General features: G+C 37.4%; 4 long non-coding RNA genes across 6 annotated transcripts; 3 read left to right on the top strand and 1 right to left on the bottom strand.

Annotated features, from left to right (window-relative positions):
• The first annotated feature begins 38,717 nt into the window (after window positions 1–38,717).
• On the top strand, window positions 38,718–44,778 carry LOC126927168 (uncharacterized). Of its 3 annotated transcripts, XR_007715237.1 has the most exons (5): window positions 38,718–38,941; window positions 39,097–39,418; window positions 39,635–39,994; window positions 42,461–42,641; window positions 44,417–44,778. It is a non-coding gene; the product is annotated as an uncharacterized LOC126927168 (long non-coding RNA). The 3 variants fall into 3 exon arrangements; XR_007715236.1 differs by lacking the exon at window positions 42,461–42,641 and having other exon boundaries at window positions 38,720–38,941; window positions 44,687–44,778; XR_007715238.1 differs by lacking the exons at window positions 42,461–42,641; window positions 44,417–44,778 and adding an exon at window positions 40,049–40,063 and having other exon boundaries at window positions 38,720–38,941.
• Window positions 44,779–44,838: 60 nt separating this feature from the next.
• LOC126927173 (uncharacterized) lies at window positions 44,839–45,261 on the top strand. Its single transcript, XR_007715251.1, has 2 exons — window positions 44,839–45,037; window positions 45,154–45,261. It is a non-coding gene; the product is annotated as an uncharacterized LOC126927173 (long non-coding RNA).
• LOC126927201 (uncharacterized) lies at window positions 45,213–45,580 on the bottom strand. Its single transcript, XR_007715281.1, has 2 exons — window positions 45,483–45,580; window positions 45,213–45,372 (listed from the first exon to the last, which is right to left on the bottom strand). It is a non-coding gene; the product is annotated as an uncharacterized LOC126927201 (long non-coding RNA).
• A 10,459-nt stretch (window positions 45,581–56,039) lies between these two features.
• LOC126927197 (uncharacterized) lies at window positions 56,040–63,180 on the top strand. Its single transcript, XR_007715278.1, has 2 exons — window positions 56,040–56,541; window positions 62,554–63,180. It is a non-coding gene; the product is annotated as an uncharacterized LOC126927197 (long non-coding RNA).
• The last annotated feature ends 8,909 nt before the right edge of the window (window positions 63,181–72,089 follow it).

Here is a 72,089-nt window from a genome sequence, read left to right as displayed (position 1 = left end):
GTTGGATTTGTTTATAAATCGTAATTCCTATCCTGTGAATTTAAGACAACTAACCAAGGGTATTGTTACTAGTGCTAGGGTCAGCATTATCCTGGAAAAAGTACGTTTTCAATCGGTTACCATGTATCTTTTTTTTAATATTGTCGATAGATATAATGTAGTAAGGAGTTTTCACATCGTTGATTCTATAGGGTCCTAACCATTCAATGTCCAACTTATCTCTTTTATGGTCATTGTGAATTAAAACAAAGTCTCCTTTCCTAAACACGGTCTGAGTTTTAACAATCTTTCTTTCTTGGTCTCGCTTGTAGCGTTGCTTATTTTGAATAAGTGTTTTGTGAGCTGTATCCCAATATTTATTTAACTGTTTTTGCCAAAGTGAGTACATATCGTCATAGGTAAATGTGGGGAATTTGGATATTGCGGAAGGTAAGTTCGCTTTTTGCCCAAAAGTCAATTCGAAGGGGGAGAATCCTGTTCCTTCATGTTTTGCAGTGTTGTATCCTAAACAAATGAAATTATGTACTTCGTCCCATTCTTTGTCATTGTCGTGTAATGCAGTACGAATTAAATCTTTAACCGAGGCATGTGTTCTTTCGAGGGATCCGTTACTCTGTGGGTGAAATGAAGTTGTTTTGACGTGTTTAATTTTAAAGGCCTCTTCAAATTTCGTCATTAAATCGCTAACAAAATTTTGTCCTTGATCTGTCAGAATCGTCTTTGGTGCCGAAAATATGTAAATATAGTGCTCAATGAGCGCGTTAATTATAGATTCAGTTCGTTGCGTTTTAAGGGGAACAAGGATCAGATATTTCGTAAGTTCGTCGTGAATTGAAAGTATATATTGATTTCCGCGTTTGGTTTTCGTCATCGGTCCTATGATGTCCATAGCGATTTTGTCGTTAGGGTGAAGTGGTGTGTCTGAGATCTGTGGGGACTCTTTGGGTCTGATACGTGTTAGTTTCTCCTTTTGACATGTGTCGCATGTCTTCACGAAGTTTTCTACTCTTTCAAAAAGGCCGGGGATTTTGAACTTATCCTTAATCCGTTGATACGTTTTCTGTATCCCTAAATGTCCTACGGTGTCGTTATGGTTTTCCTTTATTGCTTATAGTATTTCGCTTTCGTCTAATTTTAAGATGGGGTTGGGCGCATAAGTAATTTCCTTGTATGTGTCGTTAAAATATATTAGCATGAGTTTAATCTGTGTTTTCTCTAATTCAGTGAAATCGTTATTTCCTATGCCGATTTTTGTTGTATTTTTAAGAATTTTGTAAAGTTTTCTGATCCAAAGTGTCTCGTCGTATTCTCCTAAATCGTTTCGAGTTAATTGGTAAAATGTTTGATCATTCGGTTTAATTTCTAAGAGTTTCGGGTTTTCGTTGTTGTTTTTCCATTCGTTGAATGAATTAGTGTGGTCAATTAATAGGTCGAGATTAACTATTTCGTTGCGAGTTACCGCGTGAACCCTAGATAAGGCGTCTGCAGCTGTATTATCTTTACCCTTTGTGTATTCGATTTCATAGTTATATTCTTCGAGTCTAAGTCTCCAACGAATCAGTCAACTAGAGGGGTCTTTGCAATTGTGTAGCCACTTAAGGGCTTGGTGGTCGGTTCGAATAATGAAGCGTCGTCCTAACAAGTATTGCCTAAGTCTTTTCACGGCCCATACGATGGCCAAGAGTTCCTTTTCTGTCGTGGTATAGTTTCGTTCGGGTGGGTTTAGTGTCCTTGAAATGTAACAGCAAGGATGACCGTCTTGTGACAGTATTGCTCCTAGTCCTTCGTTACTTGCGTCGGTGGTTAGGGTAAAGGTTTTGTTAAAGTCCGGATAAGCTAGTATTGGGGAATTACAGAGTTTGTCCTTTAAAGTATCAAAGCTAGTCTGGTGTTTGTCAGTCCAATGGAATGGTGTGTCCTTTTTTGTTAAGTCTGTAAGGCTTTTCGCGATTTTAGAAAAATTCCGAATAAATTTGCGGTAATAACCTGCTAAACCTAATCCGTGGCATTGCGGGGTAATCGAAAGTTTTTTACAGCGTCTAATTTCTTGGAGTTTGGTTTAACTCCTTCGGCTGAAACTACGTGGCCTAAGTATTCTAGTTCCGGTTTTACGAATTCGCACTTATCCGGTTGCAATTTAAGTCCTAATTCTCTGAGTCTCTGAAATACTATCGCGAGGTTTTCATTATGTTCTTGAATCGTTTTTCCGAATATCACTATGTCGTCCAAATAAACAAGGCAATATTTTCCTACAAGTCCAGTTAAGGCTCTGTCCATTAATCTTTGAAAAGTAGCGAGTGCGTTTTTAAGACCGAATGGCATTCGATTGAACTGAAAGTGGCCTTGCGGTGTCGAAAAAGCGGTATATTTTTTGGATTTCTCGTTCATTGGAATTTGATGAAATCCTGAGGATAAATCAAGCGCCGAAAAGAACTTCGCGTTTCCTAGTTGTGTCAAAATGTCGTCTATGTCAGGTAAAGGATAAGCGTCTTGTTCCGTGAGTTCATTTAGTTTCCTAAAATCAATGACTATCCTCCATTTCTGTTTTCCTGAGGCGTCTAATTTTTTCGGAACTACCCATACCGGAGAGTTATAAGGGGAATCTGATTCTTCTATAATATTTTTCTTTAACATGTCTCCTATTTGTCGCGAAATTTCGTCTCGATGACATTCCGGTGGTCTATACGATCGTGTGTTAATGATTTTATCTTTGGTTAATGAAATTGTGTGCTGGGTTAAATTAGTACAGGGCAAAAGGTCGGTTTCTAAATTAAAGATGTCAACGTAGTGGAGAATAATCTTTTCTATGGATTCGCGGATTGGCTTTTCAATGTGATCTTTTCTCACTAGGCTTTTTAGTTTTGATACGTTGGAAACATCATGGGAATTTTGAATATTATTAGAAATTTCAATGTTTTGCTCACCAGTGTTGATAAAACATACTTTAGTTGGTTTGCCTTCCAGATAGATTGTTTGAACTCTGTTTTCTCCAGGAGTTAATTGTATTGGTTTCTGAAATAAAATGGTTTTGTCATTTAGTCGGATTCTGTCATTGGATATTGAATAGTTATACTTCTCTAAACATGGTAGCCCAATGATTCCGTCTTCGATGATTGGGAAGTTGTCCGGTACTATGTGAAAGATGTGGTCTTGTCCAAAAATTCGTTTCGTTACGTATTCGTTCGTTTCGTATTTGTCTCGTCCCATAGAAAATTTTTGTCTAGGCCCTATTTGTATCGCGTTGACAGTTTTGTTACGTTTCACTAGGTTTATCCCTGCTCCTGTGTCGACCAGAAATACTCGCTCTGTGGTTCGGGTTGACAAAGGTATTGTGAGTAATCTTCCTGTGGTGATGTTGACTCGTATGTTTCGCGCGGTTCGTCTATACTCTGGTTCGATGTTACTTCTCGTGTTTCGTCCCTTTCTTGGACTGCTTGAATTCTTGCGGGTGGTCGGTCGTACTGGCTCGGTTGTAGAAAATTTTGGCATTTGTTGGCCATGTGTCCCAGCTTTCCGCATTTGAAACACTTCATTTGCGCGCGTTCAGCGGGTGGCCTATTCTCTACTCGGTCAAATGTGGTAGGTTTCTGAGCTACTAGTGCGTTAGGCGATCTAGATAGTGTGTCAGATCGTCTTACCTGCATTGATTGATTGTTGAGGCGATTACTAGCGGAAGGCAAGCGACTACTTGACTAATTGGCTTGCCGTTCTTCTCGTGAATAGCGTTCTAAGTCGGCTGCTTTCTTTTCAGCTTCTTCAAGATTCACGGGTTCAATGATTAATAATGTTCGGCCTATGTCGCGCCTGAGTCCCTTTAGGTACACACGGACAATCTTCTTTGTAGTTTCTTCGATCATTAGCTTGCGTAGAAGTGGTTGTGGGTACTCGTTGGTTACTGCGTACAGTAAACGGTTGAGTGTTCTTCTGAACCGAATATTAAAACTCTGCACTGATTCTTCTCGTCCCTGTCTCAACTCTTTTAATTGTTCCCGATATTCTTCCGAAGTCACTTGAGCTGCCACATTGTTCCTCAGTGCGTTGTACAGATCACTGTAGCACTCAATGGGGATGTTGCGGATACTTTGAGCTGCTTTTCCTACTATTTTTCTACCTTTATTGCTTTTAGCAATAAATCTTGTTCCATGCAACGGTCTTTCATACTGCTCACTTCTTTGATAAATTCTTCCACACCTACATCATCGTCTCCGTTGAGCATTGGAATACAACGTATTGCATCCTTAACTCGCAGAGTGGAAAGAGCGGGTGGAAAATAGCCTCTTTCTTCAACCTCGGGTTGTTCGGTGTCGATGTGCGCAGGTGGGATGCCTGGAATCGTTAACCCGGTCGGTTCGCGTGCCCTAACCGTACTCCCGGTGCGATTAATCGCCGTCGATTCACTTTCGTTGCCTTCAGTAATGATGGAACCAGAATCATCGGTCGCAAGGGATCCGAACCCAGTCCGTAGCTCTGCGACGGTTCTCCTAATATTTCCGATTTCTGCTACCCAGCATCTATTTGTTTCGTCACTTTGCATAGACAAACGTAATATATCCTCTTGTAAACGGGCAATACTCTCTTGCTGTTTTTGAATGCTATCCAATATTGTTCGCAACGTTGGATCCGTTGAGGTAGAAGTTTGAGATTCGTTTGTCTTAGATATCTTCCTGCTTTCGGGCGAAGATGAGTCTTGGCTACTGAAGCTAGATTTTCTTTCACGGTAACGTACGAAGGAATCCAGTTTACCTTCCTTTGTCACTTCACTCGGTTCGTGATAGTTACTTCGTTGTTGCGGATGACCGTAGTCCCAAATAATTCTATCTTCCGTAGATGATGAATGTCTTTTGGTTTCCGAAAAAACACTTTTCACTATCCTGGCAGGATCGCCAAAAATGTCACGTAAAATAAAAAAGCAGGAGGCTCGAACGAAAAGAAAAAATTAAGATAACAAAAAAACAAGAGAATTTATTTCTGAATTTACACTGACTGCGATTTTGTTCTGAGCTCCAGCCGTGACTTTCCAAGACTGAAGCTCTTACAATTTGACTTTCGGTAACATCTGTTTCTTCTTTGTTTGTCATCCCTCAATATCCCCACTACCCTGTAGGCGTACGTGACATGTCACGCTTCTAGGACATTCGGTGGAAGGACCGTTAGGATACAGATGACTCATTAGGCACTTCGGCGATATACATTGTCGCTAAGGCCGCCACATCTCTATCTCCATCATCGGTCCATCGGATTTGAAGTATGCCGGTCGTGACACTATCCATGTGCCTGATCTTGAGTTACCATGCTCGCTCGTGCCGGTTGTTGATTGACGATGGAAATTTCCACGTCCCCTGCTCGTATTTCCTTTGTTTCCTCTTCCTCTGCTGCGACCACGTGTTGACCCACGCCAAAAACTGTTACTGCTTCCCGCTTCGACGCCATTTTGACACTCTCTCGCAAAATGTCCTACTCTTCCACATCTGAAGCATCCTTCCTTTTTTGCAGAAAAGGCGTTGGTTTGCATTTCTCCTCGATTGGACTTATTTTTCTTCTCCGCTATTTCAGTTTTATTTTTTACATACGCTACCGTTTGATTTTCTGCTTTCAATACATCTACTATATCCGCTATGTAGGTGTATTCTTCGGGTAACGTATTCAGCATGTAATTTAGTTTTTCTCTCTCACTCACTTGTGCACCCGCACCTTTTAATTCGTTTATTAATTTTTCGAAATCGCTAAAAAACGATGCTGAATCAGTGTAGTTCTCAAGTCTTATCTTTTCCAATCTCCTTCTGCATACGATCTGTAGTGCCGTCGACTCTTTCGAGTACATTTCATCAAACTTTTTTACTATCTCATACGCCGTTTTTTCTTCTCTAATATATTCCAATTGTCTATTTGTGACGGTACTATAAATTATATTTATTGCCTTCAAATCCTTTTTGTCCCAGTCTTCATTGTCTGTTTCTGTCTTCAACCTAGTTGTGACAATCTCGCATTCTTTATATCTGAGAAACATCGTTATTCTTTGCTTCCACATACCGTAATCCTCACCATCGAAAATAGGTATCATGATTTCCGATCTCTCCATTTTAAATGATTCCTTATCTCTTTCTCAAGCGTTCCTACGTGCTCGAAGTGTATTTTTTCTCTTTGTAACCTTTGAACGTTTCTTTCCTTACTGAGAACTCACTCGAACTAACTCGCAATATTGAAAAACAGGCACTAAAATAACTTGCAAAATTATGAACCACGCTCTGCTACCATGAAAAGATATAGAATGGATTCGGAAATACAAATAATTCCCTTTATTTAGCACACAACTGTTATACATATGTCGGAGATGGAAAAACACCGGAACCTCTCCTTGGATTCTCGGGAAAACCGTAATGTCGTAATTTAGATTAAACAAATGTCACCCCGATTGTTCGAAATTTATGATAGTGAGCTTGGGCTCGAGGCGACAACCAGTCGCCGAACGTAGCCACGGTCAAGGGATGAACGTTTTATCTAACAAAAGCACAGAGTAATTCTATACCTCTCCTTAAAAGAAATAGTCGTAGCGACACGCGGCAGTAAATATTTCAATGGTTACTGTCCCGTGGCTCGCCACACGCCGATTCTATACTCCGGGTAAGATGATCTCCAGATGTCAACATACCTCCGCAGTATATGTTTAGCTAACGTGAGGACCCGCAATAAATCTTAAGATTTAGTCAAGCAAAGTCCTTCATATAGACAAGTAGTCTTTGTTGCAACTACGGGAAGATAGGAGAAACCTATCTTTCACGAACGATGCCCCCCGTCAACAACCTCCCCACAAGGGCGGCCAGCATCTCTTTCAAAACGCCGATATGGAGATCGACCAATTAGCAACAGCGCTAATTTCCCTCACCTTTGGAACGAAAGCTTTCTTTGACGAATCCGAGGATCTCATGTCCTTAGACCCACCCATTATAGTTTTCCTCGACGGCATCGTCGAGACGGAGAGTTACTCTCCGGTACGATCTCGATGACGATTCGAGTAACTCTCGGATACGTAGTGATTGCCCCATGCATTAACATTGAGTACAACTTAGGCGCTAAAGAAGAGTAGAGTTCGTCATCCCGTTGACCGTGGATTCGTTATTGAGCCTAGGATCATTGCCATTAGCCTCTCGAGTATCAAATTATCGCGATTACCTGTCCAATTCCATCATGGTCATGTTTGCACTGGTAAATATCTCCTCTATTGCATAATGATCACGTCTAGTGTCAATAGGGATTCGTTTCACGCCCTTAACCCTAACTCTAATCGTAACGCCAACCCGACACATATATCTTATACTCTTACGACCTCAAAATCCTACTCGCACGCACGCTTGTTGTCAACCGACTCTTCTAGATACTTCTAACGACTGGCTCTTGTCTTTTGTCTCAACCAAGACCCGGACGTCCTCTGACGCTTACACACACATTCACATGTACAGTGTAAATGTATCATATTCCCAACAATTATGTTTCTAATTTCTTGTGCTGATGTTTCAGGTATGGTGTATTCCTTGTCGGTTGTGGTAATAGTGGTTTGTGGATCCTCCTCCGTATGACTCTTGAGGTTGCTGTTGTTGATAATGTGTGGTGCGAATGTGTTGCAGAGGTGATTGGAGAATTCTGCAGCTTGTTCTTCGTTGCTTCTTACCCATGTGTTATCTGCTTTTCTGATTGCTGGGACGGGTATTATTTGCTTCCTTATTTATTTCGTGGCTTTCCATAGTGAATAGTTGGTGTTCTCGTGTGTGGAGAGTGTCCCTATGAACTTTGCGAATTCGTTATCGTTGTGCTCCTTTATTTTGTTTTTTATTTCCTTTGCAAGTTTGTTTAAGTGTTTTTTGTTTTCTCGAGTTCTGTATTTTTGCCATTTTGCTTTTGCTTTTCTTTTTTCTCTGATTTTGTCGAGTATTTCTTGCGGGATTGCTATTGTTTGTTTGCTGGTTGATTCGGGTGTAGTCGTTGTCCTTGCTGCTTCTTGAACAGTTGCTGTCAATGTTGCTACTGCCTGTTCTATGTGTTCCGGAGTTTTCAACGGGATGTTGCAGTTTATTTTGCGTTCTATTATTTCTGTGAAAGTTTGCCATTTGGTGGTTTTATTGCATAGTGTTTCTGGTTTGCTATAGTGTATTGGTTTGTTTCTGTATTCAATCATTATGGGTGTATGATCGGAGCTGAGCTCGAGGTTGGGTGTTATTTTTAGTTTATTTGTGTTTAGTCCCCTTGTAACTGCAAAGTCCAGAAGATCTGGTTTTTTGTTCAGGTCAGTCGGCCAATGTGTCGGTGTTCCTGTGGATAATATATTGAGGTTATTATTTCTAATGTATTTTTCCAGTGTTGTGCCTCGAGGTATAATGTTTCTTGACCCCCATAGCGTGTGCTTTGAGTTGTATTCTCCCGCTGCGATGTACTTGTCCCCTAGGTCCTGGAAGTATTCTTCCCACATTTGTGATGTTATTCTGTGTCGCGGAGGCACATATACTGCTGACAACTGGAAGTAGTTGTTGCTAGTTTGAACTGTAACAGTGGTTGCTTGTAAATATTCTTTGTTAACTTGGCTGTGTAGATAATGTTTGATATCGTTTCTGACTGTCACTGCTGTCCCTCCGTGAGCTTTTCCTGAGGGGTGTTTGGTATCATATATGGTGTAGTATGGTATTTTCATGTAGCTTTTTGTAGTGAATTGTGTTTCTGAGACAAGTAGTATGTCTATATTGTTACTGTATATGAATGTTTTAATTTCGAGGACCCGTTGTTGTAGGCCGTTTGAGTTCCAGGCTGCTATTTTTAGAGTGTCCGTTTCTTATTTTTTGCTTAGCACGTTTGTAATTAGTTGTAGCATGACTGTGATTTGTTGGGTTTGCTGTCTGAGTACTGCGTTTTGCTCGCTTATCTTTCTGGTTAGCATTTCGGTGTTCTTTATAGATTGTTTGAGCAGTTCTTTGATTTCTGCAGTGTCATTGTTACTATTGCTGTGGTATTGGTTGTGTGTATGTGTCGATTGGCTGGTTACTTGAGCGTAGCTTAGACCACCAATGGTGTTGGTGCTGATGGGTTTGGTGTTTGTTGCTTGCACTGTATTTGGTATTATTTCAGGATTTGTGCTGTCCTCTTGGGCTTGTGTGTTAGTGATTGTCCTGCTTCGTAGGGGCGGGAACAGTTTACGTTGTAATTGTTTTCTTACTTCACATCCTTTATAGCTGGCTGGGTGGTTTCCGTTACAGTTATAGCATTTAACTTCTTCTATTTTTCCAGAAGATGGGCAGTGTATAGTTAAGTGGTTTTTTGCGCACTTGACGCAAGCTGGGCTTCTGTTGCAATAATTTTTAGTGTGTCCGTATTGTTGACACCGCATGCATTGAGGTATATCTTTTTTGTGTCGTGGTGGTTCCACTGTTACTATTGTGTTTAGTATTTGTTTGATATCATATATTTCCTTGTTGTTGTTTCCGGGTTCCAGTTCTATTAAGAATAGTGGTAATGGTTGCTTTGTGTCGAATCTTGTTATATTGTTTATTGTTCTTGTTTGATGACCAATTTTTGCTGACTCATCGCTTAGTTTATATATGTTCGTTTTAGGATGCAATCCTCTTATGAGAATTTTATAGCTCCTTTCAGTTTTTAGCTGATACGTGTGGTAAATAGCATTTTTTTTCTTTTAATGCTTTTATAACTTTCCTAAATGTTTCTGGGGTGTTTGTTTGAATTTTTACTTGTTCCAGTTTTGTTTGCTTTATTGTGTAGTTGTTTTTCTCGTCTAGATTATTTAGTAGATCGATGTGCGGGTCTATTATTTGGGCCTCAACAAAAATTGGTGGTGGTTTTGTAATATGATTTGTTTGGATTGTGGTTTTATTTATGGGATCAGCGCCTGTTTCTTCTGTTAGTGAGCTGAAGGAGTTGCTTAATGGTAATTCTTGCAGCCATCGCTGCTTTTCTGTAGCTGGGTTTTCTATGGCACTTATGTCTGGAGTTGTTTTGCGTTTTTTGCTAGCCTTCGCTAGCTTCCAGCTTTCGCCCTGTTGAGGTTATTCGGTATATAAAGAGAGAAAAACGCATGGATAAAGTGTAAGATACAAAGTATATATTTGACTTAATGATGAAATACAGGAATACAATTTGAGCTGGTTCAGATCCGCACGCTAGCAGTGTTACTTTATGACTGAAAACCCCGAAGCCAACGTCGCCTGTCTAGAGTTTATGGTCTGCCTCCCTGCTATTCTTTTGTCTATGTGCTGTCGATAGCTTCAGCGCTTGAGAAAGTTAAAAAGACCAGATGTGGAGTTTTCCTAGAAGTGGTGACCACTTCAACACGTCCTGATAGTATCTTTCATAATCTGAATTGCTCTCTTCCTGTCCCCGCTGCTCTTTTGTTTCTTCTGTCTCCATGTTAATTTGTTTGTTTTTTATATAATATGTTTCTCCCTTTGTTGCTATGTTTATAGTTGGTATCTGCATTGCTATTTTATTTCCTCCTCACTATCTGTTACGCCACGAGGCTTACCACAGGCTGTATTTTCTAACCGTCGCTCACGGCCCTACAATGTCGCAGTCAGATCGTTTTATCTGACCGCCGGATCATATACAATGTATCGACGAGCGCATAGCTGTCGCCAAGCAGCGAGTTCTCGAAACGTCGAATTTTGTCCGTTACGTTTTCCACGCAAGAATAGACATACGTGATCATAGGCGCGAACGGTGGCGTGACCTAAGTAGACTGGGGGTCGTCTTAAAAATGAGACAAAGAAATCATCTAAAGTCAGTTAGTTCCTTGTGACACGTCGAACGTTACACATTGAATCGAATCTAACACATAACGTCTGTCTCAAGCTGCGAAGTGCGATAGGTCTCGTTATATGCAAACCGCTAAACAAACCTTGACTGTTATCGTTTTCGTTTTTTAATTGTTGATCTTTGACTGAACTTGTTGTTTCGTTATTTTTATTAAACTTTTATCAACCAACCCAGTATAGTTGTTCATATACACTCAAACCTAACCACCTCTATTCTTGAAATAGAAATAGGGGACCAATCAGTTCGTGGCGTCGATTGTTTAATTGTAACGAGAATTTACGATTCTCGTTGACGCGTTATCTAGCGATCGTCTCTTTCCGCGAACGGTTGAAACACTATTACTTTGCAGCACTATTACTTTGAAGCACTTTTTCCCTATTCACTTATACCTGGAGAGGACGACCGTCTATACACGTCCGTCCTCCTCGGCTGCCCGAGCAGGAGTGTTCCGCAGGTATGTGTGCAAAGCATTCAGTACCGAAAACTCTAAACTTTTCTACATCTGGCGATTTCCCGTACCACAGTTCATATGGTGTTTTCTTGTCTTGTCTTGTCAGCCCGGTCTTATTTATGACATGCACTGTAGTGTTCATGGCTTCGGCTCATAAAAACAGCGGTAGATTAGATTTCGAATATAACATCGACCGTCCTGCTTCTACTATTGTTCTAATTTATCTTTCTGCGACGCCATTCTGTTCAGGAGTGTATGGGACGTTAATCGTATGCTTAATTCCCTGACTTCTTAAAAATTCTTTAACCTCTTTATTTTTGAATTTTTTCCCTCCATCACTATGAATTTCTTTGATCTTATCATTGAATTGATTTTCGACTTCTATGCAAAAAGTTTTCAACTTTTCGATTACTTCTGACTTATGTCGTAAGAAGTAAATCTTTGTGAATTTGGAAAAATCATCTTTAAACGCAAGAAAATACAATTTCTTGCCTAATGACTCGACTTCCATAGGTCCACATACATCCGTATAAATAATTTCGCGAGGTTTAGTCGCACGCTTGGTTTTCTCGTGAAAACTCGATCTATTGTGTTTCCCGTACGCGCAACCTTCACAGAAAAAGTTACTATCCTCTACAACTTTTATATTTGAATTCTTTAAAAATTCCTTAACGTGTCTGATGTTTTGATGACATAGCCGTTCGTGCCATAACTGCAGTGTGTCCGCGTTTGACTCCGCTCTATTGCTAAGATTACAAACTGACGGTATGATAACTCGCATGTCGACCTTATATAAATTTCCAATAACAGAACCCCTTGCTATTATTTTCTGATTTTGTAAAAACATGCAGTTTTTTCCTTCTCTTAGAATACAGAAATCTATATCTCTTCTTGCAACGGATCTAACGGAAAATAGATTTCTTTTCATACCTGGTACATACAAGACATCGTTCATTGTACATGCTACCCATTTGCCGTCCACAAAAGTCTCTACCTTGATTTTTCCTTTGCCGTACGCATCCATGAACGTACCATCGCCGATTTCTATCTTTACCGTGTTATCGAATTTTTCGAAGACGCTGAACCATTCTTGTCGTCCTGTCATGTGATTCGCAGCTCCTGAGTCGATTATCCAAGCATCATGGTTTGCCACTTGTATCGTTGCGGTGCTTCCTAATAGACCAATTCCGCTGTGATCTCGATTTTCAATTCTGGGTTCCTGGTTGCCTCTGCTGTTGTTTCCTTTCTTATTTTTGAAGCAATTTTTGCTGGTGTGGCCTTTCCTTTTGCATGTAAAGCATCTAAAGCAATCCTTACTTGGATGACCAACTTTTCCATAGTTGAAACAGCTTGGACCTTGTTTCTCGTATTCACGTTTGCTTGACTGCTTCTGCTGTTCCCTTTTATAATTGTTATCCTTTGTTACCAGCGCCACCGATGTTTCCTGGTCGTCTTTCTTCCATCTGATTTCTTCTGTCATCAGCCTGGTACTAAGCCTGTCTAAGGTCTTCTTTTCTTCTTCCACTGAATCCCACGCACTGTGAAAATGGTCAAATTTGTTCGGTAACACCGATAAAATGCGTGTTATCAGCATTTTCTCGCCAATTTCACTCCCAAGAGTTTTCACCTTCGCCGCTATCAATTCCAACTTTGATAAGTTGTAAGATACATTTTCAGATTCTTCCCATTTAAAATTGAAGAACTGCTTCTGGACCATACTTAGATTCTCATCCGACTTCATGTCATATACTGTATTCAACTTTTTTCACATTTCATGTGCTGTTGTGCAACATAAAAGAAGATCCAACGGTTTCCTTCTTACTGAGGTCACAATTAATTTTCTCGCTAGCCGATCTGCCTTCAAAAATCTTTTACGGGCGATTTCTTTCTCCGCACTGTTACCTGGATGACACAGATTTCCTTCACACACGTTGATCAGGTCGTCATCTCCCTCCAAAAGTGTACGCATGACAAAACGCCACTGGAGCCAGTTTTCTTCGCCACGTAACATCTCGATCTTCGCACTTGCTGATTCCATTTTAGCACTATCACTTACTTTACTAAGCACAATACTTTGACAATTTATTCACTTCGCGTTGCTATCTTACACTTTACAGCCCTGGGCCCATAACCTGTTGAGGTTATTCAGTATATAAAGAGAGAAAAACGCGTGGATAAAGTGTAAGATACAAAATATATATTTGTCTTGATAGTGGAATACAGGAATACAATTTGAGCTGGTCCAGATCCGCACGCTAGCAGTGTTACTTTATAACACAGTTCCGCCTGGGCAGGCGACCTAAACGGACGTGCGAAACAGTGCTCCAGTGAAAGTGCGGCAAGAGGGAAGAGAAAGGGACAAAGTAAACGCCCATCTACAAAACGTGGAATCATGCAGATTCCACCAATAAAAATAGTTAATTCAGGTGAAACATATTTCATAAATAGAGCTACAGACTCTACATATGTAGAGAAAAAAGACGATATTATGGAAGCAACACAATCCGACGGGGAGCAAAACATACCAATACACCAGGAAGAAAGCTGGACGGTGGCAACCTCCAGCAAAAAACGGAAGGTAACCCCGCTCGCAAGCGCGAGGAAAATTGATACATTTGAAAAAAAACAATGGCTACAAGATATCAAGCTGCATAATCCATTCAGCGCACTGCCAGAAGAGGCAGCAACGGACCCAACGGAAAGTCCGACAAACCGCATTCCCAAACCACCACCGATATACATAGATGCGAAAATAATCGACCCCCTCATCGAACTCCTAAACAACACTGCAGGGAAAGACAACTATGTCATCAAACAGATAAAAATAGACCAGGTGAAAGTGCAAACCAACACCCCAGAAATATTCAGAAAAATTACAAGATCACTAAAGGGAAAAACCGCAGCATATCACACTTTCCAACTCAAAACTGACAAAAGCTACAAAGCAGTAATCAGGGGACTACACCGAAAAACAAATACCGGAAAAATAAGTGAAGAACTGGCAAAAATCGGACACCAGGTAAGGACAATTAATAACATCAACAAATACGATACCAAACAACCATTACCGCCATTCCTAGTTGAACTAGAACCTAGAAACAACAACAAAGAAGTATACGATATAGAAAAATTACTAAACACAATAGTAAAAGTGGAGCCACCTAGACATAAAAAAGAAATCCCACAATGCATAAGGTGCCAACAATACGGACACACTAAAAACTATTGCAATAGAACCCCGGCATGCGTTAAATGCGCAAAAAATCATCTTACGATACACTGCCCATCAACGGAAAAAATAGAGGAGGTTAAATGCTACAACTGCAACGGAAAACACCCAGCCAGTTATAAAGGTTGCGAAGCTAGGAAACAATTACAACGCAAACTGTTCCCGCCCCTACGAAGCAGGACAATCACCAACACACAAGCCCAACAGGACAGCACAAAACCCGAAATAATACCAAATACAGAGCAAGCAACAAACACCAAACCCATCAGCACCAACACCATTGGTGGTCTAAGCTATGCTCAAGTAACCAGCCAACCGACACATACAGACAACCAATACCACGGCAATAATAACAATGACACTGAAGAAATCAAAGAACTGCTCAAACAATCCATAAAGAACACCGAAATGCTAACCAGAATGATAAGCGAACAAAACGCAGTACTCAGACAGCAAACCCAACAAATCACAGTCATGCTACAACTAATTACATACGTGCTAAGCAAAAAATAAGAAACGGACACTCTAAAAATAGCAGCCTGGATCTCAAACGGCCTACAACAACGGGCCCTCGAAATTAAAACATTCATATACAATAACAACATAGACATACTACTTGTCTCAGAAACACACTTCACTACAAAAAGCTACTTGAAAATACCATACTACACCATATATGATACCAAACACCCCTCAGGAAAAGCTCACGGAGGGACAGCAGTGATAGTCAGAAACGATATCAAACATTATCTACACAGCCAAGTTAACAAAGGATATTTACAAGCAACCACCGTTACAGTTCAAACTAGTAGCAACTACTTCCAGTTGTCAGCAGTATATGTGCCTCCGCGACACAAAATAACATCACAAATGTGGGAAGAATACTTCCAGGACCTAGGGGACAAGTACATCGCAGCGGGAGACTACAACTCAAAGCACATGCTATGGGGATCAAGAAACCTTACACCTCGAGGCAGAACACTGGAAAAATACATTAGAAATAATAACCTCAATGTTACGCCACGAGGCTTACCACGGGCTGTATTTTCTAACCGTCGTTCGCGGCCCTACAATGTCGCAGTCGGATCGTCTTATCTGACCGCCGGATCATATACAATGTATCGACGAGCGCATAGCTATCGCCAAGCAGCGAGTTCTCGAAACGTCGAATTTGGTCCGTTACGTTTTCCACGCAAGAACAGACATACGTGATCATAGGCGCGAACGGTGGCGTGACCTAAGTATAGTGGGGGTCGTCTTAAAGATGAGACAAAGAAATCATCTAAAGTCGATCAGTTCCTTGTGACGCGTCGAACGTTACACATTGAATCGAATCTAACACATAACGTCTGTCTCAAGCTGTTGCTTGTGCGATAGGTCTCGTTATAAGCAAACCGCTAAACAAACCTTGACTGTTATCTTTTTCGTTTATAATTGTTGATCTTTGACTGAACTTGTTGTTTCGTTATTTTTATTAAACTTTTATCAACCAACCCAGTATAGTTGTTCGTATACACTCAAACCTAACCACCTCTATTCTGGTAATAGAAATAGAGGATCAATCAGTTAGTGGCGTCGATTGTTTAATAGTAACGAGAATTTACGACTCTCGTTGACGCGTTATCTAGCGATCGCGTCTCTCTGAGAACGGTTGAAACACACTATGTTTCATGAATTTATTTGCTAACGGTATTGAAACAAATAACAAGCAGAGGACGGACTATCCGTGAACTGTTTTGCCAACGAGTACGCTTCCAATATTTTCTGTTTGAGAAAACACACTTGTTGCTGTTGCAACTCCAAATATTTTTACAGCCGACGCTTTTGCCATGAATCATCGGCTAACATATAAAATAGAGAAAAGCCATAGTTGATTGTAATGGAAATTTAGAAAACCTCAAACTCGATATAGAAGGGAAAAATAAAGGAAAGGAAGGGAGAGATAATTGGAAGCTTGTGGCCAGGTTTAATTCACTGAAACCGGGCTGCTTGTGTCATCACAAAACAGAATTGCCAGTACGTCATTTCTGTGCTCCCGTCCTCGTATAAACGGTTTCACTCGTTAAGAAAAAACGAATAGGCGGTGAAGAGAGAAAAAAGCAGACAGAGAGCGCTTTTAAAAAGCTGACGAAGCGTGTGTCACGTAAAATAAAAGGAAATTTAAAAGAAAGAAGAAAACTTCATTTTTCCTTCGTTTATACACTTATAAGACACTTCTGAGCTCTAGCCGTGACCGTACGAGACTGAGTCTGTTACAATCTTTTTACTTTCGGTGACATCTGTTCCCTCATTATCCCCACTACCCTGTAGGCGTACGTGACCGTTGCTACGCTTCTAGAACATTTGGTGGAAGGACCGTTAGTCCATAAATGAATCCTCAGGTACTCCGGCAATATACATTGTCGCCAAGGTCGCCATGTGTTTCCCTCATCGGTCCATCGGGTTCGAAGTATGCCAACCGGGACACCATCCTGCCCGCGGTGTGTGTGTGTATCCTGGTCTCTGATGTGATTTACGTTACACGTGCGTTCCCACAACGAGACACACGGTGCTATTTGTCGTCTTAAATTGCGCCGCAACTTGTTTTTGAGATCTTTGCTAGAGACACGTGAAAACACGTTGGAACTATATTTCTTGTTTTTGTGGAATTTAGCTGGAAAATGAAAAATAACGTAAAACATGTACTTACGACTTACAGGGTAATTGAATGTATACACTGTAATAACCAGCGATTTAAGGCTTTAAAAGATCGAAAGAAAAGAAAAGCAAAGAAGAAAGATAATATGTTGTGGCAGTCTAACTCGATCTAAGGAAATAGAGAGGGAGGGGGGGGCAAAGCTTGTTAATCTGGAAAGAATACAAGCATCAATTTCAAGCACTTACAGGGAATCAAGCGGGCTTGTTAAGGTCGTAAGGTGGACAATTATCCCGTGTTAGGTTCAATCAGCTTAGTCCTACACAAAATTGATCCAATCATGCGAAAACAAATGTATTCTGATTTTTGTCGCAGATATTTCTGGTCTACGCACTCCAGTGCCCGCACAACTGATATTGAAACGCCTGATTTTCCCATATTCTACAGCGACAACATTACCTGATTTTTTACAACCATGAAGGACTCGAAAATACTTGCAATCCTCATCTGTTTGCAAATTATTTTCGTCACTTTCGTCCCGTCAGGGGCTGGTAAGTTGATACTGATTAATTATACCATCGAAATTCTATATAATGGCTACAAAAAATATTTGCATCATCACCCTCATTTCCTAACGAAGCGCGTTTTTTTACCAAGTTTTATATTTCATTTCATAGTATCAAATCTCTGTAGTTACACGAAAGTATTAAATGATAGGAAACTTGATATACACGAATTTAATTAATTAATAAGTTACCGTTAATTAATAAGTACACCGTTAACGCTTGCATGCTGGTCGTTAAAACACATGCTGCGCGAATAGGGTACACAGCGATTCATTTAACTCGCCTTGAATTAGTTTTAGAAAGACAAACATGGACAGGGATAATTTTTGTCACGAGCCGTTTAATTTATTCGTTCATTAGAACGAATTAATTTACACCTGCTGAGATCGCGATTGATGTGACAAATTCGAAATCTTGTTACATATAAATATTTTTAAACAACCACGTCGTAAGCCTTGTATATTTTTGAATCGCAACGAAACTGTTCAGAGAAATGCTGAAATTATTAATTAGAAAAGGAGATTTCTACGTATCGTTGTAAAAGTGTCAGGGAAAATATTCGTAAAACAGTTATGTTGTTACAAGTTCTACAAGAAGAAATATTGAAAATCACGTTCCACTTATTCAGTTGCACGTGTAAAAGGTATCTTGCGTTCGCGCAAAAAATCTCTGAAGGATACATGCTTTATAATAATTGGAGTGTCGAAGTTGTTACGCGGATCGGCCTACACGTACCTTTTAATGAAACTAGGTTACCCATTCGTTATTCGTTCCTAATTTTCAGCTTCACGATTTTTACGCAATAAAATTTTATACACCTGTTCGGTTTATAAATGATTCAATTCAAATTTAACAGAATTAAAGTTGAAATAATCATTTGTACTTCATTAAAAGGTTCTTTCAGCATCTCGTTTTAATATTTTTATTGGTAATATTTTGTTGATCGTTATATTTAAATGGAGTTTTTCAAAGGAGAGACATTTTAAGGTAGGAAATGGACATACATTTATAATAAGAATTCAGAAGAAAGAATATTTCATACAGAAAGAAATATTCCGTATGTATAAATAACTACGCTATGAATTTTATATGTATCGGATATTCCTTCTGGTTAATGTATCTGATGTTTTTTCACGCGAGATAGCGTATATTTGCATCTATATGTCTCTTCGTTTCTCAGTAGTAAAACTTAGCATTCCTGCGGCTGATAAGTAGTTACGCACTGACAACGAGAAACATAAAATGAGTAAGAAGCATGAGACATTCTATAAGAAAAATAGAGTTGTTTTTATCTTTCATTGCATATTCGTCAGAATATTGTTAATAAATATTTAAGTTAAGATTTCAGTTGAAATAAATACATAGGATTAGACATTTATTTATATATGTATCTATGAACGCATTTGACATAAAATTTTGATAACGACTAAAATTATATATTCTGATATTAAATTAATTTAATGAGAATAAAAAACTAATTTTTTTAAACAAGATTTTGTATAAAGTTATATTTATTAGGAAAAGTTCGTTCATCCCTTTATAATATGATAGGATTAGACTCATTGCTGTGCAAATCATTTCATGGAATAGTATATGTGTGCGTGTGTGTTCTAAGCTTTTACTATAAAAATACTAAATGTACTAGGAGACGTTTTTAAAAATTCATACATTTTTCTTCATCAAACATATCAATCGTTATATTGAAAAGTTAATTATCTTTTATTTGTTTCGAGCTGCACATTGATTGAGACATTCGTGTTGGTTATAATTGCGAATTTAACGCAACGAAGTTGTTTGAATCCCTTGCAAGCATGTAAATATATCTTCGAATTAATTGGTCAATTACTTGAGGTTGGAATTGAAAGAAAGGGAAAGGTGGAGGAGAAGTCTTGCGTTTGAATGCGGGACACTTTTAAAGCCCACAGTTCGCTGAAATTGCCAGAGAATTCAATTAAATGGCAAATTAAACCATTGAACTGAATCTGTTTCCAATCGCGAGCTTAGAAATTCTATCCTTTGAATTTTTATATCAGTCAACTTTCTTTTTGTACGTACGGTAACGAATATAATTCATGAATTAATGAAGTATGTAATTGGATGAAAGTTCTTCTTCCTGGATTCAGTTTAGACTAAGAAAAATTATATAATAACGAAATTATCAACTTAAAATTGTTAGAGTGTGATAGTTTATTTTTTTTTTTTTTTTTTTTTTTGCGTGAGGAGGGGAAAATGCTGTTACGCATACCCAGTGATCCGCATCACTGGGTTATGTGGGACTCGGGCGGATGTTGTTGCCATACCCACTAAAAACCCCTCCTCCTTTTCCCTTTGCTTCGAGGACAGACAACCCCAGTAAAACCTGTCGGCAGTCATCAGGGTTGTCCTTTCATGCCCCGTTGTATCTTCTTCTTCTGGCAGTTATTCTGTATATTCTGTATTGCTCTCGTCATCTTCTCAGCTAGTTCAGAATACTGGGCTGATCTCCTTCTGTGGTTCTTTGTTGTCTTGTATCTCTGCCTTCACTGCTCCGCGTAGTTGTTGTTGCTCTCGTTCTCCTCCTTGCTTCTATCAAGGCCTTCGCTGTCACCCTCCTGTGAGACATGACGGTCTTGCGAAATTGCCTGAATTTATCTCAGCTCTCGTTCTTGGCGGTCACCGTGGCGATCAGATTGTCCACGTCTATGTTCTCGCCAAGAGCGTTCTCCAGCTCAATCCTTCTGTACGTTCACTTCGGGCACGTGAAGAGGGCGTGCTCTGCATCGTCGTTAGGGTCTCCACAGTTGAGACAGTTGCTGTCGCTGCTCTTGCCAATCCTCTTTCTATAGACACCGAAACTCCTGTAGATGTGGCCGTGTGTGCGTTATATATTTATTGGACGTGCGTGATAGTTGTGGTAGTTGGGCCTGGTCCGCTGTAATTGTCACTGGGGGCTGTAGATGTCGCTGCCGTCGTCCGACACTAGTTAGTGTCAAGTGGTGGTATTTGGCTTGTCGAGTTCCGCCACAGTACCCCTTACCAGTGATAGCGTTAGAATCTTAGTGTAATAAACCGTCCAATTGTCCAATTGTTGTCCAATTCGTGCGGATGTTGCTCGAAGTCTTCAATGTGGCGGTGGATACCTGTCAGTACGGTGCGGGCGTTCCGCGTACGGTCGTAGGCCTCTGTTCCATTTTTTAGTATGACGTGCTAGTGGTAATGCCCATGAACTTTTGCGACGGCCACATCACTCCTGGCTTGGTCGGTCATCGTTTCGTACCCAGTCACCTGCATACGTGAGTCGGCGGTGAGGGGTCGAGTTTTTGTTGAAGGAAGGGCCGTTCCGTGTTCGTCGTAGCGGTAGGGTCCAGCTTGCCACAGGTCTAGATTCGCGATGATGGAAGTTCTCAGTAATGCTATCACGGTCAGACCTCAGTTTTACTGTCGATCACGTCGGGGTCACCAATGTAGAGGTGGCCGTGTGTGCGTTATATATTTATTGGACGTGCGTGATAGTTGTAGTAGTTGGGCCTGGTCCGCTGTAATTGTCACTGGGAGCTGTAGATGTCGCTGCCGTCGTCCGACACTAGTTAGTGTCGAGTGCCGCCACACTCCCATGCCCGGTTAACAGCTGCATGGTGTGATGATCGATGTCCATCTTCTTTTTGGTAAATAGCAGCGCACTCTGTATTAATTTCCTTGCGCCTCCAGCTCGTTGCCGTCATCCGCGCCGATCTTGGTCTTATGGATCTTGTTCCACTCGTAAGTCTCTCCGAGCATCTTTATCTTTATGTAGATCGGGAGATTCCCGGTCAACACGCAAAGTGCCGCGTGGGAGACGGTACGGTATGCCGTCGTTGTTATGCACAGGGCTATTCGTTGTGCCCGTTTCTGCTTCTTCCTGTTCTTATCGGTATTCGCTAAGCTAATTCTTCTTTCTGAACCCATACTGCCTCCGATGGAACGGGTCCGTTCCGATGCATCTCTCGATGATCTTCTTAAAGCATTTTTCCCAGATCTTGCTCATGGCTGGGAGTATGCTTATCGGCCGGTACGCGTTAGGGAGACTGGGATCCTTTCCCGGCTTCCTTAGCAGTATTACTCTGGCCGTTTTCCAGCAGTCTGTTTCCAGCTTGCTTCCAGCTCATGCTTCCAGCAGTCCAGGAGTCTTCCATCGACTCCTGCAGCCTTCTTGGTGTTCATTCTTCCGGCGCCATCGACGACATCGCCTTCGCCGATGACGACGCTGAAGCTGATGTCTTCTTCTTCTTCGGTCTCTGCCTCTTGGCGGCCCTCGTAATGGGAGGGTCCGTGTCCCATGGTGAATAGCCTCTGGAGGACTGCTTTCACCATGTCGATCGTCATGTCGTTGGTTGGTTTCTTGCTTTTGCATCTCTTCATGACTGTGCGATAGAGTTTGCCTTCTTGCTTTTCTGTATGGATGGAAACGCGTTCGAAAAGTAGAACGGAGTAATTAGCGATGCACGATCCCAGGCTGGTGAATATTTTTGAATCGGGAGAAGTCAGGTCGAGCGATACAAGATTTATATGCTCGTTCTGCCAGTTATTTCAAGGTCTGTGACGCGATAGAAAATGAACATAAATGAATAATAAATGTATTACAGCCATAAAGATTGCTTGATGTACGCCACCGTTTTTCCCCTATTTCTCCGATACAATTTTCCTTTTTTTTTCTTTGCCAAACACTTTACTAATCGGTACGTATTCGAATTATCCTCAATTATTCTCGGTTGTTTCCGTTTTCTTTGGATTTACATAAGTACTCGTTTGATGTACGTGCAGAGTGAGATAATAACTATTAACAGCTATAAAATAAGAAGCGAAAATACGTTGAAACTCGACTTCTAGATTCGCGAGACTTTGCAGAGCTTCGAAACTCTCGTGTTTCAAACCTAATAAAATGTTGTAGAGGGAGAATTACATTGCGAGATCTGTTAAGGAAAATCGTATCGTTGTAATAGGATTATTTCAGCGAGGGAAATTCCGTGTTGCGTGTAACGCGTTGCAAAGCCATGAGCTTTCTTTCGGGTTAATATACATAATCGCCTTATCGAACTTTCCATCTAAACCGTTGCGCTCACACGTGAATTTTGCATTTCAATCTTCTTACTTGCAGTCCAGTCCAGTTTAGTGTGACTAAGCTAAATGTTTCAGCCCTTCCAGGTAGAGTATGTATTATAGAGAGACGTACAACTCTATGAAGGGGAGATCAATAAATTGGGTTATCTTTAGATCACTGACAATTATTTCATCGACACGATTTCACCGACAGCGAATCCACCGGCAATGTCTATCAAAGTTTATTTACCGATACACCGAGTGAAATCACCCACAATCATTTCACCAATATTCTCCTTTGTCGATAATTATAATGCTTGCCACTACATGTTATCGTTGATTATATGTCTTTATTTACACATTCGTTTACGCGCATAACGAGATAAACGAAGAAACGAAAATGATATGTTGTCATGATGTATTGTTAAATTACTAATTAACACGAGCTATATATCTACCTATATGAGAGCTTCTAAATATCAATTATATTTCATGAAAGCACACAAGCTATTTTGCTATACACAAATAGAATTATAAGGAAATGTTACGTTCTAATGATTTAACGAAAGCTATTCCTCTGTACATTTGACATTTCTGTATTATTACTTGTGTACTTTCTGCTCTTGTTTACGTCATCGGAAGTAAAAATACGTTAAGCGAATCAGCTAATCTATTTGAGCGATTCAATGGCTCGGTCTTCTCTTATGCGACTACCAAGCAGAAGATAAGTTCTTGGTTGTATAACATTTTATAACATCCTAATTAACTTTTTTTTCTTTTTCTTTTTCTTTCTCTTTTTCTTTTTTTTCCCTTTTTCTATTTCTTTTTTTTCCTTTCTTTTTTTCTTTTCTTTCCATTTTTCTTTTTCTTTTTCTTCCTTTCTTTTTTTCTTTTTTTTCCCTTTTTCTTTTTTTTTCCTTTCTCTTTTTCTTTTTTTTTTCCTTTTTCTTTTTTTTTACGTGGAGGACACCAAGCCACTTTTTGGGGGGGGGGGGGGGGGAAGTGGCGTGGTAGTGAACATCCAAATTAACTGGGGCACTAATTAGCTGAAGCTTCTAGTCAAACCAGGTATCGGTCTTTGTACGCAAAGGCATTCATTACAATCGTTTATAGTTTGAAGAAACACCGTTACAAATTCGTGATATAAGAGAAAGCGATTCAAAACTCGGATTCATTTGTTGGAACGACGCCGTGGGCAAAAGTACATAATGGAAAACTTTCTTCCAAGACCAATTGATAGCGCTGACGTAATTAAAATGTGACGATATTGCCAGCGACGTTTCTCCAAATAGACGACTAACTTATTTACGAATTGCCGCAACACGATTGCCGCTGGTAATACGGTTAGTAATCACTTTATTGAATTTTCTCTTGACGTGACATCGTCGAGTTCCTAGAGAGATTCTTCTCTCTTGTAAAACTATGTTTCTGCAACGCATGTATTTGTTGAATTACCGTTCGTGAACAAGTCCTTCTCTTTATTACATGTAATAGATTCTTCTTTTGAAGTTTTAAATTACATTGGTAATTTTCTATAATTTATTACTCGAATATGGTAATTTTTTCTTAAAAAGTTTGCTTTTTCTACAATTATTTTACTACAAAACCCATCAAAAACATGATGTATGTATATATACCCTCAAATATTATCGGTTTATTCTCAAGCTATAGTTCAATTTCGGAAATTGCCAATTAAAATCATAAAAAAAACACAGAAAGTTCGTTAAAATATGCGATTTTCCAATCAAGATATAGAATTTATTCGAGTAATATAGATTACAGTAGCGATGGTGACGGCAACGATGAATGGACTGATTCTTCGTGCGAAAATAAATTGGAAGCGCAGAACGATGCATTGTTTCAGGGAATATCGATTTTCAAGCATGGTTTTAAAGTACGTGTGCGCGTGACTAGGTTTGTTAATTAATGCCGCTCCCAGGTTTTCAATATATAAATGTGACACCTACATATCTTTAAGCTTAAAACAATTGGACTAACAATTTCATTAAATTTAAATGAATATTTATCTTTTTAAACGCAACAATATTTTTAATGACAACTTCACGTGTAAATCAAGTGCATACATATTCGATCGTTCTTGAAAACCTGATTCTCTGCGAAGAGAAAAAATCCTTGAATAAATATTTGATCTACGTTTTATATGCTACGTTTTACATCCACCTCTTTTCAGATATACCCCTCTATTTAAAATCGTAGATCGTCACACTCTATAGGTATTTCCCTGAAAAGGTTAAAGTCGTTTTGTATAAAAGCCAATTCAAAGGGGAAGGAAATTCTGCGAAAAATTCTTTCAGATTTCCCTATGTTTGAGCTCGAATCAAAGCAATCCTGTATAATAGGATAGGATGATAGGATGATTCTGTATTATTCCTTGAGTACTTTCTGTTCCTGTTATTTACAATAGGATGATTATGCGTTTAACTTTTCATAGAATCTCTCTGATTCCGTATGATATCATCAGTGTTTTTGAAATATGTTATTGATGTCGTAACGTCAACCGTTTTCAGTGCAAATTCAATTTTGAATCGCAATTTCCATGTTTGCGTGGCAAAAGCGTAAAATCGATAACGCACGCTAACATGTCTTCTTTGCTAATGGCGTACTATAAATATAAATATTTGAATAAATATTGCGAATTTCATATTGCTAAAAGATTTATACTATTTGTTCGTAAATAATCGTCGGATCTATATTTAAGTTGAAACTGCTGCATTAGATCTCTTTTCTTACTTAAAATTATTTGGATTGGTAACTTGGATGTAACATGTAATTTATTCTTCCTTTATAAATAGTGTACAGAAGATACCAATTCAGAGAAATGGAAGGAAAGTCTAAAAGCAAAGAAAATCTACAGGAAGATAAAACGTTCGAGCCTTGCCAGGCTATATAAGATGCTAAATAATTTCATTTTGACAATGGTCCAACATCCTACTATGCATAAATTTAATATTAATATCAGCAGGTTTCATGCCAAGTATTACATCTAACGTATAAGCACAAGCCCTGGTTTTAAATGCCTTATAGTAACACCGAAAAGATTATTCAGTTGGATGTCTGACTCAACATCAATATTTTACTTAGAAGATAATACGTCGAGAGCATGTTGGTGGATGGAATGGGAGATGAATGAAGGCTTACTTCTGTAAAATACGTAAAATGGTAGTCGGAATGAATTTTGGCGCTTGGGGACAGAAAAAGAGCTGACTGATACTGTCATACACCTGAATTTATAAAATTTTGAAAATTCGATGTAACCTTTGAACTTTATCGTATTCTGTTTCATAGCACAAATTATTGTTCCCGAAATGTACGTTTAGTGTTATAATATATTTGACCAACGGTTCTCAAATACTAGTTTTGCAAAAGCAATGGTGGAATTGGAGCAATTCTTTCTTCTTTCATTCTTTGAATGACCTGGATTTTCGAGTAGTCTAGTGACGATTGATCCCTACAATTAATCGATTTCTTTTTATTACACAAGTGCAAGAGATTCCGCGTTGTACGCGGATGTTGCAACATCGAATGCCTGAACCCCACAGAAGATCCGACCGAATTTAATGTCACTACCGTCGATGATTCACCCAGAAATGGTTCACTTCAGAACCATAGTCCCATATCTGGATGCGTCAGTCACTATGTGTCACATAGTCATATGTGGATGCTGAGCTTATTGATGGTAATTGTAATATTTTAATTTTTTTTATTCTATATTTTCGACTTCTTTTTTCGAGTAGAATCACCAATTTTCCGCTTGTACTATCAATTACCAACCAGCCTGTATGACAAAATTCTGTTTTAAACACGAAACTCGCCACGAGTGGCTACTTTGTTTACGAAATTAAACGAATTTAATAAATGAAATGGCAGGGAAGGAACTACAAGTGACCGTCAAACTATTTTTATGCTTGAAAAGTAATTCGCAAAGTAATATAAAATAATACTACTGATTTGTGTCTCTTTCAGAACTTTTTCTTAATCTCTTGTTTTTTCCCTTCAAATTTATTATTTATTATTTATTCGGTGTCACGAAAACCGATTAAATATTAAATATCTTAAATATAGATTGAAATGAAAGCTTGTCAGTTCTCGTTCAATTGTCACTTCAATGTTGTTAGTTCAAAGGTTCTCGTACATCGTAAAGCAAGGGACCAAATCTTTAACTTATTACAAATTAAACCTTTTATTGTAATTACGAAAATTATGAAAGTCCCAAGCGAAACAAGTAGGGAACATGAACTGCTCAACGAACCAAAGAACGGCTCAGTGACAAAATTAATAAAGTAAGGATCACAAATATTACAACATTACACTCTTACATCACATAATAGTTCTCTATACAAAAGATATATAGCGAATCGACTTTTCACAACGATAAGAATCAACAGAACCAATTAAGACCAGGCGAAACTCTCATAAGACAACAATATCAGAGGGATCAAATCAGCGATTTTAATCTATGTTACAAATTATAGTTATCAAGAAAAATTGCTCTTTTCACGAAAATTATGCTGATGACACACTCACAATGCATTTTATATTTGATAGTCGGATGTGCTCGTGGCCATCAGGAGTATAAAGACGACGTTTTTAGAAAATGACAGCGCTGTCGGGTTTTAAAAGCTTTTATTTTTTTATTCATCATTACGAAGATTGTGATGGAAGAACGTAATGGGGTAAAATCTGACGATTCCTTAATGAAGAATGCTTAAAGAGATTCTATAGAAAACGGTGATCGTTTCGTTGGGTAGTTCATTCGAATTTTGATCAGGATTATTGAGATAGAAGGGTCGAGAGCTTCGTGGAATATAAACTTTGACGCTTCGACGCTTGATCTCTTTTCAAGCTCACCAGTCACAAACCATGGTTCACTGAATATATCTTTTTGGAAAATCCTTTTTGGATTTTCGTACGAGAAACATGGTATGTTTGACAAGGGATTTTCTTTTGAGGCAATTTAGAGTGACAAAAAGGTCTTTCTGTTAGGTAGCTTGACGAGAAAAATGTTTTATTGATAACGTAAATGGAACGAGTAGTTACGAATTTAAATAGAATATGACCAATATGAGGAATATATATCTTCTCTTCGACTTTCATAAGCTGAAAGCCCCGTATCTAAATTTTATCTTAATTATTTGAAGCAAAAAGTATGTTTTCTGAAACTTTCGTTTCTCGTGATGAGTACTTTATGATGTAATAAAAAATTTTGTCTGAAAATTATACTCAAGATCAATTTCATGATCCATTTTCTCTAACAGATCTCCATCTTCCACAGCTATAACAAATAATTTTTTGACACTCTATACATTTAACATCGATTATAATTCTGATAATTGAAACACCGAACATCAATGTGTTTATTCACTACGCCAACACAGATAACAATTAACATTGATATATAATATATATTTGACGATATATATCTGAAAGAATAGAAATTTCATTTAATCGACTATATGACCATACTCGGTTAAGTACCAACAACGACTATCTATCAACCTTATCTTACTTCCTCAAAGATATAGAAAGACTTTAAAAATTTCAGCCATGTGATTTGGTCCTTTAAAATTTAGAAGTAATATAACGATAAAATACCATCAAAACCTTTAAATTTCCAATATTCAAGAGAAACTTGAAATCTCGTTTATTTACTCAGCAACAAAATCCTATTTACCTTCAGAGAACCTATACAATTTTTGCACAGCTCAATATCTCTCCTTTAAACAAAACATCAAAGTATGTTGTTCCTAACTTCAAAGGGCTCAACTCAATTTTTTGATCAATTTCTCTCGTCCTATACGCTCGTTTCAAAGCTTATAATACCATCTACACCTTTGCCTTGTGTTCCATCCATGGTTCCTATGCATGCAATTTTATTATTATCGTTCCAAAGGATCTTAGCATTTCTGTTTCGCTCGTGATAGGTATTCACATCAATAAGTTAAAGATTTGATCCCTTGCTTTATGATGTACGAGAACCTTTGAACTAACAACTTTGAAGTGACAACGGAACGAGAAATGACAAGCTTTCATTTCAATCTATATTTAAGATATTTAATATTTAATCGGTTTTCGTGACACCGAATAAATAATAAATAATAAATTTGAAGGGAAAAAGCACCGAATAAATAATAAATAATAAATTTGAAGGGAAAAAACAAGAGATTAAGAAAAAATTCTGAAAAATTCTGACACAATTCAGTAGTATTATTTTATATTACTTTGCGAATTACTTTTCAAGCATAAAAATAGTTTGACGGTCACTTGTAGTTCCTTCCTTGCCATTTCATTTATTAAATTCGTTTAATTTCGTAAACAAAATAGCCACTCGTGGCGAGTTTTGTGTTTAAAATAGAATTTTGTCATACAGGCTGGTTGGTAATTGATAGTACAAGCGGAAAATTGGTGATTCTACTCGAAAAAAGAAGTCGAAAATATAGAATAAAAAAAAATTAAAATATTACAATTACCATCAATAAGCTCAGCATCCACATATGACTATGTGACACATAGTGACTGACGCATCCAGATATGGGACTATGGTTCTGAAGTGAACCATTTCTGGGTGAATCTTCGACGGTAGTGACATTAAATTCGGTCGGATCTTCTGTGGGGTTCAGGCATTCGATGTAGCAACATCAGCGTACAACGCGGAATCTCTTGCACTTGTGTAATAAAAAGAAATCGATTAATTGTAGGGATCAATCGTCACTAGACTACTCGAAAATCCAGGTCATTCAAAGAATGAAAGAAGAAAGAATTGCTCCAATTCCACCATTGCTTTTGCAAAACTAGTATTTGAGAACCGTTGGTCAAATATATTATAACACTAAACGTACATTTCGGGAAGAATAATTTGTGCTATGAAACAGAATACGATAAAGTTCAAAGGTTACATCGATTTTCAAAATTTTATAAATTCAGGTGTATGACAGTATCAGTCAGCTCTTTTTCTGTCCCCAAGCGCCAAAATTCATTCCGACTACCATTTTACGTATTTTACAGAAGTAGGCCTTCATTCATCTCCCATTCCATCCACCAACATGCTCTCGACGTATTATCTTCTAAGTAAAATATTGATGTTGAGTCAGACATCCAACTGAATAATCTTTTCGGTGTTACTATAAGGCAATTAAAACCAGGGCTTGTGCTTATACGTTAGATGTAATACTTGGCATGAAACCTGCTGATATTAATATTAAATTTATGCATAGTAGGATGTAGGACCATTGTCAAAATGAAATTATTTAGCATCTTATATAGCCTGGCAAGGCTCGAACGTTTTATCTTCCTGTAGATTTTCTTTGCTTTTAGACTTTCCTTCCATTTCTTTGAATTGGTATCTTCTGTACACTATTTATAAAGGAAGAATAAATTACATGTTACATCCAAGTTACCAATCCAAATAATTTTAAGTAAGAAAAGAGATCTAATGCAACAGTTTCAACTTAAATATAGATCCGACGATTATTTACGAACGAATAGTATAAATCTTTTAGCAATATGAAATTCGCAATATTTATTCAAATATTTATATTTATAGTACGTCATTAGCAAAGAAGACATGTTTGGGTGCGTTAAATTTAAAGGTTTTGATGGTATTTTATCGTTATATTACTTCTAAATTTTAAAGGACCAAATCACATGGCTGAAATTTTTAAAGTCTTTCTATATCTTTGAGGAAGTAAGATAAGGTTGATAGATAGTCGTTGTTGGTACTTAACCGAGTATGGTCATATAGTCGATTAAATGAAATTTCTATTCTTTCAGATATATATCGTCAAATATATATTATATATCAATGTTAATTGTTATCTGTGTTGGCGTAGTGAATAAACACATTGATGTTCGGTGTTTCAATTATCAGAATTATAATCGATGTTAAATGTATAGAGTGTCAAAAAATTATTTGTTATAGCTGTGGAAGATGGAGATCTGTTAGAGAAAATGGTTCATGAAATTGATCTTGAGTATAATTTTCAGACAAAATTTTTTATTGCATCATAAAGTACTCATCACGAGAAACGAAAGTTTCAGAAAACCCCTGGATCGTAAATGATTCGTTCTTTTGAAAAAAGCTGTTTAAAATTTCTTATACTAATCCCTATACTAATTGTGTATACTAATTGTATTTAGTATATTATGTTATAAATAATGGTTAATATAAGTATCAAAATAAATAGACAACAATTAATTACATAACATCGTAATAACATAATATAATATAATGGGCGTAATCATATACAGTAAAACTTAGAAAATATGCTCTGGATGAATTCGGTGAAAATTATCCTTTGTTCCGTGGTATATATAGGCAAAAACGAATGGTAGACCGCAGCATAATAGTTTCCAACCATCCACAATTGTTCTAATTCCTCACTCGACGTCTTTCATGTTCATTCATGTAGGAAAAAGTATGTTATCGTTTAATAATAAGCTTTTAAGCGTTTAATAACATCTCGTCGAGTAGAAATTCCACACGAAGCAGTGAGAAAAATAATATTTGAAGAAGATCTATGTTCTCAGCTTCGTCGTGTGCAAGAACTTTGTAGGATAGATTGTATCATGCGATGAAAATTTTATACTTGTAAGTTAAGAAAATTGGAACGAAAATTCACGTTGTCTCAAAGATATCTTGTTTTTGGATAGAAATAGTTACTTTACTAACAACATTCTCAATATTAAGGATATGAACATCTTTGATTTAATCAAAGCCGCTGGAATACGCCAGATATTTCATATCTGACTTAAACATGTACTGCGACGAGCGAAAAAAGTAAACACATAAATGTAAAAGACTAATTTTTCAAGTGATCGGTAAAGACTAGGTAACAGTAACTACAAGTTATTATTAACGAAATGTAATAGTTAATTTTCATTAACATTAATAATGTACAAAACATTTTACAAAAATGGACATCTCAAACCATGTTTACGGTTTTGCACATTAATTATACTCGTCGAATCAAGGTTTCAACATAGATATTTCGTCCACTAGTACTACTTCACGTTTATTACATCCAATAGAATTAACTACTATTTAGGTAAATTATTTTGTGGAATGGTCAAATAATGCTCTTTTCTCATTATACCTTCGACATTCGCTTTCTACATAAAATCAACGGGCTGTGTTTACACTTTTGCTTGTCACGGCGTATCAAGGAAGATTGAAATATAAAGTAATTCGCACAAAAAAGTAGATATTAGTATTGATGTTATTGTATTCCATATTTGACCTTAAAATATGAATAAAATCAGTCTAAGTATTAATGAAATTTCAAACATTTTTTCTAAAACAACGGAACTTTCCTTTCTAATGAGCACTATATGATGCAATAGAAAAACAATTTGACACTGAAAATTGTGGTCAAGATCAATTTTGCGCTACACTTATTTAACCAATTTTCATCAAATCGAAGGTGTAGAATGGCTTGAAAAAAATACCGCGATAAATACTTTTTTGACACTTTGTACAAAGGTGTATATCAATGTGTATATCGATACACATACTCTGTATGTGCATATCCGTGGTATATATATCCGTTTTTCGAAGCAAAATGTCATCTACCTGTTCAAAAGAGCAAAGCAAAAACACTACATAGAGGGTTTGTTACTGTTAACACTCTCTATTTCCGTGCGTAAAGTATCCAACCAGATATCCAGGAACAGCTTTCAGGGAACGAGATTGAATATTTGATCGAATATATTTAATATGGCAATGTTACGTATAACAATATACGTATGGAATTTTAAAAGTCACGAGGGTTGCAGCGGACTCAATTTTAATGTACATTAAACATTTTGCTCATTGATGACCTTACCTTAATTTTTTTCTCCTTCCTCACTTTCTTTTCCTATGCGAGTGAGAGCAAGATTGATAGTAACAAGCGATTTCATTAAAACACAATCTCCTTTTCCATTTGATGAACACTATACGAGACGAGGGAATGATTTAGGAACACGACTTTCGAGCGGTTTCAACAACTATTAAGTTTCATTTATAGCAACGAACACTGCCAAAGACGTAATCAATAAGATTCGCGTAGGTGCCGTAGATGACGTAGATGAAAAAACGTAGATCAAACGTAAATGACGAAATTATACATTAATTTATTTTAACGCGTTAAAATTACGCTAATGACAGTTGCTCCATTCAATTTGTTCACATATTTGAGCCCTATATGGAACAAAGTGAACGGAGCATCTGCGAGCGTGTTAACCGGACAACGACGAATTTTCACATCTACTCCACGAAGCTTCACATATATCAATGACCACTACCGTAGTCATGGTCAAACATAGATGACGAAGTTATGTATTGATTCACTTTAACACGTTCAGATTACGCTAGTGACACTTGCGCAGTACTATTTGTTCATATATTTAAGCCCTATACGCAACAAAGTGAACGTAGCATCAGCAAGCGTGTTAATTGGACAACCACGAATTTTCACATATATTGCACGAAGATTCGTATATAACAATGATCACTGCCATAATCATGGTCAACCGTAGATGACGAGATTATGCATTAATTCACTTTAAAAATTACGCTAGTGACACTTGCGCAGTACTATTTGTTCATATATTTAAGCCCTATATGCAACAAAGTGAACGTAGCATCTGCAAGCGTGTTAGTTGGACAACGACGAATTTCGTTTCGCAAACACGGACACGTGATACATTTTGAAGTTACGTGGACGTGAGAGTAATTCGTTCCCTTAAATTGCTCAATTTCCATTTCTTTCGCCATGTATATTCGAGTATTGCATTTGAATTGCAGAGCAGTGGGAAGTAACGGCGCACGTCGTTGATATATCGACAGGAACATGAATTCTTTTTTCATAGGATGAATACTTTTTTCATCGAATTATTAAACCGAATCAAGTTTTCAAATCCAATCATTTAATTTCATCGTTTTACATCGAACGGTTCAATCTTTTTTCTTTTAAATACCTTACCTATATTTCATCTCGTTGAATATTCCATATTTTTAATGCTACTACCACTTATTGGAAATTTCAAATATGTAATTATCGTTCTGAAGTTAGAAATTCGAAATAACATTCGTCAGTATATGATTCTACGTTTTATATAGAGTAATAAAAATGATACAATGAGTTTCGGTAAATAACCAATAAAAATTTTTGTTCCTTTTTCTTTTTCCTTTTTTTTTCTTTTTGGTTTTATGTATCCAAGGTCGAGAATAAACTATGTGCACGTTTCCTCTCGTTTCTTGCATTTTTATGAGGAATTCAGTCTTTTTACGCCACAAGAGTCTCAACGTTTTCGTTTTCACGCCTACGTTACGCTCGTTAAACACGTTCCAACAAGACCATGAATAAGGATAACAGCTTTAATGTTTTCACATGTGTTAATTTATTATTTTAGACCTTAAATATTTTATTTATAAAATCTTTATTTAAACAAGTTACCATTGTCGCTACAATAAATCAATGAATGAAATCAGTTTAAATTTAAAATATCATTTCATAATTTTTCGTCACTTGTATCTAAAAACAACAAAAAAACGGTGTATCCACATCGGATAAATTAATACGCCCCGGCGCAAAATAAAACCAAGACGCACAGCTCTGTGGAATGCCAACGGTCTAACGCAACGCAAACTTGAACTAGAACTCTTCCTAAAACACCAGCAAATCGACATAATGCTCATAACTGAAACCCACTTCACCGACAAAAACTACCTGAACATAAACGGATACAAGTTCTACCATACCCAACACCCCAGCGGAAAGGCCCACGGCGGCACCGGAATCATAATCAAATCAAACATTAAGCACTACGAACTTCCACCATTCCAGAAAGACTACCTCCAAGCATGGTCTTGAAGACTGTCATGGTACAATCACCACTTCAGCTGTATACTGCCCTCCAAGACACTCCATCGCCAAAGAAGACTTTGGCGACTTCCTGGACACCCTGGGCAATAGATTCATAGCTGGAGGAGACTACAACGCCAAACACACCCAATGGGGCAGCAGACTGGTTACAGTAAGAGGCAAAAACCTCCTCAACAGCATAATAACCAACAAGCTCAACTACCTTACCACATACGAACCCACACACTGGCCCACCGACACAAACAAAATACCCGATCTCCTTGATTTCCTCATAACTAAAAATATCTCGTCAAGACACGTCCAAATCAATTCCTCGGCTGATCTCTCCTCTGATCATTCCCCCGTGATAGTAACAGTCAGTTCAACTATCATCGAGAATACACGTAATGGCTCCATACATAACCAACACACCAACTGGCAGCTCTTTAGAGAAGTCTTTACACACACAACTTCAGCCTCAACTTCACTAAAAACCAATGAAGAAATCGAAGCAGCCACGGAATACCAAAACACGAGCATAATAAACGCTATCCGCTTCTCCACACCGGCAAAAACGTCCATCAGCAATCACGAATACCCCCAGTACATATTAAAAAAAATAGCAGAAAAACGTAGACTAAGAAGCATATGGCAGACCCATAGAACACCGGAGGACAAACGCAAACTAAACAACGCAACTAGAAAACTATCCTAAACTATAAAAAACTACAATAATGACCGTTTTCACAAATATCTCGCCAGCTTGTCCCCCACAGCCGACTCCAACTACTCACTATGGAAGGCCTCCAGGAAACTCACGCGCCTCCCACAAATAATACCTCCAATCCGCCGTCCGCAGGGTGGATGGGCGCGTAGCCCTACAGAAAAAGCCAACCTATTTGCCAAACACTTGACTGAAGTATTCCAACTCCATTCCTCCATAGCTGCAGCGGACGTTACCGAATATCTGTACACTCCCTTCCAAATGCCCATCCTATTGAACCCTTCACTTCTTTAGAGATCATAGAAGCAATCAGTCGCCTAAACCCCAAGAAAGCAGCAGGTCACGACCTAATAGGAAATAAAGCAATCAAGGAACTTCCGATAAAAGGGATTGCACTCATCGCATCAATCTTTAACGCTATCCTCCGCCTTCAACACTTTCCCAAGGCTTGGAAAATCTCACTGATCACCCTCATCCCTAAACCCGGTAAACCAATATATGAAACCAGCTCCTATCGCCCAATCAGTCTTTTACCTACCCTGTCTAAACTATTCGAGAGGATGCTCACGAATCGTCTCCTTCCACTCCTAGAAGAATTGAAAACGCTCCCAGACCACCAATTCGGCTTCCGAAAACAACACTCAACAGTAGAGCAAATCCACCGCATAACCCACATGATCAGCCAAACCCTTGAAAAGAAAAAATACTGCTCAGCGGTATTCCTAGACATCCAACAGGCATAACACACAAAGTATGGCATAAAGGGCTACTCTACAAGCTCAAAAAGATCCTACCCCATCCATACTACTCCATCTTAAAATCCTACCTAACCAACAGACAATTCATAGTTAAATGTCTAGGCGCCACTTCCGCAACATTCCCAATAGAATCCGGCATACCCCAAGGTAGTGTCCTCGGACTCCTACTGTTCTCCATCTACACTGCCGACTTATCTATATCAAACGAGGTAACAATAGCAACATTTGCCGACGACGCAGCACTATTAGCTACCCACGCAGACCCCGCAATTGCCTCATCCACTCTCCAGCGAAGTCTCGACTCCATGGAAAAGTGGTTCCAAAAATGGGGTTTCAAAATAAACGAAAAAAAATCCTCTCATGTAACCTTCACGCTCCGAAAACAAACCTGCCCCCAGGTCACCATTAACAACACAATAATCCCAAGCAAGGACTCCGTAAGATACCTGGGCATGACCCTGGACAGGAGGCTAACTTGGAAAAAACATATCTCAGAAAAAACAAAGCAACTAAAGGAAAAATTAAGAAAATTCTATTGGTTCACGGGCCGACGCTCCAAACTAAACATACAGAACAAAATAATCCTCTACAAGGCCGTAATAAAACCTGTCTGGACCTACGGAATCCAACTATGGGGAACAGCAAGTAATTCCAACATTGAAATACTCCAACGCTTCCAATCGAAAACGCTAAGATCCCTATCAAGTGCACCCTGGTATGTTACCAACGAAACAATCCACCGTGACCTCAAGATACCTACAGTCAAAGATGAAATACACAAGTCCAGAAGCAGATATAACACAAGAGTCAACAACCACCACAACCCACTAGTCACCCAACTACTGGACACGACGGACCGATCTACAGTTATCATATTTTATATCAAATTAGAAGGGACCTTTAAAAAATTGCATGCAACAACACACTTACAGGAACTCTTGAATTAGTTTTTCTACATGCCTGATTATGTCTTTATATGTATATGTCAATTCAAATTTATTTTCTTAAAAGTCCCTTAATGAAAAACTAACACTTCATACTAACTTAGAACTTTTGAGTTCTTAGAATATTCTGATTTAGTCACTGGCTGTACAATAAATTCATTTACAGATATTATATTTCCACCAAGAGCTAGTTTTATTATGAGCCTTCCTGCATCATCATCGAATCCTTCTATTTGACCATAATTATTACTTTGTTTTCCAGCTATAATTTTCACAAATGTTCCTTTCTCGATTTTAACTTCTTCCTCTTCTTTTTAGGAATCTGTATTTTTGGTATCTGTAGTTTCATACCTTTTGGTCGTAATTCTGGTATGACAGCTGCTACTAATCTGTAATAGTTAGAATAAACGATTGTGAAATAAAAAATGATGTTCTCTGTTTACTTTCCAATAAGTGATGTATTAAACACATATAATTAATTTAATCTAGAGTAAAATTCATACTTTTCATTTCCACCACTTCCCTTTCCTGGTTGCCATCCCATTCCCCGTAACATTGCTACACCAAAAGCATCAATAGGAATTTTTTCATAACCTTCTAACGTAGACTGAAAAATAAAAAACAATATTTATAATATGCAAATGTAATACATCTGTGCATTGCACATCAATATGTTGATAACGTACCTGTTCTTTGCCTCTTAATGATTCATCTTCTACTAAAGGTAAAGTTAAATCATTTGTTTTAGTTTCATGTTCATTCTTTGACTTAAGTTCCTCAATGATTTCTTCCGCCGCTTGCTCTTCTAAAGTAACAACTTTATTTTCACTATCTTCAACTGGCTCTTTCTTTATTGATATTATTGGCGATGCTTTTCCATTAGATAGCTTTGATTTTGCCTCGTTAACACTAGCGTCTCCTACCTTTTCCTTATCTGCCTTCGGAAGGAAAATGTCTGCATCTATTTTATTAAGAATTCTATCATGCCAGGTTTTTGAACCTAGTAATGGAATAATTAGAGGTTCATCCTTTTTTTCTTCCTCACTGAAATAAAAAAATTGTTTTCAAATATATATATTCCGCTATTGGTGATTTTTATAGGTTAGGTTGAGGTTATATGTTTCTTGATTATAAATTTTACTTTTTGAACTCACCCTATTACTTTAATACCTTTCTCATCAAGGCATTCAATGTAATCAACTTTCTTTTTTTCTTGTGGAATAGCATTTTTTCTTAATAGATTTCTTAATAGATTTTGCAAAACCGAAGGAAATCTTCTTTCCTTCTTCTGCCATTTGTTTGTTATTTTAACACTGACTTATAGATCAATACACATGTATATACTAGACATAAAGATTGATGTCACTTGAAACTATGTACATGAATCTAATATCTTATTATACTTTATTAATCTACTCACAATTACTTGCACATTACTAAAATTTCATTCCGACAATATATCAAGCGCCTGAATAAGTGACATTAAAGTAAACATATATGAGAGAGGAAATAAGAAGAACTGACGCCTATGGTTTTCTATGTTACAGAGCTAGTGCTGCACCATACGGCCAAATGCCGAAAGTGGCTAGGATATCCCAGAGAGAGTAGTGCTGCACCATGCAGTCAAATGCCGAAGGTGGCTTATGCTAGTATATACCTGTCTATACGTTTCAATCAGAAAATCCATATTATGTGTTCATGTGCAAGTTCACATTTCCTTAGGAGCTGTATTTTGATAGATTTAAGCTTCTAATGGAGCATTTTAAACGTATAGAGTATACTATGAAGTAGAGTGCGGATCATTTTATATTCATAGAAAATTTGAATGTATGGAAATGTACAAAATGCTCATGATATGCAAAAATATGCAAAATATTCAAAGTAAACCAATCATCAAAAAGTTTAAAAGGTGAAACAAATTTCTTTAATAACACCTAGATTAATTTTTATTTGTTAACGATCTACATTCTACTACGCTTTTAATTCTACCCTAGTTTATGCACCATAGCGCATGACAGCGCTATTATGTCCTTTACAATTTATTCAAGATCATTCTATTTTCAGATCAGACTCTCTATTTTTCTTTTTGCATCCTGCAAATTACCGTATAGAGATGTAAAACGAAAGCTATTGCTCGTTAAAATTTGACGTACTTTTGTTTTCATGAAAATATACATATGTTGAATTAAATAAACTAAACTATTGATAATCACATTGAAAGTATATATATTTATATATAACTTAGATTTCACAGATTATTTCGATATTGAAGTACTTCTTATGTATTAACGAAGAAGATAAAACATACTAATACAAGCATAATTCAACTGAGCGATTATGATAATGTTAATGCGCATCTCCGAACGTGCAGAGGATAAATGAGCAGGTAAGTTGCTCCCATCACTCTCTCCTTTGTTTCATGCAACTGTAACTCTTAGAATGTAATGTATAAATGTATATAACTATCCTTAATCGCATTGACGAAATGATGATAGACACAATTACTTGTTTGTCAGTTGAAGATCTTTTCTTTCCTCTTACTACATATTTATGTACTCTTAACTTGTCTTTTTAGCAATACTATCGCTCGTTTGTTCTACAGTTTTCAGAATTCTACCTTTTAGCGTTCTACACACGATCGGAGCGTAAATGTGCCCGTAGTCTGCCTGTTCCTATAAGCTACTTTAAACGATCATCTTTGATTGTGTTGGCTCGTAGATCATAGAGGAAGCCATTTACCTATCTTTCGGAACAAGAACTACAGTTAAAAACAGCGACCAATTGAGAACAGTAGTTAAGTCCGCGAGTAGAGGGGTGAGCGTGTTTTAGCGGCGACAACAGCACACGGTATGCAGATACGAAGCCGGGGTAAACCGGGAAGCCGTAGTTCACGGACCGTAGTAAGCGTGGTAACTCTAAACAGTCAACGACATTTGAAAGCCGGCCGCGCTCTGGAATTCAGGTAAATTTACCTCTTTTTCGTCTTAAATTTTCATTGACATTTCTCTGCTTATAGATTATTATACGGTTAGAAATGACATGTTTTTGGAGATATCGAGGAATGGTACTTTTAAGTAATTTTGATTTTCATCACTCATAAATTGAACCGAGGAAATTCCATCGATTTATTTACCGGCTGTTAAAAAGTTTTAATGAAATGGGACAAATGGTAATTAGTTGCGAAAATAAGGACAGTTGTGCCAGAGTTACAGTGTTTGCCTTTAATTTCAATTAACTGTACAGCCTGAACGTGGAGATTTTGTTCCTATGTAAATGATGAGATATACGACACACTGGACCGGTTTCTCGATAGTTAACGTCTAAATGGTTAAATTAGGGAATGCTTTAACAAAGTTGATTCAAACATTTGATGAAAAACCCATAATTTACCTTTCTTAGAAATAGTCTTATACTCTTATATATCTTTTATACATTTTTCTTATATATAGAAATCTAACATTTATCAAATATGTGACAATTTCTACTGCAATCAAACATCTTATTTACTCTACGTAATGAAGCTAAGTTTAATTAACTTTCCTCAGTATCTTACATCACCAGTCACGCTCTCGATCCCGCTAGCTAGGCAATAAATCATCAAAAGTCGAGTTACAATTACGTTCTTATCCTACTTCAGAACCCCTCACCTATCCGTTATCCAATTTCCTCTTCGAAATCCCATCGTGAAACCGACAATTAACTACTGTTCATCAGCATACGTACAGTTGACGGAATCGACATAATGAGACAGCGGAGTTAAATGTTAAAAAGTTTGCATATTTTATAATTTGAATGGCGTAAGGGAAAATAAGATGTTTGATTCGCCTAAGATCGTTTCATCCTGTATGGCACCAACATTTCATAAAATATTATATAACACAATTTGGAAAACAGGGTTGAGAATCATAGTGGTGTAAGTTAGGCCATTGCCAGTTTTCATCAAATAATCTTCTGTGTTTATTACCGTAAAAATAGATTACATCTGTTCAAACCGTGGAAACAGAAATGGTAGAGAATAAAGTTACGACTTAATCGGTTCTGAAACCAAAGGGAAGATATGTTTGAGAGTAAAAATGAATTCAAACATTCGGAATTACGACTTAAACCACTATGACATTGAATTTGTCGTATGAAACCTACGCGTTGGGGAACGTGTTGAGGATGTCCCGAAACGTAGTTACAAATTAAGACAGGTCCGCGAGGCTAACTGTAAAAGAGCGAGCGTAACTGTGCGGAGTCGATGTTAACGGAGAAGATCTTCCTGCCGAAGATTTGTTCCGCTATGTCTAGACGTTCTATCCTTTGTTTCCTCGTTGCATTTTTTTACCTTCATTTTATCGCCACGAACAATGTTGCTCGTCGTGCTCTTAACCGTGCAACAGTCGGACAAAAACCCGTTCTACCTCGTATATAGCGTTCTGTTCGACACGGTCCACGAACTTACGGACAGATTTTTCGCGATTAAAAGAACAAGATAAGACAATTTCACGGTGATCTTATTGTTGTATATGTATACGGAAGTCCCATGGTTGTCGAAGTTTGTGCAGTAATTCTTCTTTCTCTTTCTCTTTTAATTATCGCTTTTGCAGAAGAATGACCGTGGTGTAGAACATGATTGATGTTGATGGTGTAGTAATGGGCGGTGATGCTTCAAACGTATATAATACACTTGAGTTGTATCAAGCATGTTTTTACAACTTTGAGTCGGTTCTACGTGTTCTTATGTTATTGTAACGATTAAGTTACCATAAATATAGCAGTTTTCCCAATGGATCCACGCGTCGAGAGAAGCCATATCACGTAAAACATACATTTCCGTATAATGTTGTACAAATAACAGTCTAAGAAGAGTAGACACTCTTTATTACGATCATACATGTATATTGAAAATATAGCGATCGTTGCAACGTTATGAAAAATTATTGCAATGAAAAATTTTGACGGTGGATACGTATCGTTAGCAGATGATTCACAAGTTTCGAATCGTCTGACGGTACTGGTGCGTTGAACTTTCAGTGGTTGGGCGCGTACGCGTGTCGGGTCGAATTCTAGTTCGATTTCGCGGGAGGTTCGATTTCGCTATGGTAAATGTAGTCGAGTGAACAATCGCGCTACCGGATCTACGCGTAGTCCGGAACTCGGCGCATAATGCCGCGGAAACGGGCATTACAGGTCATTCAGAAGTTACGTCTCATAAATTAAAATACATAGAAGAATGGCAATTACATTCTCCTTTTTATTATTTATATTCTATTATTAGAACACGTATCATTTTTCAAAATTTTCCTTGCAATCTACAATTGTTTATGTTATCTTCCTATTGATCATCGACTTTGTCATTTGCATGTCTCATTTTCCTCGTGTTCGGCATTTCAATATCAGGGAACAAATTTGTATCTTCTACATGAAATCATCTCTTTAATTTCAGATAGACGAATATGCGGCTGCTTCTGTTCCAAATATCTCCGTTACTGTGTCTGTTGACGGAAATCGGCGCGGCTGGGATCGGTAAAGCATGGCAGATCCTGCCATACGCGACCGATTCCTGGAATCACCCATCATGGCCACGGCTCGACTCTTCCGCGTTCGAAGTTCGCAGCGTGAGCGGGGTTGGTCATCTCAATCCCTTGTTTAATTGTTGATTTTTTAAAATCTTTGTTTATTAATTCCAGGTTTTTTACATATTTTTTTTTACATGATTTTTTTCCAGAATAAACGCTGAATTCTGATTGTAGGGTGGTACAGGCAAAAGTACCGATACGCGACGGTACGACATAGCCATGCATTATTACATTTTTTTTTTTTTTTTTTTTTTTTTTTAAGATTATTATTGTAACTTAAATTTAAGCCGCTGTTACGCTGTGCTTATGTGCGATATTTTAATTTATGTCGTGAAAGCCTGGACGCAAAAACAGGACAGTTCGTTAGCGTAGGAGGGAACTTCTTCGTTAGACTGAACTCTGTTGATTGACTATTGAAAGCGCAAAGCGTAATAAGTTATAGTAATTCTTTTGCACGAGATTAAATAATTCAAGAGCTTTATTTTTTAGTATTGATTATTTATTTTAAACATTGAAATTTACAATAAACATTTAGAATTTACAACAGAATTTGGCTAATAATTCAGTTGTATGAGAAAAATTTCAAGACAATTATCGATACATAATCCGACATCGCATTTTCTGCATTCTCTTATTTTTCACACAAACAACACATTTTCTTCTCGATAATTAGATGCGACTGTCCTCGAAACAGGTAAACAATTATAACGAGACATTATTGGCATTTGCTTACTGCCGTTACTAAGGAATACATTCATATTTATCTCACATAAATGTAATAGTATTACTTCTACTTGATCGGAAAAATCGACAAACGCGTATATCTGTCCTTAGGCCATGCGGAATACTTGCAAAAAACGCATATATGTGTTCTGAGTCTACACCCATAGCTTTCGCCAGCGCATATACGCGCCCATACATGCGTTAATAAGATAAGAGGAAATAAAAGACAGATTATCGATAAAATACACTAACACATATGTAATACGTGGAGATATTACCACTCAGATTACACATATTATATATTATAAGGGAAGATGTATACCACGTATACATATATGTAGAACGAACATTTCAAACTTGTTTATAACGCGTGCGCACACATACATGCACGCACACGAACAATTTTTCGAACGATAATTATATTAATGATATATATTATGATAACCATTTATATTTTTTAAAATATGTTCTTATGGCATACATATTTATTCCACGCTTCATATCTATCCACATCCGTAACTGTAGGTGACATTGTTTTTTAACAATTTTGCTATTATTTCATAATTCTTTAATTCATATTTCAAAGTCGTAACAGATGTTTCTTTTTTTTCAAGTTTTTCCCACATTGGACTTATTTCTAGCAGCCATGCTTGCTTACAAAGCAATTTTATATCCGCGCAAGAATATTTTTCAGTAGATTTTATTATGTGGTTTACAATATCCATATTCTCTAATAACTGGTTGCTAAGGTATTATTTGAACATATCGAGTCGAGTAACTTCATTTGGTAATGATACGTATATTTTCTTTTCGAGGCATCTGCGTAAAGCTGCATCAATGTCCCTAATAATATATTTACAATAAATATTATTGTTCTGTTATATTAATAATAACGAAGGAATATTCCGAACAACACAATAATTAAGATTAAGATAATGAATAATTATGATATTAAGATATTTTCTACTTAGAAAACATTGAAATAGCGTGATATACATAGCAAGGGCAATTAGTTGCAGCCAAAAGAACTACATTAGAATTTTCGTTAGATACTAATCCATCCAATCTAGAAAGAAGTTCTGATCTGAATCTCTTTGAAGGTTCAGACAATGTACAGTTTACTCCTTTATTTGTGCCTATCCAGTCAATCTCGTCGATCAAAATAATTGTAGGCGAATAATTATAGGCAAGTTCAAATAAAACCTGTTCAATTTAACAAATGTATTTATTATTTATTAAATATTATATTCAAAATTCCTTAAATTCATTGTTTCATCACGAACGTAATATCATTTCGTTTTCCAAACAACTATTCTATTTATATATGATTATTATTATATATGATATATTCCAGAATCTCTTCTTCATAGACAAAGGAAATCAACTTACACGGATATACTTCTCGGAATCACCTCTCCATTTGCTCACCAATGAGCTGGCCGTTATGTTAAAAAAGGTACAGTGGCATTCTGTTGCGACTGCCTTCGCCAACATCGTCTTCCCTATTTCGTAATTGCTTGTATAGCAGAATACCTTTCCAGGGAGAAAATGGGCCTTTAAAAAAGATAAGGTACTTGAGGAGATACACAATGGCCTCCTTAATAGCAGATTTACATTCCTCTAGGCCTACGATGTTGTCCCAATATACATTTAATTTTGTCAGTATGATTTCCTGCGACAATACAAAGATGAAATGGCGCATAATCTCCGTATTAATTTCCGTAAATGTTATGTAATTCGTTATTTAAAGCTTTACTGAAATCAGTATTTACAATACGTATATTAATCGAAAATAACTTACGCATGAAATGTCTTCAATAATCTTCCATAATTCCAGATTGTCTATATAAAGCTTCTGAGCCTATTTTGATATCTTTGATTGCGTGGATTGTTCCATTAAGATGTTAAATAGCTCTCCTCTTCTGATGAAGATTCATCGCTTTCATTGGCGAAAATTGGTGTCAATGTTATTGCGAGATTAATATCATCCGTAGCGTCACCCGTCATCTTCTGTTGTACATTCCTCCTTTTCACAGACTCACTTCTCGTTTCTTTGCTAACAGATTTGACACGTTTTACTACTTCTTCGAAGATTGAATGATATTGTAATCGATACGTTGAATACGTTGAGAACGTTGAATAGTGTTAAATAATTTAAATTCTTACACTTTGTTCGCATTTGTCATTTCCCTCGTCTTTATTTCCTTTTCAGTTATTTTCTTGCACAATATAGGATATTTTTGGAATTTCATCTTGTAATAATAATTTTCATATTCTGTAAGAATAATTTCCAAGTCGACGTTGTCGCAGACTCGATATTTCCGAGGTAGACGAGCTTCCCGGATTAATACATCGCTAATGTCTACATATCTAAAAAATATAATTTTTAATTCATTGAACAAATTTTATGCTATGAGTACACACTATACGATAATCATCAATTAACTGTTTTATTTCTCGGTAAGACAGACAAAAAGAATGTACTGTCTATTTATTATTATATAAATCCTCGGCGATAATTTTTTGCCTTCTGCTTTTTAATTTCTAATTTTTAAAGTTTGAATTTATATATATTTTCATTTATAACTAGTTAATCTACGTTATCGATTGAGTTATTCTATAACTACTGAGTTACCGATGTCGATTTTCAAATTTTGGTTCCTTCCCCTCTTTCCGCACTAATTTCTATTTCGATTGGTCACCGATACTATTCGAAAAAATTGCAACTAAGAAGATATCTAAATATATACACATAATATAAATATATAAACATAATTTTGTTATCTACTATCTTGATACGTGCAAAGATAAATCTTAATGATATATAATACAGCGTAAATGGTTATAAATAATTAATTATTGACAATAATTATAAGAATTATCGAAAGAAAAAATCATAGATACTATGTGCGAGTGTAAAATATCGCAAAAAATGAACAACAATTGTGAAAAACGCAATATGGCAAATCAATGACAAAACACACTCATGACTGTCATGGAAGTTCCAAAGTCTAAAATCTAGAATATTCCTTACCTCTTTTCGCAAATTATGAGATATCTTATTTGTGGTACCTTGCAGCGATAAATCACCGTTTATTGTAATAGTTTTAAATGTGATAATGATATCCTTGTATTGACTATCGTTTCTCGATAGTTACGAGAATTTTCGTTTATTACTTTGAGACAATCCGTCACTTCCTTTCTCTTATAAAGTTTCCCTTCAACTCCGTTGAAAACTGAGCATCAAACAGGAGACGAACGATTTGTTGTCATGGCAATGTTAGTTCACACGTAAGCAGGGTGCGAATATAATGATGGAATAGTCGAATCCTGTCTACTGTATAGTAAGATGGATGCGACATGGAAATAGAAAGAGAAGGCTGTATATAAGCATTTTCTGTCCTTGTTTAATCAGGCATGCACACTAGTGGACACTGACGGCGCTTGTTTACCGTTGTTACACATTTCCGGTACAAGTACGCGGGCATTAGAGAAGGACGGAACGGTCTCTCTCTTTACCCCTATATCGCGTTTTTAGTTCGCTCACGCGCTCTGTACTTATATCTATTACATTTCCACCATAAGCAGCGGCCGTGCAGTGACTTACAAAAGTTTCGAACTCGCGGACGTTTAATCACGTTCCCTACTCCGAAGGGGTAAGTACAAAGTTGCTCGTCTCAGTACTCTTGTTAGAAGTTTTATCATCTTTTTCATTTCGTGGCTACAAGTTTTTCCAGGAAATTCTTATCGTTTTACAAGGGCTGTGGGACACAGTGACGTCAGCTATCGATCATATACGCGAATTTGTTGTAAATTAATTAGGAGCATATCTGGAGTTCTTTATCGTTGTCAGCTGTAAAATATTAGAATTTTTCATTTATAATTGTCATATTTTCGACTCTTCCGTTGCCAAGACCATCTTGAAAGATTTTTGGTATGTTCCATCACCCTTGTTAAAAGTGTGCCCATTGGTTAGATATATTGATTTTAAAAACCAATACGTATATCAAGTTTATTTTCTCACAGAAACAAAGAAATTCGTTTTATTAACGAATTTTCGATGTTTCTTCTCAATTTCCTTTAGTATCGAACGAAGAACATTATTTGATCAAACGTTTCATCGTTCAGATTGTATTTCGTTTAAAAAGATTGAAATTGATATTGAGATAAAATCAAAAAGTATCCGTTGTTCTCGAACATTCTAGTATTCCTTCGCCGCCCGGGAGAAAGACAGGTATGAAGAAAGAAGATATTTTTTTTATTAACTTTTTAATATTGATATTTCGACAAATATTGACGTGTGCATTGAGAAGATCCAGTGAAATTTTGAATAATATCGTTTTAATAATTTGTGAAACGAATTAGTTTGGTTTTTTCCATTTTTATTAGTTTCCGTCAATGCTGATTGACGCGCCACTCCAGTTTCCATTTCCGTTTCTCGAAATTTTCTACGTCCTTGGTCTTTGGGACTCTTTGCCCAGGTAACTGCATTGCTTCTGGGTACGTCTCACCGTTCGGGTCTCTCGAGCTTTCGGTGTCAGTTGTTACCGTTGAAGGAAGAGAAGCTGGTGACGGATATTATCGAATAAATCGTTTATTCTGGAAAAGTTCGAGTAAGTTCGTTCTGTTTGAATAAATCAAGACATAGATCAATTTTTATCGTATCATCGTGATTCGCCATGTCGTACGTTTGGTTTCGGGATAACATATGTTTTTAATTTGGTACTTTTAATTTGAAATTTTACGTCTATGATCGTGACAGGAAGATACTTTCAGTGAATTATAAATATTTCAAATTATAAATTATAAATATTTGTTATAAATTACAATCATACTACGGGGAAAAGTGAAACATATGTTTTCTTGTGGAACATGTGATAGTAAATTATTCGAAGCATAATAATGCTTAATTAAACATCTATACGGTAACATTTACGGACGAATATTCGGATAATATTATCGCGTCGCTCTAATCTGGCATTTAATGCTTTGATTGCGGTCTTTGAAATGGCATCGCAGATGCTGGTATAATATCACACGAAAAAGGAAGGACCAGTGGTTAATGTTGCAAGTGCACCAGTGCGTTGCAGCCATCGGGCGTGGCTTTGACGCCGGTGCCGCGGAGAGGCGCAGAACGTGTTCGATCGATCCGCGAACGCAGCCCGTGCTCATACTGCGACAGAGTTCGTTTCAGTTAGTCTCAGTCGCTGTTTGGCCGTCGATAGCGTATAGTCGCGCCGGCCGACGATTATTTTTTCTTTTTTTGTTTCTCGATAATTCTCTCGCAACACTCGTTCTATACGTACACCATCAGTTTATCGCGTGATCATTGTTACCGCTTCCCCTACTTTGTCACGTCCTTCAAAGAAGATTTTCCTTCAGTTTTTTGTTGTTTGGGGAAAATTCATCGCTCGGACACATGGATTTATCGACACGACGGTTTATCGAGGCATCAGCGTGATGTACTTTTCAAGTTTCATATTTTCTCTATGATACTTTCTAAGGAGAATTTAGAATTCAAACGATATCAATTTCCAGGAAATATAGGTCTTTATGAGACCATAGGTTAGGTTAGGACCATAGGATAGGTTTGAATTTAATTAACTCTCTTATAATTGGTATTTCAATTTTTTAATTCCTTAAATTTAGCTTTCTTTATGCTGTTAGATGATGTAGCGCGGGCATTTTATGATATATCGAATATATTCGTATATATTTTACTTTATACATTCGATAAATTTCCTTGGTTGGCCGGCCTGCAACCCACATACGGCACTTAATAAAAATTTGTTTCGTTAGAGGTCGGTGTTTGTTCGTCTTCGTCATAAAAATGTCATGACGTCATATCATATCACAAGGGTTCTTCTGAAAGCTAGATATTCAATAACAAGATTAATGGTTTTCGGTAGCTTGTAATGTCAAGCTTTGAACTGGCGGGATCGCCTTGCTGTCAAATCGCCATTCAGCAGCGACCATATTCTTTAACTACGTTCAAGACGTATATCACGCTACAGAAACCATCAAAGGAGGATAATTGCAAGTTAGTTGCCTCTTAGAAACGAGACAGTTGGTTGTTACTTGTTATCCGTAGTTGGTAGTTGTTCTCCTTAGTCGCCACATATTATAGAGACGACATTCATAGTCACCAGTTGCCTTCGCTAATAGTTTCTTGTTGTCTGTAGTTAGTTCTCGTCATCGCTATGTATTCCATCAATCACGTAAAATTTAACATATAGGATTTTATTCTTTTTTATTCTTTCTGTAGGAAGATTCTTTAAGTAATATGAATTTAAGTAACTATTTTATGATACAATAAAGAGGAAAAAAGATTATTTTACGTAACGTAATTTTTTAAAGAACTTCGAATTTAAAGGATTCAGATAGATATCTTAAACGTAATTAAACCCTCCATATCGTAACAAATTGAAAGAAATTGCGCAAGAAAGTTAATACACTTAATGCATAAAACATATATTTAAAATCCAAATGTAGGCGTTGACGCGTGCGTGCTACATGTTCGAAACGTTCGTTACATCCGCGATAAAATTTGTAACGACGAAGAAGCTTAACATATGGTGTGCTTCAAGACGACAGTAAAAAGTGTTGTCGTATTTTTCGAAATTTCTTCCATTCTTAATAAAAATATATTGTATAAATATAGTAGGATTTTTCAAATTTAAATAGTTATAATGATTTGAAACTTTACAATCGTACGGTTCTGTTTTATCCTTTGAATATACCTGTCATTTTCATATCTCCTTTTAACTAAACTAAATATTTGGAAATCCTATAATTTGTACACTTCTATTTGTGAATAAGATCGATGAAATTAAAGCGTAACTATGCTTTCAATAATGGCTTCGATGTATTGCTCACCATTATGGCGGATTAACGTCTCTAAGTGATCGACCTTAATCACTAAATGGCAGCCGCGATTCAGTGGTAGAGCCTTACACATGACGGACATTGCAAGCGCTTGTAAGACGTCTATCGTGAAACGTTTCCAATAGCATCGATTACGACGACGGTGAAATCCGAATAGAAATATATATCGCGTATCGCTTCAGCCTGACATGTCTTAAAATAGAATCACAATTTTTCGTTCTTAAAAAAAAAAAAAAGAAAAAAAGAAAAAAAAGTCTATAAAAATTATATGCAAATAAAATAGATAAATGGATAAATGGTTGTACAAATTTATAAAACAGATATTACAAATATACGTAAATAAATTATATATTTATAAATTGTTTGTTTAAATATCTGTTTGTTTAAATAAATAAAAGGGATATTTACGACTTACAATGAACGTAGTCCTGTTTTTAGTTTTAAACAAAGCAAAAACGGATAACAACTTTTTAAAATGTAAAACTCAACGCAACAGTGGTTTTTTTTAATTAATCAATAACGTTCAAAGTTAATTAATTTAGAGTGGTTTGTACATTTTGTATGCTCGCCGTATTTTAACGTTTGATGTGTAACGTTTGATGTAGTACTTGATGCCCGAAAAATCGAAAAATAATTAAATTTGATCGTTTCGTCGAATTTACAAGTGTGTATATTCGTGTGAAATCCTATGTGCTTGTGTATGCTGATGTGAAAGGCGGTAATATATTTTTCTTTTTTCGATTATTGTTGTCAACTTTTGTGTGGAATAAATCAATTCCGTGAATAGAAGTGCAATCAATACAGCTTACTATGAAATGATAGCACAACAACAGTACATATCGCCATTGACGTCAGCTTCACAAAATTTCTCGAGTATCGAGGTCGTCCATTTGGGTTAAGAATTTATTTCCAAAATGCCACAAGCACGAATATCTTATGGAAATCCACTGTATTTCCACTGTAATTTTTAATAATCAGATTCCATATTGTATGCTACGATTCGAGGAAAATCCGCAGCTAATTATTATCTTTGCTGCCTTTAAATACCATAAATAGTCGTCCGTAAATTTTAAAAGATTTTCTGTGCCATACTTATATTGTGTATTTTAGTCTTAAGGTGCGGGTCGTGTTCAATTAATCGAAAGTGATGAAACTGTAATGGGTCACGATAGTCAAATATTAAAAATGGTCTCGTTGGCTACATTTAAAATCTTTACGAGATATATATGCATAGTACGTTGCTACTAGCAACGGGTAGCGATGAGCAATAGAGAACAGTACCTTCCTTATCTCGTCGTGATTATGTACATACCAGTAATGCACAGTACTCGTACTGAATATCTTACAACATCTACATAGATTTTCAGATTTGTTTCGAATATTACCAGCATAACCATGATAGTAGAATTCTGTTACAGTATTAATTCTATAGTGCCGTTATGCATAATACAGCCCTAAAATGTTTCTACAAATATACGAATATTTTCGTCAGCTACTATATTCCAACCATGGCTTATTATGAAAGGAAATATATAACGAAATTACTTGTTTTTTTAGACTAAATTAGTTTAATTTGAATAATTTTAGTAATTGTGTAGGATCGAACAACAACTTATCATTAGCTTCACTCGAGACTTGATTGCACGTAGCAACGTAATTGCGTTGGAACTGAGGATAGAAAACAATGTCAACCGTTAGACGCGTCTGGCGAATGTGTAACGCGTGAATAATAGATGGCGGCAATCACGTGAACCCTACTTATAGCTGTTTCGGCTTATATCGTAGCATTCAACCTAGGGTATAACGATAGGGATCATTAGAAGTTCAAAGGCCGGCTGATCAGCCTCATTTTGTTCCATTTTTTAGTCAAGCGATGAATCGACAAATTGTACAAATTTCGATGGTTATCACAGTTCTCTGGGAATTTTGAAGCGCGGTTCGTCGAATTTAGTCGGATTGACTACAGACTCTTTTACGAGCAGCTTGAAACTCGATCTAGTTTCGAGAAAATGAAAAATTCGTTTTATCTCTTTGCTTCCCTGTTCCTTCCTTCCTCTTTTTTTTGCTTTTTACATTGCGTTAAGACCGGCTAAATAATATTGATTGCCATGGACGTTGGCTGGTTCAAAATCACTGACATCGACGATAACAAAAGTAAGTTTGATGATCATTTATCTGAGCCGGTGTTATTCGACTTGAGCTCTGCACATTTGTTAATATTATTCTAGTAGGGATGAGATACTACAAATTTTAAATAACTTCGATTAAAATTATATTATAAAAATTATATTACATTAACGTTTAGAAGTCAATAAAGTGGAAAGAATTACGCGAGATAATGTAAATATAAATTACATTACAAGGAAACAATACGGCTAGGTAATTTGAAACATTCTGGCTAAAATTGCATTCTTTCAAAGTTAGGACGTACAGTATTTACAAAGCAGATTAAGTATCAAATGGGGTACTTAAGAAAATTCATGTTATCATTCTTTAGTAAACATTTTCAGGTTATAGCCTTCTGCAAAAGCTGCTTTTCGTTACGTTAACGTATTCATTATTAATATTAATCATATTGTTCTTATCTCCTAGGGGCATAACAATCCATTTTTATATTGTGTTAAAGCTAAATTTCTATTATATTTTCGCAAAATTTTCTTTCGTTTTATAGAGAAATGATAGATACACAGCACTTTTTGTTTTATGTTATTTTATATTAAATTGGAGAAAGGTGGATCGCACATAATTGAATAAAATAATATAATGCAAAAAATATCGTACATCTATCATTTCTTTATAAACCGAAAGAAACTTTTGGAACAACCTAATATTTCTCTCCAACGACACTTCTACGATGTTAAAATATTTGATAAAAATATTTGATAAAAATATTAAGAAATTCTAATATTGATTTAAACGTATCGATTTATTTACTTTTCGCTGTCAGAAATTGTTAATTATGATTTCCACTTAAAAGCGTATTTCATATTATGAGGATAAATGATCAAATTCATCTCTAATATACACGTTAGAGAGTCATTTATAGCTGCAATCCTGTTTACCGCTCATATTCCTGGAACTCGATAATTCACTAGGCGATTGCTTTAACCGTGCAGAATACGTCCATAAATAATTAATCGCTATTAATATTCCATCGACTTTTGAAAATCCCTGATGTGATCTATTTCACGTGATGAGAATACGTGTAAAGTGAGGTTATTGCTTGATTATCTTTAGTCGAATAAATCGAGTGATTCAAATTATAATGCGGAAGAAAGTCAAAACTATGTATATTATTTTTTTCAATTTTTATGTATCATTTGACGGAAGGAAATTTGGTAAGTAAGGTTCACCTTCTTTAATGTCAATGACTTTGAGATATGTTATTAAGCTCCAAATTCTAAGCAATCTTCTATATATATATATAACATGCGTATAATAGCCAAAGTTCAACTCCCAAGTATACGCAAAGCTTTTATTTTCAATTTATGCGATACCACTATGTTTCATGAATTTATTTGCTAACGGTATTGAAACAAATAACAAGCAGAGGACGAACTATCCGTGAACTGTTTTGCCAACGAGTACGCTTCCAATATTTTCTGTTTGAGAAAACACACTTGCTGCTGTTGCAACTCCAAATATTTTTACAGCCGACGCTTTTGCCATGAATCATCGGCTAACATATAAAATAGAGAAAAGCCATAGTTGATTTTAATGGAAATTTAGAAAACCTGAAACTCGATATAGAAGGGAAAAATAAAGGAAAGGAAGGGAGAGATAATTGGAAGCTTGGGGCCAGGTTTAATTCACTGAAACCGGGCTGGTTGTGTCATCACGAAACAGAATTGCCAGTACGTCATTTCTGTGCTCCCGTCCTCGTAAAAACGGTTTCACTCGTTAAGAAAAAACGAATAGGCGGTGAAGGGAGAAAAAAGCAGACAGAGAGCGTTTTTAAAAAGCTGACGAAGCGTGCGTTGCCACAACGAGACACACGGTGCTATTTGTCGTTTTAAATTGCGCCGCAACTTGTTTTCGAGATCTTTGCTAGAGACACGTGAAAACACGTTGGAAGTATATTTCTTGTTTTTGTGGAATTTAGCTGGAAAATAAAAAATAACGTAAAACATGTACTTACGACTTACAGAGTAATTGAATGTATACACTATAATAACCAGCGATTTAAGGCTTTAAAAGGTCGAAAAAAAAGAAAAGAAAAGAAGAAAGATAATATGTTGTGGCAGTCTAACTCGATCTAAGGAAATAGAGAGGGAGGGAGGGCAAAGCTTGTTAATCTGGAAAGAATACAAGCATCAATTTCAAGCACTTATAGAGAATCAAGCGGGCTTGTTAAGGTCGTAAGTTGGACAATTATCCCGTGTTAGGTTCAATCAGCTTAGTCCTACACAAAATTGATCGAATCATGTGAAAACAAATGTATTCTGATTTTTGTCGCAGATATTTCTGGTCTACGCACTCCAGTGCCCGCACAACTGATATTGAAACGCCTGATTTTCCCATATTCTACAGCGACAACATTACCTGATTTTTTACAACCATGAAGGACTCGAAAATACTTGCAATCCTCATCTGTTTGCAAATTATTTTCGTCACTTTCGTCCCGTCAGGGGCTGGTAAGTTGATACTGATTAATTATACCATCGAAATTCTATATAATGGCTACAAAAAATATTTGCATCATTACCCTCATTTCCTAACGAAGCGCGTTTTTTACCAAGTTTTATATTTCATTTCATAGTATCAAATCTCTGTAGTTACACGAAAGTATTAAATGATAGGAAACTTGATATACACGAATTTAATTAATTAATAAGTTAGTCGATATACAGCCATTATTATTTCATGTGAAATATTACAACGTCAAAAACTTAACGTTCTTGTACGTACAGTATTAATCACAAATTGTAAGAATGTTTACTGATAAGCAAAATAGATAATATGGAAAACGCAGACCTATGGAAAGAGAATTCCTGACATTAGACAGGAATACGCGATTGCACGAAATATTTTATGGTATGTCTGACATGGAGAATATATGCGGCGAAGTACGAAAAATTCATCCTGAGATATGTATACGACCTACGCGGTACGGGACGTGTTATAAATGGTTTCCGCCACTCAGCTGTATTTCAATTTGTGAACACGATCGAACAAATGACGCGACAATTATTAATTGCCGTCTCTGCCTTAGTAACGATTCGCGTTGGAACGAGGTCGAATCGTTCCGATTCCACGCGCGATTAACAAATAATTACAGTGGACATCAATTACTTGGATGACCTTCGTCATTTCAGCGTAGCATCGATGACATCCGGTAATTGGACTCAAAACGATTTGCTTAAAACGATTAATTTGATCAAACCAACCAATTATTTCAATTAATACAATCTGAACTTTAAATTCGCACGTCTTGTATATACACACCGGGCTCGAGAAAAGTTTTCATTCGTTCGAGTAGAACCTTCGTAGTTCTTGAGGACGCGTGTCGCTTCTCGGTGCTTTAATTCAACGGTGCTTTAATCTCATCGACGAAGCATCGATGCAACGAAGAAGCATCGTGATAGCCGCAATGCGGATCCGTTCGACAAAAATTTCCTGGTACGGTCGTTTTCGTAATGTTATTAACCGTTTTAGTGTCGGATGTTTCAAGACTCCGTATCGGTTTGTGCTATGCAGCGCGATAGAGCTTCGTTTATTTATTTGCGAGGAGTACCGATCGACGCGATCGCGCTGCCCTTTTTCATCCTGTTTTTTTTCATCGAAATATACCGTTCGACGTGCTCGCGCTTCATTTCATCGGTTATACTGAAAGCGTTACAACAAACACTCAAAAGTTTGCGAAATATTTATGCTCTGCGTTTCGTTTGCGCGATAACATTCTATAATGCAGTATTTGGTTTTCCGATTCAAGAGGTAATTTTTTATATTGGTTTTTTTTATTTGGTTTATGATTATTTGAAAAACAAGTAATTACGAGAGGAAACTCTGATATGACTCACGACGAGCACGCTTGAGCGCGTTGCGAATTAATGATCGTGACCATACGTCGTGGCACAATTTACCACGGTACGCGAATTGAGCGATCACGCTGCGTGGTGTTAAAACGGTTAGCGTAACTGCGCGTACGATTGTCGAGGGGCAAAGATATTGACGTTGGTAATCGTTTTCAGTGGCTTTAGAAGAAAACTGTACTGATTTCGAAGGACAAGTTATCTCAAATGGGCTGCTGTATGTGCCGGGACCTTCGGTTTGCAGCCTTTGCGTCTGCTACCATTCGGAGCCAAAATGGTGCAAGGCTATCTTCTGTTCACCTCCTTTTGTAAGTATATGCTCATTCTAAAAGCAACCAGCTTAGCACAACCATGCGAAACTAAAGTACACCGTTAACGCTTGCATGCTGGTCGTTAAAACACATGCTGCGCGAATAGGGTACACAGCGATTCATTTAACTCGCCTTGAATTAGTTTTAGAAAGACAAACATGGACAGGGATAATTTTTGTCACGAGCCGTTTAATTTATTCGTTCATTAGAACGAATTAATTTACACCTGCTGAGATCGCGATTGATGCGACAAATTCGAAATCTTGTTCCATATAAATATTTTTAAACAAGCACGTCGTAAGCTTTGTATATTTTTTAATCGCAACGAAACTGTTCAGAGAAATGCTGAAATTATTAATTAGAAAAGGAGATTTCTACGCATCGTTGTAAAAGTGTCAGGGAAAATATTCGTGAAACAGTTACGTTGTTACAAGTTCTACAAGAAGAAATATTGAAAATCACGTTCCACTTATTCAGTTGCACGTGTAAAAGGTATCTTGCGTTCGCGCAAAAAATCTCTGAAGGATACATGCTTTATAATAATTGGAGTGTCGAAGTTGTTACGCGGATCGGCGTACACGTACCTTTTAATGAAACTAGGTTACCCATTCGTTATTCGTTCCTAATTTTCAGCTTCATGATTTTTACGCAATAAAATTTTATACACCTGTTCGGTTTATAAATGATTCAATTCAAATTTAACAGAATTAAAGTTGAAATAATCATTTGTACTTCATTAAAAGGTTCTTTCAGCATCTCGTTTTAATATTTTTATTGGTAATATTTTGTTGATCGTTATATTTAAATGGAGTTTTTCAAAGGAGAGACATTTTAAGGTAGGAAATGGACATACATTTATAATAAGAATTCAGAAGAAAGAATATTTCATACAGAAAGAAATATTCCGTATGTATAAATAACTACGCTATGAATTTTATATGTATCGGATATTCCTTCTGGTTAATGTATCTGATGTTTTTTCACGCGAGGTAGCGTATATTTGCATCTATATGTCTCTTCGTTTCTCAGTAGTAAAACTTAGCATTCATGCGGCTGATAAGTAGTTACGCACTGACAACGAGAAACATAAAATGAGTAAGAAGCATGAGACATTCTATAGGAGAAATAAACTTGTTTTTATCTTTCATTGCATATTCGTCAGAATATTGTTAATAAATATTTAAGTTAAGATTTCAGTTGAAATAAATACATAGGATTAGACATTTATTTGTCGGAGATGAAAGAACACCGGAACCTTCCCTTCGGAACTTTGGGAAGACCCCTAGTACTGTAATTTAGATTTCACCATAGCCGAATTAAGAAACTGTTGTCATTCAATTCGACTGTACTTATTTGAGATTTATGATAGTGAGCTCGGGCTCGAGGCGACAACCAGTCGCCGAACGTAGTCGCGGTCAAGGGATGAACGTTTTGTCTAACAAAGGCATGAAGTAACTCTATAGCTCTCCTTAAAAGAAATACTTAGGACGGGGCACGACGGTAAGCATTTCAACGATTTCTGTCCCGTGGCTCGCCACACGCAGACTCTATTCTTTGAGTAAGATGATTACCAGATGTCGACGCGTCTCCACAGTACATGTTCAGCTAGCCCGAGGACCCGCTTTAAATCTTAAGATTTGTTTAACTAAAGTCCTTCAAACCGACAAACAGTCCTCGTCCCAACTACGAGAAAATAGGAGAAATCTATTTTTCTCACGAACGACGCTTCCTCTTCTCGAACTCTCTCTTAAGGGCGGTTAGCACGCTTCCCTAACCACCAACATGGAAATTGGCCAATTAACAGTAACGCCAATTTCCCTCACTTTCCGAATGAAGGCTTTTCTCCACGAATCCGATGATTTCGTGCCCTTAGGCACACCCATCATGGTTTTCCTCGACAGCGTTACCGTGATGGAGAACCACTCTCCCGTACGATCTCAAAGACGATTCAAGTAACTCTCAGATACGTAGTGATTGCCCCATGCATTAACATTGAGTACAACTTAGACGTTGAAGAAAAGTAGAGTTCGTCATCCCCTTGACCGCGGATTCGTTAGTGAGCCTAGGATCATTGTCATTAGCTTCTCGAGTATCTAATTATCGCGATTACTTGTCCAATTTCATCATAGTCATATTTGCACTAGTAAATATCTCCTCTATTGCATAATGATCACGTCTAGCGCCAATAGGGATTCGTTTCACGCCCTTAACCCTAACTCAAATCTTAACGTCAACCCGACATATTTATATATGTATCTATGAACGCATTTGACATAAAATTTTGATAACGACTAAAATTATATATTCTGATATTAAATTAATTTAATGAGAATAAAAAACTAATTTTTTTAAACAAGATTTTGTATAAAGTTATATTTATTAGGAAAAGTTCGTCCATCCCTTTATAATATGATAGGATTAGACTCATAGCTGTGTAAATCATTTCATGGAATAGTATATGTGTGCGTGTGTGTTCTAAGTTTTTACTATAAAAATGCTAAATGTACTAGGAGACGTTTTTAAAAATTCATACATTTTTCTTCATCAAACATATCAATCGTTATATTGAAAAGTTAATTATCTTTTATTTGTTTCGAGCTGCACATTGATTGAGACATTCGTGTTGGTTATAATTGCGAATTTAACGCAACGAAGTTGTTTGAATCCCTTGCAAGCATGTAAATATATCTTCGAATTAATTGGTCAATTACTTGAGGTTGGAATTGAAAGAAAGGGAAAGGTGGAGGAGAAGTCTTGCGTTTGAATGCGGGACACTTTTAAAGCCCACAGTTCGCTGAAATTGCCAGAGAATTCAATTAAATGGCAAATTAAACCATTGAACTGAATCTGTTTCCAATCGCGAGCTTAGAAATTCTATCCTTTGAATTTTTATATCAGTCAACTTTCTTTTTGTACGTACGGTAACGAATATAATTCATGAATTAATGAAGTATGTAATTGGATGAAAGTTCTTCTCCCTGGATTCAGTTTAGACTAAGAAAAATTATATAATAACGAAATTATCAACTTAAAATTGATAGAGTGTATAGTTTTTTTTTCTTTTTTGCGTGAGAAGGGAAAAATGCTGTTACGCATACCCAGTGATCCGCATCACTGGGTTATGTGGGACTCGGGCGGATGTTGTTGCCATACCCACTAAAAACCCCTCCTCCTTTTTCCTTTGCTTCGAGGACAGACAACCCCGGTAAAACCTGTCGGCAGTCATCAGGGTTGTCCTTTCATGCCCCGTTGTATCTTCTTCTTCAGGCAGTTATTCTGTATATTCTGTATTGCTCTCGTCATCTTCTCAGCTAGTTCAGAATACTGGGCTGATCTCCTTCTGTGGTTCTTTGTTGTCTTGTATCTCTGCCTTCACTGCTCCGCGTAGTTGTTGTTGCTCTCGTTCTCCTCCTTGCTTCCATCAAGGCCTTCGCTGTCACCCTCCTGTGAGACATGACGGTCTTGCGAAATTGCCTGAATTTATCTCAGCTCTCGTTCTTGGCGGTCACCGTGGCGATCAGATTGTCCACCTCTATGTTCTCGCCAAGAGCGTTCTCCAGCTCAATCCTTCTGTCCGTTCACTTCGGGCACGTGAAGTCGAGAACGTCAACCGTTTCCAGTGCAAATTCAATTTTGAATCGCAATTTCCATGTTTGCGTGGCAAAAGCGTAAAATCGATAACGCACGCAAACATGTCTTCTTTGCTAATGGCGTACTATAAATATAAATGTAGTATCCAAATGGGTCGTTCTATTCTCGCATGCAGCTTTCTGCTTCCCAATCAAAAACTCTGTCCACTCCGCACGCTCCACACGCTCTGCCCACTCTACCTTTTCCCGTTCTTCGGAACAGGTATCCCGAAACCCCCGTGATCAAGGTCACGCAGCCTTTTCACGTAAACTGTCCACTTAAAGGACCCAACGGTACATTGTTTACAGTTCGGCCGATACCTTAGGCCTTCTGGCCCCGGTACTACATAAATATTTGAATAAATATTGCGAATTTCATATTGCTAAAAGATTTATACTATTTGTTCGTAAATAATCGTCGGATCTATATTTAAGTGGAAACTGCTGCATTAGATCTCTTTTCTTACTTAAAATTATTTGGATTGGTAACTTGGATGTAACATGTAATTTATTCTTCTTTTATAAATAGTGTACAGAAGACACCAATTCAGAGAAATGGAAGGAAAGTCTAAAAGCAAAGAAAATCTACAGGAAGATAAAACGTTCGAGCCTTGCCAGGCTATATAAGATGCTAAGTAATCTTCCTAGTCTTGCAGTTCTTTCTATTTTGATCAATAATTATTGGTATATGTTAGGAATGCAATTAGAATTTTTGTCCTCAAGCAAAGTATAATTTCAATTTTGTATGTAAACCAAAATATTAAATATCAAATAACCATCAAATAAAATTATATTGTATGGACTACTGTTTCTTTAAATATTTAAATATTTGATAAATATTGTTTATTTAAATATTTTAAATTGCATGAAAAAAAAATGATGCAAATAAATCATAGGGCATTTTAACTAAAGAGACCAATATCTATTTAACAGTGATTAAATCGTCACCGTTTAACGCTCTATCTCTTTTATTAACTGTGCCTTGTTAAGCTACTGAGGATTACAGAGGATGCGCTTTTTTGATAAACAAACGTTCTGACAAATACGGCAGCAAAATCAGATATGTAGATTCTTACAACAGCAGTTATATTGTAGGAATTCCGTTTTTCAGAAGCTTTATTTGTGAAACGACAATTCGCCAGAGTACGGATTCACTGTAGTTATAGCTGTAGGATCTCTATCTAGTTGACAGATCTGCTTTACGTAAAGAATTCCTGTCTCTTGTTCTACTTTATCGCGATTCTCTCCTCACCTTATACGCTTTGTCGAGGAAAGTAATATCGCTACATATCTCGGCTCCGGTTACAATAATTAGTTTCCGCCTAAACTGCTAGAACCACGTAGCACGCACTCTACTCTCGTTTATTAAACATTCAGGCCATCTGATCGCATGCGACGAGTTTTATGTTAATCCCGACCAATTACAATATCTTTCTCTCGTTTACAAGGGACGACGAGACTAGCAGTTGCGTGCTTTCCAAAGCAAAAGCCGCGATATCTGCATGATAACCTAACCTCAACCGATTTTGTTGTACTATTCTTAAGTGGACTTCGTTTGTACCACTTTCGTAACAAAAATAGAATATCTAGAACACAGCATTCCGTTCTGCGATATTGTCAATTTCTAACATCTGAAACATCAGAGATAATTTTTTCCCTACAGTTGTAAATTTGTGTGAAAAATTACGAACGTAACGGTGTTTGGCGCATGTACAGTTCCCCCTCCCCCTCGCCCCTCCAACCATCATTTGCGTAGACATGCTAGAAAGATCCACTTTTCCACGGTGAAACTGTGTGTATTGTAATTTCATTTTGACAATGGTCCAACATCCTACTATGCATAAGTTTAATATCAATATAAGCAGGTTTCATGCCAAGTATTACATCTAACGTATAAGCACTAACCCTGGTTTTAAATACCTTATAGTAACACTGAAAAGATTATTCAGTAGGATGTCTGGCTCAACATCAATATTTTACTTAGAAGAGAATACGTCGAGAGCATGTTGGTGGATGGAATGGGAGATGAATGAAGGCTTACTTCTGTAAAATACATAAAATGGTAGTCGGAATGAATTTTGGCGCTTGGGGACAGAAAAAGAGCTGACTGATACTGTCATACACCTGAATTTATAAAATTTTGAAAATCGATGTAACCTTTGAACTTTATCGTATTCTGTTTCATAGCACAAATTATTCTTCCCGAAATGTACGTTTAGTGTTATAATATATTTGACCAATGGTTCTCAAATACTAGTTTTGCTGAAGCAATGGTGGAATTGGAGCAATTCTTTCTTCTTTTATTCTTTGAATGACCTGGATTTTCGAGTAGTCTAGTGACGATTGATCCGTACAATTAATCGATTTCTTCTTATTACAGAGCTGCAAGAGATTCCGCGTTGGACGCCGATGTTGCGAGTTCGAATGCCTGGATGAGGTTGGCACTGAGTATTGGTCCGGATCTGATGTGGTTATCGTCGATGGTTCACCTAAACTTGAAAAACATAGTGTATTGTGGACGCTGAGCTTAGTGATGGCAATTGTAATATTTTAATTTCTCAATAAAGATTCCGATGGCGCCGTTGACAAAATTCGTACCTTATAAACGTCGACGATTAGCTTCAGCCACCGGGAAAAGAAGTAGTGTACAATGTAGTGTGTTAACGAAGAATCATTTGTAACTGAATAATTATACCTTGAGAAGATTATACCTGAGTAATTATATTTATTCTTATTTTCTTCCCCTTTATTTCATTTGAATAGATTTTTGTATTCAAAGAGCGAGGTATGATTATTTCAGACGGGTTAATTTGTTTTTATATATGTCAAAAGAATGAAAGGAGATGACGATGAATCGGTGACAGGTAGAAAATTGTAATCTGTTGTATTTCCATGGTACTGTATACTTGATTATATTTTGTTCAATATTATTCATATTCTATCATGTAATTTGGGAATATACATACATATACATATATGAAAATATAGTGGTATACTTATCCCCTAATCTTTGTGATTTCTATGAAACTTTTATGATTCATTGTCACTTGTATGAAAGATGGAAATATAAAAAATTGATAAAATTATTAATAATATTTACAAAGAAAAAGTGAGCTGTTGGATATACAGGGTGGTTGGTAACTGGTAAAAAAAAGAAGTCGAAAATATACAAATTTTTCATTTGAGGCTTTGTTTTCGAGAAAATCGACTTTGAATTTTCGCTCGGTACGCGTGCACTTTATCACGTTTCGTTATAACGGATTTTATTGTAGATTGTGTTTCGATTGACGTTATGTTGATAAACCGTTCCAATATGTTGCAACGCGTTGCAGGCATACCGATCAAAAATTCAAAGTCGATTTTCTCGAAAATAAAGTCTCAAACGAAAAATTTTTATTCTATATTTTCGACTTCTTTTTTCGAGTAGAATCACCAATTTTCCGCCTGTACTATCAATTACCAACCAGCCTGTATGACAAAATTCTATTTTAAACACGAAACTCGCCACGAGTGGCTATTTTGTTTACGAAATTAAACGAATTTAATAAATGAAATGGCAAGGAAGGAACTACAAGTGACCGTCAAACTATTTTTATGCTTGAAAAGTAATTCGCAAAGTAATATAATATAATACTACCGATTTGTGTCTCTTTCAGAATTTTTTCTTAATCTCTTGTTTTTTTCCCTTCAAATTTATTATTTATTATTTATTCGGTGTCACGAAAACCGATTAAATATTAAATATCTTAAATATAGATTGAAATGAAAGCTTGTCAGTTCTCGTTCAATTGTCACTTCAAAGTTGTTAGTTCAAAGGTTCTCGTACATCATAAAGCAAGGGACCAAATCTTTAACTTATTACAAATTAAACCTTTTATTGTAATTACGAAAATTATGAAAGTCCCAAGCGAAACAAGTAGGGAACATGAACTGCTCAACGAACCAAAGAACGGCTCAGTGACAAAATTAATACAGTAAGGATCACAAATATTACAACATTACACTCTTACATCACATAATAGTTCTCTATACAAAAGATATATAGCGAATCGACTTTTCACAACGATAAGAATCAACAGAACCAATTAAGACCAGGCGAAACTCTCATAAGATAAGATATAGATAGATAAGAAATAAATTTAATAGTAAACACGTAGGTGAAACACTTGCTGAAATTTGCATCACTCGACACGAGCGAACCGTTCGGAAGGAAAACGCGTTCAGCCTCCAAGGCGGTGGAATTGGGATCACTTAATTAACTCCGTTTGAATCTATCTTGAATTAATTCTCGTTTAACGACCTGTGCGTATTCAACATCATAACATTTCCGACCATATCGTTCCCAGAAGATGAAACAGCACGATAAAACAGATGTGAATACCTATCACGAGCGAAACAGAAATGCGAAGATCCTTTGGAACGATAATAATAAAATTGCATGCATAGGAACCATGGATGGAACACAAGACAAAGGTGTAGATGGTATTATAAGCTTTGAAACGAGCGTATAGGACGAGAGAAATTGATCAAAAAATTGAGTTGAGCCCATTGAAGTTAGGAATAACATACTTTGATGTTTTGTTTAAAGGAGAGATATTGAGCTGTGAAAAAATTGTATAGGTTCTCTGAAGGTAAATAAGATTTTGTTGCTGAGTAAATAAACGAGATTTCAAGTTTCTCTTGAATATTGGAAATTTAAAGGTTTTGATGGTATTTTATCGTTATATTACTTCCAAATTTTAAAGGACCAAATCACATGGCTGATATTTTTAAAGTCTTTCTATACCTTTGAGGAAGTAAGATAAGGTTGATAGATAGTCGTTGTTGGTACTTAACCGAGTATGGTCATATAGTCGATTAAATGAAATTTCTATTCTTTCAGATATATATCGTCAAATATATATGTCGGATTAGGGTCAGGATTATGGAGAGGGGCGTTTGATGAATTCTCATTACAATTAGCCATTGCCGTGATACAATAAAGAGTTTACTAGCACAGGCTTATCAACAAGATTAGGCACTCGTAGCACTAGTGATAATGATCTTAGGTTCGAAACGAATCCGCGGTCACGGGATGATAAACGTATGTTCTCGCACAGTTCAAGTCTAACTCTTTGTTAACTAGATGTGAGGTATTCACTGGTTGTAAGGTGGTACTGTCACTCGTCGATGAGATCGTACGAAAGAAAGAATCTCCGTCTCGATGATGCCGTCCAGGAAAACTATAATGGGTGTGTCTAAGGACATGAGATCCCCGGATTCGTCAACGAAAGCTTTCGTTCCAAAGGTGAGGGAAATTAGCGCTGTTGCTAATTTGTCGATCTCCATATCGGCGTTTTGAAAGAGATGCTGGCCGCCCTTGAGGGGAGGTTGTTGACGGGGGGCATCGTGGAAGATAGGTTTCTCCTATCTTCCCATAGTTGCAACAAAGTCTATTTGAAGGACTTCGCTTGACTAAATCTTAAGATCTATAACGGGTCCTCACGTTAGCTAAACATACACTACAAAGGCATGCCGACATCCGGCGATCATCTTACCCGGAGGACAAAATCTGCGTGTGGCGGGCCGCGGGATAGAAACTATTGAAGTATTTACTGCCACGTGTCGCTACGACTATTTCTTTTAAGGAGAGGTATAGAGTTACTCTGTGCCTTTGTTAGATAAAACGTTCATCCCTTTGACCGCGGCTACGTTCGGCGATTGATTGTCGCCTCGAGCCCAAGCTCATGATCATAAATCTCGAATAATCGGAGCGGCATTTGTTTAATCTAAGTTACAACGTTACGGTATTCCCGCGAATCCAAGGAGGGGTTCCGGTGTTCTTTCATCTCCGACATATATTATATATCAATGTTAATTGTTATCTGTGTTGGCGTAGTGAATAAACACATTGATGTTCGGTGTTTCAATTATCAGAATTATAATCGATGTTAAATGTATAGAGTGTCAAAAAATTATTTGTTGTAGCTGTGGAAGATGGAGATCTGTTAGAGAAAATGGATCATGAAATTGATCTTGAGTATAATTTTCAGACAAAATTTTTTATTGCATCATAAGGTACTTATTACGAGAAACGAAAGTTTCAGAAAACCCCTGGATCGTAAATGATTCGTTCTTTTGAAAAAAGCTGTTTAAAATTTCTTATACTAATCCTTATACTAATTGTGTATACTAATTGTATTTAGTATATTATGTTATAAATAATGGTTAATATAAGTATCAAAACAAATAGACAACAATTAATTAGATAACATCGTAATCCAGAATGATAAGCGAACAAAACGCAGTACTCAGACAGCAAACCCAACAAATCACAGTCATGCTACAACTAATTACAAACGTGCTAAGCAAAGAATAAAAAACGGACACTCTACAAATAGCAGCCTGGAACTCAAACGGCCTACAACAACGGGTCCTCGAAATTAAAACATTCATATACAGTAACAATATAGACAAACTACTTGTCTCAGAAACACACTTCACTACAAAAAGCTACTTGAAAATACCATACTACACCATATATGATACCAAACACCCCTCAGGAAAAGCTCACGGAGGGACAGCAGTGATAGTCAGAAACGATATCAAACATTATCTACACAGCCAAGTTAACAAAGAATATTTACAAGGAACCACTGTTACAGTTCAAACTAGCAGCAACTATTTCCAGTTGTCAGCAGTGCCTCCGCGACACAAAATAACATCACAAATGTGGGAAGAATACTTCCAGGACCTAGGGGACAAGTACATCGCAGCGGGAGACTACAACTCAAAGCACACGCTATGGGGGTCAAGAAACATTATACCTCGAGACACAACACTGGAAAAATACATTAGAAATAATAACCTCAATATATTATCCACAGGAACACCGACACATTGGCCGACTGACCTGAACAAAAAACCAGATCTTCTGGACTTTGCAGTTACAAGGGGACTAAACACAAATAAACTAAAAATAACACCCAACCTCGAGCTCAGCTCCGATCATACACCCATAATAATTGAATACAGAAACAAACCAATACACTATAGCAAACCAGAAACACTATGCAATAAAACCACCAAATGGCAAACTTTCAAAGAAATAATAGAACGCAAAATAAACTGCAACATCCCGTTGAAAACTCCGGAACACATAGAACAGGCAGTAGCAACATTGACAGCAACTGTTCAAGAAGCAGCAAGGACAACGACTACACCCGAATCAACCAGCAGACAAACAATAGCAATCCCGCAAGAAATACTCGACAAAATCAGAGAAAAAAGAAAAGCAAAAGCAAAATGGCAAAAATACAGAACTCGAGAAAACAAAAAACACTTAAACAAACTTGCAAAGGAAATAAAAAACAAAATAAAGGAGCACAACGATAACGAATTCGCAAAGTTCATAGGGACACTCTCCACACACGAGAACACCAACTATTCACTATGGAAAGCCACGAAATAAATAAGGAAGCAAATAATACCCGTCCCAGCAATCAGAAAAGCAGATAACACATGGGTAAGAAGCAACGAAGAACAAGCTGAAGAATTCTCCAACCACCTCTGCAACACATTCACACCACACATTATCAACAACAGCAACCTCAAAAGTCATACGGAGGAGGATCCACAAACCACTATTACCACAACCGACAAAGAATACACTATACCTAAAACATCAGCACAAGAAATTAGAAACATAATTGATAAAACAAAAAACAATAAAGCGCCAGGAATCGACCTAATTGTTACGCCGCGCAACACATCTGCACTCCATCCCGCGCGGCGTGACAGCCAACGGTCGACGTGCCGTCCTTCGAACCCTCTATAGGCCTAAGGACCCACCATAAAGTCGAAATTCTAACTGCATTGTTCGCACACATGGTTTAAGTCAATCTGTTTGCCAGAAAGGACTTTCTAATTCCAGAAGTGTTTTCAGCTGGTTTTTTAGAAGAGTCCTTGGGTTTATTACGTGCTCTTAAGAATTGCGGAGAAAGCAGGTAGTGGCCTAACGAAAAAAGCGGAGATCTCCCTAACGGAAAATCCGAGTCTCCCCATAAACGATGTCGCCTAGGACCCAAGTTAGTAGGAGGCTTCTTCCTCCTATCTTCCTTCCCAACATTGCTCATAACCAATCAGCATCGCGGATCATTGCCCTCACTTTCCTAACTGAAAATGTAAGCAACGAATCCGCGTTCTTCGTTCAAAGGGCACACCCATACCGAGCTTTCCTCCGCATTCACATTAGAATAAAACTTCAGAGTTTGATCGTCTCTCACAGTGCCTAGAGTTCCTGCATTTCCTATAACTCTCACCGTTCCTATCATCTCCTGAGTTTGATCGCCTCTCACGGTGCTTAGAGTTCCTATAATCCGTATAGCTCTCACCATTCCTGCATCTCTCAGAGTTCCTTCATCATTTCTCACGGTGCCGAGAGTTCCTGCATTCCCTATAACTCTCACCGTTCCTATATCTCTCAGAGTTTCCTACAACTCTCAAGGTGCCTACACGGCCTAGAGTCTCCTAAGGCTCTCACATTATCCAGAACTCCGACAGTTCCTATAACTCTCAAGGGCTTAGAGCGCCTAAAGATCCAAGACTAACCCTTCTCTCGTTATCTGTATCTTAATCAACGGCGTTACTACTTTGTGTGATTGTATAAAGTGTTGGAAATATACATTATCATAACTCAGTGACTACCAGTGTTATACCGCATCAACCACCCCGATTATCCTAACCGAAATACGAGGATCGAACTATTCGTGGTGTCGATTATTCTAATCGTAACGGGAATTTACGACTCCCGTTGACGCGTATTCTAACGATCGCGTCTCCCCGCGATAGCTCGAAAATACACTAATCAATGGTAAAATCTTGAAAAACCTTCCGCCAAAAGCAATAAGACTAATGACAATAATATTCAATGCAATTCTAAGAATTCAATGCTTCCCCAAACCATGGAAATTAGCACAGATCAAAATGTTACATAAATGAGGCAAAGACCCGCACCAAACTGCATCTTACAGACCAATATCACTGCTTCCAGTATTTTCCGAAATACTGGTAAAAATAATATATTGCCGGATAAAAACAATAATGGAGACAAAAAAACTAATACCGGATCACCAATTTGGTTTCAGAAACAAACACTCCACGATAGAGCAAATGCACAGGCTTATAAACGAAATAATAGTAGGACTAGAAAACAAGGAATACTGCACAGCCCTCTTTATAGACGTAGAGAAAGCATTCGATAAAATTAACCATGAAAGTCTACTACAAACAATTAGGAAACAATTCCCGGAGCAAATACACCAATTAATAAAATCTTACCTAAGCAGCAGAACCTTCGTAATAAAAATCAAGGACACACATTCTCAAGTTAAAGACATCAAGGCCGGGGTACCACAAAGAAGCGTCCTAGGCCCAATACTATACACATTATACACGGCGAACATACCAACAACTACCAACAGCACAGTATTGACATTCGCGGACGACACAGCTATACTAGTCAGGCATACTAACCCAGAAACGGCAGTCAAAATACTACAAGAACATGTCATAAAAATAGAAAATTGGCTACAAGAAAAACAAATAAAAGCAAACCCCAATAAATGCAACCATATTACATTCACACTACGAAAAAAGATACCACCAAACATTTTATTGAACGGCACGCATATAACGCAAACAAAGCATGTCAAATACCTAGGACTCCACTTAGATACACAACCCACATGGAAACTACACATCAAATCAATAGTAGAAAAAATACAGAAAACAAGGAGACAAATGCATTTGCTAACAAGCCGAAAATCCAAATTAAGCATAGAAAATAAATTAAAAATATATAAAACGATCATAAAACCAATCTGGACGTACGGAATACCATTATGGGGGACGGCAGCAATGAGCCATATAAACAAAATAGAGGTAATACAGGCTAAAATCCTCAGAACAATAGTAAACGGACCTTGGTACGTCAGAAACGAAGATATACGGAGGGACCTGGGAATCCCAACGGTCAAGGAAGAAATTAGCAGATACTCCGAGAAATACAAATCAAGAATAGCAACACGCCCAAACCGGTTAGCTGCGGAAACATACAAAACCATAAACATGGACAGAAGACTAAAAACGAAGCACCCAGCAGACCTTATAAAGGACATAACCTAACAAACACGAGGATGGTACCACGCTGGGGGTAGCCACCAACATGCGAATTTAACTGTTAAAAAATTCCACCAAATGTCCAAATTGGACAAATTGTGAATTTCAATAAATAAATAAAAAAAAACATCGTAATAACATAATATAATATAATGGGGATCATCATGATGGCGGCAAGCAGAACGGACACGTGCACGTCGCTCCGTAGGCATAACCGAAATATCTGGGTAAATTAAAGAACTCGGGCGGAAAAGTGCACGAAAGTGAAGTTTCTAGTGCTCCGGAATGAGTGGGAATACAAGAAATAGGGGAGCTCGCTGGTATAAAAGCGAGAGAAACGATTGAAAGTGCTGTGTGTGAAAAGTGAGGTTAGGGGCAGAGCGGAGGCCATCTTGGGTCGCGAGACCGAAGCGCCACCGTGCGGGCTACCTGGGTAACCAAGGAGTGGTGGAGAGCGCCCCCGTGGAGGGCCAGTCTAAACTCCCCGCGTCGAACAGTGATAGTGACACTGCGAGTTTTAGTATCCGGTCATCAGTCATACGACTGGCGACTTTACGACGACATCGGCAAGTTATTTAGGACACGAATCGCATACACGCGGAAGGATACAGTGGGAGCATACGACGACCGGTTACGTCGAAGGACATCCATTTCAAACATACATATATATATATATATATATATATATATATATATATATATATATGTATATTAAAGATACAAATACAATATGGACAAGTACTATAAGGTAAGTAAACTTACGGCTCAGGGGGTTTCGGAGCTTCCAGGCCCTGTCTGGGATTCGAGTAGCGTCCCAGGCTCGACCCGACGGTCACCCAACGACTGGACGAACGGCGAGGGGAAGGTCGATCCCAGGGCCTCCCCTCGTTCGGTAAACACGACCGGGGACCAAGAAACACCCGCAGTTGTCACAGAGGAAAAGATGTGCAAGAGAAGCACAAGAAGATACCTCGAATTTGATGAAGACATCGCGGGAATCATCGAGGATGTCGAGATGCCAATGCAGGCACTCAAGGATAAGACACCACCCACCGAAAAGGCGACCCGATTCGCCAAGGAACAAATCCCGAAAGATGACAAGATCACCAGATATATGAGAAAGTCCCCAGTGGATGGGAGTGCGTGCAAGACAACGAGAAGCCTGGCCAGGAGCCAGCCGATGGCAACGAGGGACGAAGCGGCCAGCACCTCGGAGCTAGACACACCGGCGGAAATGTCGGACAGCGGCAGCGAAGCGGTGGCACCAAGGGAATGTCTCAGGAGGAAGGCCATGGCGAACAGAGCAACGGCCGAGACCAAAAGCAATGACGAGGACAGTATCGTCATCAAAATGAGCGAATGGAAGGCGATGACGGAAATCATCACAGAAGTCTTCCGCGAAATCCAATGCATAGGTAGCAGACTCTACCTCATGAGCAAAAAGGATACCGACATCAAGAAAAGGAGGGACGCTATCAGTAAAAAAGCGATCAAGCTCCACTCGATGTTGGACGAGATGAGGCTCAAGAGAAACGCTAGGACAGTCACGGCCACCAGGATGACCACCCCTCCGGGGAGGAGTGAGGAGAAGGAAGGAAAAAGGAAGGAGAGATCGCCCGTCGAGGGGAAGGGCGACACCAAGAGAAAGAGACCAACGACCGTGGAGGCCTCCTACGCAGGAGCCTGTGCCGGCAACAGCTCGGCAAAAGCGACTACGGACTGCACGAACAGCGATGTAAAGGATGACTGGATCCCTGT

Source organism: Bombus affinis, unplaced genomic scaffold, assembly GCF_024516045.1.
Source record: "Bombus affinis isolate iyBomAffi1 unplaced genomic scaffold, iyBomAffi1.2 ctg00000078.1, whole genome shotgun sequence".
Taxonomy (NCBI): domain Eukaryota; kingdom Metazoa; phylum Arthropoda; class Insecta; order Hymenoptera; family Apidae; genus Bombus; species Bombus affinis.
This window is presented reverse-complemented; position numbering and strand designations above follow the sequence as displayed.